The sequence below is a fragment of the Saccopteryx leptura genome, chromosome 3 (genome assembly GCF_036850995.1).
Source record: "Saccopteryx leptura isolate mSacLep1 chromosome 3, mSacLep1_pri_phased_curated, whole genome shotgun sequence".
Lineage (NCBI taxonomy): Eukaryota > Metazoa > Chordata > Mammalia > Chiroptera > Emballonuridae > Saccopteryx > Saccopteryx leptura.
The window spans coordinates 60189285-60257262 of NC_089505.1; the positions used below are offsets into that span (position 1 = coordinate 60189285).

Here is a 67978-nt window from a genome sequence, read left to right on the forward strand (position 1 = left end):
TTCATACCCCCACTGAGCATTGTAAGCCCCTCACAGTTGTTGCCTACAGGGTAACAAGTGTTTCTGACACTGTAGGATGGTTTCATCTCTCCCAGACGTTGAGTTTAGTGCCCTCTTTGCTGATGTTTTTAGTTGTCTTATGGGTATTACTAACATCCCGGGGATGTTCTATTTTCAGGAAGGGTGTTGTATACAGTGTAATAAGTGGTGTCTTCCCAGAGAGTGTGCTATCATACTGAAGGCTATTACATACAGTCAATCGGGTTCTTTCTGCTCAGGTGTTTTTTCTCTTTTTGCATGTGTCCTTTTGCACATTTACTGGTCATCAAATACATTTAGTTGTTTCAGCTCTCTTGAAATGTGTCATATCCACCTGGAGGGTGTTTTCTTTCCTCTCAAAGGGCCTTGTTATGTGCAGGTGAGGAGTCATACTCCACAGAAGGTGTTCCAGAATCTCCTCCTTGGCATTCAGAGCCAAGCACTGCAAAGGTCCTGGAAGAATGTTCTCCACAGTCTGGTGGGTGTCACAGATACCCAAGGGGTATGGATGTCAGAGACTGTCCAGCTGGTGAGCTGTCTTCAAGGATGCTGTGTGCAGTTAGGGTTGCTGTAGATACCAGAGGATCATGGCTTCTCTGAGGGATCTCGGTACTATCTAATAAAGGGGAGGAGACACCCAGTGCAGGGATTTCTTGCTGGCTCCTTGAAAGAGTGTTGTTCCATGCAGAGACAGTGAGGAAATTCTTGTTTTCTAGCAGAATGTTAAGTATTTTTAAATATGATTAAGTTGAAGCAGTAACACTTAGAGCAAATGTGTACTTGTTGCTTGGAATGGTGCCAAATATGCTCCTCTGTCCAGCTGTTTAACCCTCCCAACAACTCTAGGAGGTAGTAATCATTATTGCTCCATTTTACAGATGAAGAAACTAAGGCTGGGTTGGGTGACTTGTTCAAGTGAGTGGTGAGCAGCGGTGGAGCTGAAGCCTGTCTGAAGTCCCCTTCATCCCCTCAGCGCCTGGCAGAGCTGTCCTGACCATGGCATGTCCACTTGCCCCAGATCCCTCCCTCTTCCTGAGACAGGGGAGTCTAGGAGCAGTCCCTGGGAATGTGGCTTTGGGATTTGGGGTTGGGAGAGCCTGGTTTTCGAATGGGAGAGTAAGGTGAGAAAGGGAAGTGATGGGGGAGAGGGAGAAAGGCTAAAGGGAAGGCACCAAGGAGGGGACAGGAGGGTGGATAATGAGCGTGGAGCTAGGGAGTCAGGACTGGAACCAAAGTCAGAGGCTAGGGGCTTCTGCTCTCAGGGCCTGAGGCCAGGGGATATTTACTTGCTGTTTCAATGGGAACAGATCTGCTGGGCTCTTCCCTGTCCCTGTAGGCAGGTGTGCACTGTGCTCTGAGTGGGCATTAGGAGGAGAGTGTCAGTGTGCCTGCCCTGAGTTCCAGGTGTGATTTTCTGTGTGTCTGTCTACATGCCCCAGGCTCACGTGTCAGTGTGGGCTTTGTGTGTCAGAGGGTGGTGTGTAGCTGCCTGTCACCATGAATCTTGTGTGTCCCTGTGTCCAGTTTGTGGGTCAGGGTAGGTCAGTGTGCACAGGCTGTGTGTCCATCTCTTTGTATATATGCTTCTCTGTGTGTTCCTAAGTAGGGTTGTGAGTCCATGTGCCCACTAGGCTGTCCTATGTGAGTGTGCTTGCACTATCTGTGTTACTGTATCTGTGTGTCCTTATGTTCATGTGTCTACTATCCAGGCTGTGTGTGTGTCATGTCCAATTACGCGTGTCCAGCAGGGGTATGGCCTCCACCTCTCGCCTGGTAGGTGTTTCCAAGGGCGTCCTCCTCAGGATGGTGAGGGGGCGAGGCAGAGAGGGGAGGGGGGCTTCTCCACCTCTCCACCCATCCCCGCCCCCACCCCTACTCTCTCAGTCCCGGGATCGAACCTTATTTAGAGTCGCGATTCGACATCTGTTTTCAAATTTGATCAGCTCTGAACTTTATTTTCCGAGTTTGAGGAAAATTATATTCCATCGATCGCGCTCCCGCCCCCTCCCCCGCGCCGCCGCCGCCGCCGCCTCCATATATCTGCGCGCCGAGCCGGGCCGGGCGGCCGCGAGGGCGGGAGGCACGCGGCGCGTGGAGCAGCCCCGGGAGGAGGAGGAAGACGAAGAGGAGGAGGAGGAGGAGCAGGGGGCCGACCCCCCGCGCCCTGGGTCCGGGCCCGCGCCCCGCTCGCCGCACCGCAGCGGGCGCAGAGCTCTGTCTCCAGCTTCCCGCCTCTCCGTGTCTCTCCGCGCGTCTCTGTTTCGTGTCTCTGCATCTCCCTGTCTCTGCTCGGCCGGGTCTCTTGCTGTCTCTCTGTGTTGGGTTTCCCTCTGCTCTGTCTGGGTCTCTCAGTGACTCTCGCGCCTTGCCCGCGCCCCCTGTTGCTGCGCCCCCACCCCTGGGGTTCCCCGCACCTCCCCTGCCTTGCCCTGTCCCCGCCCCGGCGCCCCCTCCCCTGTACGCCGCGGGGCCATGGCTGCGGGACCCGAACTTTAAACACTTCTCCCCGGACCGGTGCGGATGCGCAAACCCAGCAAGTGAGTGAGCGGCGGGCCGCGCAGGGGCGGGGATGGGGGGCGGGGATTCCTGCCCCGGGCGGGGGCCGGGGCACAGGAGTGCTCCCGGGAGACCTCTGGAGCCCGGCTGCGGGAGCCTGAGGCGGGGCGGCGGTGGGGTCGCTGCCCCGGCTGTGGGGGCGGTGGGACTCTGCGTCCATCCCTGGGGAGCTCGGAGAAGAGGAGAGGGCTGGAGGTGCGCCCTCCGGGCACGGGCCGGGATAGGAGTTGGGCTAGGGGCCTGGGAAATGTGTGTGAGTGCGGGAGAGGGGGGCCGGGAGAAACAGGGGTCTGAATATTTGTGAATGGGGCTGGCGGGCCGACCTGAGGGTGAGTCTGGACATGCGGCATCCTGGTGGGGTTTAGAGGATAGGCTGAGGGCTTGAAATTTGGGACCCGAGAGCACAGCGCTGGAGACTGGGTAGTTGGAATTGCGAGCTGTTTGGGGCTGGGGTCAGGACTGGGTGTGTGAATATTTGGGGCTGGGTTAGCATGGGGGAGTTGGATTTGGGGAACTGGGAGCTATATATTTGGAACTGGAGTTCGTTCAAGGCTAAGGATCTGGATATTTGGTGTGAGGCGTCAAAGGGGCTGTGGGAAAGATATTTGGGCCAATTTTGGGGTGTGTGCACAACTCGGGATTGAGAGCACAGTCTGGGCCCTGACTTTCAAGGGGCCATGCCCTTCTGGGGTCAGGCGGCTTACTGTGCCACACACCTTTCTGTCCCACTCATTCCACAGCCATCACAAGGCCATGCTGGGCCACCTCCGCCATCGCTCCCCTGGCTGCATCTCTCCTAGCTGTGTCTCTGCTCCTTCCAGCATCTATGCATCCACCTCCGACTCTCCCAGAATCTGTCTCTGACTCTTTATCTCTGTCTCTTGCAGCATCTCTATCTCTTTGGGTCCAACTCTTAGACTGTCTCTCAGAATCTCCTTGCCCATCTCTCTCTTTCTCAACATTTCTCTGTCTCTGACTCTGTCTCTGACTCTCTCTCTGTCTCTGTCTCTCCCAGCATCTCTGTCTCTGTCTCCCCCTCGTTGGTTTCCGCTCAGATTAAGCCGGGGACCTAATTCCAGGCCCAGGATCGAATTTTCTGGCAACAAAGGGAAATAGCGAATCGATCGGTCGCTCCGGAGATTAAGAGACAAGCGGCGCGCGGATCTATCACGGCTAAACGGCCCCCCCTCCCCGCCCGCCCCCCCCCCTGCCCTGCCGGCCGCCGCGGAGGCCCAGACGCGCTCCGCATCGCCAAGCAGCCTGAGGAGCACCCGCTGCCCGGCAGGCCGAGCCTTACTGAGCCCAGAACTAACTGTGTGCTCTGCTGAGGACCAGAGCCGTGGGAGGGACGGGGGAACCAGAATGGACACCCTAGGGTGGGTGGGAGAGGGGTGGGAGTGAAATCCAGGCATCAAACCACTAGGAAGAGTCATGCTGCACACACCTGTGGCCTCAGGTAACACCTTGTGTCCCCACCTGTCTATCAACACACCTGTCACATCAGTGTTCCTCCTTCAGTTCCTCACATCTAGATCTTCAGGTAACATTTGTCTTCTTATACCTGTTCCTCGCAGGTAACACATATCCTCTGTACCTGTTTCCTTCATCTGTCTCAGCAGGTATCACCTATTTACTCTTACCTGCCCCTCTAAGTAACACTTTTCACCTTGAAACCTGCCCTAAAGATACCCATGATCTATCTGTCATACCTGAGCGGCTCTTTCTACCTGCCTCTCTAGGCAAGCCTTGTTCCTCAAAACCTGCTCTTTCCACCTGAATCCTGGCATCTGTCTCATTTCACATCTCTTTGCCCCTTCCTCCTTGCACCCACACCATCCCATCTGTCCCCTGAAACGGCAAAAACACTTGTTTCTTACACATTTATATTTCTTCACATACGCGTCCTTTCAAGCAGTAGATTCACAAACATACACGTACACACACACCTTCCTTTGCACATAGCACTCACATGTGCATCCTCCTGGTCTGTCCTCAGGTAACACCTGTCCTCTCCCACCCTCCTGGCTCTTATTCATACTTCTCCCTCAAAACACTAATCTTGTCCACCCTCTCACCTGTTTTGTCTTCCAGAAGCATGAACACACCTGCTTCACACCCCTCTCTCTGCCTGGACCTAGCTCACTCAGACTCCATCTCCCATCGTTTCCCATAAATACACCTACTTTCAACTGATTCCCTCACATCTGTCTTTCACACTTGTCATTTCAGGTGAGTCATCCCAGACAATATGTGCACCAATCCCACCTGTCTGCTAACGCAACACCAGCTGATTGCTCACACACACCTTAGTCCTTGGGTTTCATTTTCCTTGTGTCTTTCTCCTGCCATGATGTCTCTTACAAGCCCTTGTCCTCTGCAAGTCCTACCTGTTTGACTTGCACACTTGCTGTTTGCCTTGGGTGTGACTCCTCACTGTCTCTCTGTCTCTCTCTGTCTTACTGTCTTTCATAACACACAACACCACTTCACACGTACACACATTTTGGCAGGGAATCTGTCCTTGGCCATAGGTATGCTTTACCTGTATACCTATTTCCTCATACCTACCCCTTAGGTACTAAGGTACTATCTATCATCTATCTATCTATCTATCTATCTATCTATCTTCTTTTCCCACATACCTAATATCCCATTTTTCTCACTTTCTCTCTTGCTGGACAAGGTCACACCAGTATCTACACACCTGCCAATTCCTCACCTGTCTGCCTCAGGCACCATTACCTGCCCTGGTACAACGTTCACTTGTTTCTTCAACAAATAGGTACTGAGAACTCCACACCCTCCTTAATCTCTCTCTGGTTTACATGTCTTCAACTGGGTCTTTCCATAGCCCTTGTCTCCCGATCCTGTCGCCAAAGTGGGCCACACTTCTGCCCCACAGATGTGCACCTAACTCCCAACACTGGGTCCACCTCTACCCTCTCTTCCCCATCAAAATCCATGTAACCCCAATCCCTTCATAGCTTTTTCAAACACTGTACCCACAACCACCTTGTCTCAGCTCTATTTACTTCACTACGTGCTTGTGCAATGTGTCACCCCCACACCTTGGGAGATAAACATTCAGACCCCTCACATCTGTTTCCAGCCTGCTACCCTCGGAAATACCTGTGCCTTTTCACGGAACATGTCCCCAGCCACCTATCTCCTCAAGGAATACCTTTATGGTGAGCATTAGTAACACCTGTAGCGTTTGTTACACACGTCACATCTGTTCCCAGCCGTCCACACAACTTGCCCACTGTATTGTACAGAATCCTTTAGGTCTGAGGCTCTCAGATTTCAGCATGTCTCAGAAACACTTCGGGGGCATGTTGGAACACAGAGGTCTGGGCCTCACCCCAGAGGATCTAGTGCAGCGTGTCTGGGGTAGAGCCTGAGACTCTGCATTTTCAACACGCTTCAGGTGCTGCTGCCGCTGCTGGGTGCCAGAGCACTCTTTCAGTAGCACCTAATCAGCATGTTCCCAGCTACCGCTTATTACACCGGCCCCTGTGACAGGCACTGTTCTCAGTTCTTCATATCCATGGTTTCATTTCATCCACCCAAGAGCCTTAGGAGGCAGGTGTTCCTCTTATCCCCATTTTACAGAGAAGAAAACTGAATCCAGAGAAATAGAGTTATTTCTTTGAGGTCTCAGAAACTGGTAGATATTGGAGGTTTAAGTCAAATTGTGGCCATGTGACTTCAGTCATTCAGATGTTCTTGCCTCCCACACCTGCCTAGCAGGTGGCCTCTTTCCTCCAAAGACTCTCTATCCAGCTAGTCACTGGGGCCAGGCTTGCTTCTCCAGCACCCGACCTTACGTTCTCCCTCCCCTCCTGCCTTCAGGCAGGGCACCTCCCTGCTCTCATAGCGGCCACTTTGACACTGACTCCCTGCCAAGCTTGTCATCCAAATTTCACTCCCACCTGCTCCTGTTCAGCCTCATGGAGTTAGCACAGCTACCTATTACCACACACCTGTTTCTTCAGACACACCTTGGTCTCTGGAACTACGCATCTCTACAGGCACTTCTTTATGCGCTTATGTTTCTTACGTGCCCGTCCTACCTTTATTCACTTCTGCTGTCTTCATTGCCATTTCCTCCTGTGCCTGTCTATCTCTGAATCTGACTCTTTTTCTGTGTCTCTGTCTCTCTTTGTCTCTTTTCCTCCCTCTTGGTTTCTCTCTTTTTTGTCTGTGTTTCCACATTCCTGTCTCTTTTTCAGTGTCTCTGTATCTCTTCACATCTCTTTATACCTCTCTGACTCTGTCTCTGTGTCCTGCACTCTATCTCACTCTCTCTCTGTTTGTCTCATGCTTCCTCTTTTCTGTCTCACGCTTTCTCCTCTGATGGTGCAAATGTTGAAGGGCTTGAAGTTATACTGACCCCCATTTAAGTCCAGGCATCAACCTTAATCCCTTTGAAGCTTTAACCAAAGTTACTTTCCCTGCCTGAGCCTCAGTTTCCACATCTGTGAAATGGGTATTATGACAGTTGCTACCTCCCAGGTCATGGGGTCATGCTTAGGATGGGGTGAGTGGCTTAGGGCCGTGAGAGGACCCAGGACAGATTGGGGCTGATCTTCTGTCCATAGGTCCTTTTCTGTTCCTGTCTCTTCCCAAGGGCTGCAACCCTGCCTGACTGTCCATGGGAGCATGTGTGGTGGGGAAATGGAGAGAGACATGGAGAGAGGCGTCCCGGCTGAGGCCTGGGCACGGGACCAGTGTGGGGCTGGGGACAGGGATCGATCCATTCGGCAACAGTGCACGGACCAGGATTGCATCTTGTCACAATAATTTATTGCTCTCATCCCGTCTGATCGATGGCGCTGAATTAGCACCGTGAGATGCCCCTGGAGCCCCGAGCCTCCCCAAGCCTGCTGGACCCTGGCCCTTATCTGGCCCTGTGGGATCCCCCACAGCCCAGGCACCCAGTTCCAGCCAGCCCAGGCCCCACACCTGGCCCCAGGCAGGTGCTCAGGCCCTGTTCTCTGTTTACTGTTTTGCTGTCCCCTCTGTCTCTTTCCCCTGTCACTGTCCCACTTTGCCCCTTGTGTTTGCCTTCCTGGGCCTTTGACCCCATGTATCTGTCATTGTACTTCTCCCCCAGTTTTGAGCCTATTTCCTTATCCATTTATCTTCTTGTTCTTCTCTGTTTCTGTGTCTCAGAGCCCCACCTACCTGTCCCTCTGCTTCTCTGCTCCATTCCTGTCTCTCAATCCCTGGGCACAGGTGACTAAGTCCTGCCTGCTTGCCCCTTTGCCTCAGGTCTTGTGGCCTCACCTCCATTTCTGTCCCTTGTTCTCTGACTTTCTGTCCTTTTGACTCACCATTCCTCTGTCTCTGTTACCCTGCTTCACTCCATTTCATCTGAGTTCCATTTAAACAATTTTTTTCCTGAGCACATCCTTGGCACCAAGCCCCTTGAACAGGACGCACAGCGGCCCTGCCCCTTAGGCACTCCAGCCAGTGCCCGTCTGTCACGGTCTCTCTGGCGGAAGGCTTGAGCGCCCGAAGGCCCAGTCAGGGCAGCCTGGGGGCCTGGGGTTTGGAGCTGAGGAGGCAGGGAGAGAGCTGGAATCAAGGAGTACCTTGCACCAGGAAGAATTTGGGGTTCAGGATGAGGCAGGTTGGGGTGTGGAGAATGGCGCCAGGTAGAGGTGAGGAGGATGAGGATGGGGAAGGGAGGGGTTTGGATTTGGGGAGGTAGCCCTGAGCCGACACGCCCAGACTGCTTAAGGGCTGAGGTGGGCTCTCAGTGGTCCTGAGCCCACACTGAGGCCAGCCTGGCCTACCAGCCTCTCAGGCCTTTCCCATCCCTCCCACCTCTGCCCTGCAGCTGCTGCTCTCCCTCGTCTACTCCTTCCCCTCTGCCCTAATCCCTCAATTTTCCGCCTCTCTGCCCCCTCCTCTCCTTCCTCCCTGGCCAGGGTCTCTCCTCCACAGCTCTGTCCCCTTAACCTCTAGCTCTTTAATTCACCTTGTCAAGCCTCTCTGACTCACTCACCTTTTCCCAGTTTCTCTGACTTGGATCTCTCCCCACTTCGTCTCTGTCTCTGCTCCTCTCTCTGTCCCTCTCTGTGTCTCTGCCCCTCTCTGGGTGTCTCTCCTTCTCTCTGTCTCTCCCAGCACTTCCCCATCTCTCTGGGCCTCAGAAGGGCGGGGCAGGGCCCCTCCTGCAGGGGTGGGGGAGCAGCCCGAGCTCTGGGTCTGTGTAGCAGAGCGATTTGCCTCTGCCTCCCTCCCCCCTCTCCCTGTGCTGTTTGGTAGGCGGGGTGCGTGGCACTGCGGCTCCCACCACCCTAGGGACACTCGCTCACTACTCCCCCCACTGACACCGTTCTGCGTGCTGGCCGCAGCCCCAGGGACAGTCGTGCAGAGACTGGGACTCAGGGAGAATGACAGACCCAGAGAGACCCACGGCCCCAGACAGAGATGCCAGCTGAAGAGAGAGATGAGGAGAGAATGGGTGTGAGGTCTCTGTCTCTGCCCTGGCTTGGTGCCTTCCAACCACCCTAAACCAGTGTCACAGACACCTTCTCTGGGCTGGGAGCCTGTGTCCTGTTGTCTGTCTGCAATCTGTCCCTCAGCCAGTTTTGTATAATGCAGAGGTTCCCGTGTGTGTGTGTGTGTGTGTGTGTGTGTGTGTGTGTGTGTGTGTGTATTTCTGTGTAAGCTATAGTGACTGTGTGTGTGATGTGTGACACTACATATGAGTGTGGGAGAGTCTTGGCTGTCTTTTCATGTGACTGTGTGACTTGTGTGAATGTTAGATGTGTGCATGTGTGGAGATGTGTGCATTCCTGGGCACAGGTGACTAAGTCTGGGTGCCCTAGTAAAACCATGCATGTCTTGTTTGTGAGCATGTCTGTGACTTGTGAGCAGAACCCAGTGTGAACATCTGGTGTGACTGTCCAAAACCTCTGGAGTTGTGGCATGTCTAGAATTCTTTTTTTTTTTAATTTTTATTTATTTATTTATTCATTTTAGAGAGGGGGGAGAGAGAGAGAGAAAGAGAGAGAGAGAGAGAGAGAGAGAAGGGGGAGGAGCAGGAAGCATCAACTCCCATATGTGCCTTGACCAGGCAAGCCCAGGGTTTTGAACCAGCAACCTCAGTGTTTCCAGGTTGACGCTTTATCCACTGCGCCTCCACAGGTCAGGCATGTCTAGAATTCTTAAGTCGGGTGGCCATGTGGCATGCCTGAATGACCAGGACAGGATAGCCCACATCTCGGGGAGAAGTGACTTTGTCCACAGGACACAGGGTGGAAGGACTGAGTGAGGCCGCCCCAGCAGGACTCCAGGAGCCCAGCCGGTGAGGGTGGGCGTGAGGAGCTCAGCAAAGAGCTGCTGTGGGAGGTCACAGAAACCCCCCCAAGTTGGTGCATCAGAGACAGGCTGTTTGAACGTGTATGGCAGTGTGTTTGTCTGAGGAGTTGCTGTTGTGTCTCAGAGCCTGTGGGCATGTGTCTGAATTCGAGATCAGATGTGAACAATGTTTTTGTGTGTGTCTGTGCGTGTGTGTGATCACTCTGCGGAGCAGAATGTCACAGGCTGGGTGGGTAAGGAGTGTCAGACCCTAAGAACTGAGTGCGTAATACTGTGTGACCAGCCCTACAGGCTGTTAGAGACGGTGTGAGTGGGTGTGTACTGTGTGTGACTGTTGGGTGCTGCGTGTGTGCACTCCTTGTGTGAGCTGATGCCCTATGATGCTGTGTGAAAGCAGGCTTATGTTTGGTGCTTCTGTGTGTGTTCTGTGTGCCTGTGTGTTTCCATTCCTGTGTTTTGTGTGCCTGGGTGGGGACAAGCCAGCTCTCAAAGGAGCCAGCCTGTGTGGGGATGACAGTGTGTAGCCTCGAGAGAAGCAGTGGTGTGTGAGATGCCCTCACCCAGGCTCAGGCCAGAGCCTTTGGTTGATGTGGGCAGGGGCAGGAGTGGGGGTGACCTTGGGGGTGGAGGGCAAGTCCTGGTAGGAAAGTCCTTGTCACCTTCCTGACCCTGTCTTCCTCGGGGCCTCCTGAGTACCTGGGATGGGGCAGTCCTTGAGCCTGGGTTTGTGTACCCATGGCTGTGGCCGTAGTCTATGTGGACAGGTGTGCGAGTGAACATGCACACGTGTAGTGTGTGACAGCAGGCAGGCAGGCTGTGTGTGGTGTGGGAAGTGTGCCCACTGGTGGGTGTCTGGAGAGGGTGTGTGCAGGGGGACCCACTGTGTGTCTCTGCCCTGTGTATGGATATGTCCTGTATGAGTGTGTGTTGTAGGGAGAAGTGTGTCCCCTGGGTGGGTGCAGGTGGCATGTCAGGTGTGTGTGTGTGTGTGTGTGTCCAGGCGTTCAGTGTGTGGCTGTTGGTGGGGGGGCGGCAGAGGGAGAAGGGTCTTGGTCCGCATCTCTCTCCTCTTTAGACAGAGCCCCGGAGAAGATATGAAATTTAAAAAAAAAATCAATTTTCATTCCACTTGTGCAGATTGTGTTAAGGGGAGGTGGGGGGCTGGGTGAGGGATGAAGGGGCTGGGTGGAGGGTGCAAGGCCCGAGGCGGCTCCCGAGGCGGCCGGAGCAGCTTAGAGAAATCAAAACAACTGGTTAAACCCCAGCCCAGGGGACCCCAGTGATGGGAGGCGAAGAGAGATGCAGAGAGACAGAGAGAGACAGAAACACCCAGAAACAGAGACACTCACAAACAGAGACATTTGGAGATAGAGGAAGACATAGAGATGGAACCACAAGACTCTCAGTGAGAGCGAGAGAGAGGGAGAGAGAGAGAGAGAGACTGACAGCCAGTGGGGTCTGAGAGAGGCCAGGAGACCTGTCTCTAGAGAGGCAGCACCAGAAGCAGGCTCGAGACAGTGCACACCTTGCACGCATGTGTGCACATGCAGAGACATGCTCGAGAAGGGTGGGTGGGTGGATGGACAGGCAGACAGCTGGGCAGATGGCAGCAGGAGCAGTGGGGTTCTGGGTGGGGTTCCCTCTGAGTGCCCACCCCTGTCCCTACCCAGCGCCTCACCCAGAATGACAAAGGGTCTGAGTGCGCCCCTGTTCAGACTGGTCCATGTGTATGTGTGTGTATGTGTGTGCATCTTTGTCTCCATGCATGACACAGCACATGTGCATGCAGAGTCTCTAGTGCTTGTCTGTGTGACTGTGTTTTTATGTCACTTGTGTGTGACTGGCTTTGCTGTGTTGGTACGTATGGCTGAGTGCCTGGGTGTGTCTCTCTTTCTGTGTGGCATTGTGTCAGTGTAGGTCTATATATCTGCATTGATTGTGAACTTTGGTGTGTGAGTGTGTTAGTGTGCGCCTGTCTATGATTTGTGATTGTGGGTCTTTGTTTATGTATGGGGCCGAACTGACTTGTGTCTTGTGTGTGTGTCTGTGTATAACTGTGCATTTTTGTTTCTATGTGAATGTCTGTGTCATGATGTATGTGTGACAGTCGTGGTGTGTGTGGTGTGTGTATGATTATTTTGACAGACATGTCTGGGTTGTGTGACACATTGGTATGTATGCTTGAGTTGCTGTTCGGGTCTATGTAATGTGTGTTGGTTATGATAATGTTTGTGCATATGATTTTGTTGATGTGTGCATCACACATCTGTGTGGTATGTTGTGTGTGACATTGTGGTTTGTGTTTTGTTGGCATGTATCTATGTGTTGTGTTGTGTGTGACATGTATACTGCTTTGTTGACAGGTGTCTGTGTGATGTGTTGTGTGTGACACTGTGTGTGTATGCCTGGGTTGGTGTGTGGGTCTGTACATCTGCTTGGCAGCCGTGGCCTGCCCAGCCTCTCTCTACACTGCTGCGTGCACACGCACAGCGCACACACATTCAGTGCCATGGCTGCGGGCGGTGGAGATGGGGGGCAGGGGGGTGGAGGAAGCAAAATAAAATTAAAAATTAAAGCTTGCCCGGAGTCCCCATCCGCACAGCGCAGGCCAGTGGGGAGCCGCAGGGGGTGCAGCAGCTCCCCCTCCACAGCCACCCAGGCTGGGGCTGTCTGTCTGTCCTTCACTGCGGCTGTCCTACCGGACCCCTGCCCAGCTTCGCAGCCCAGCCCCGCAGGCCCGCTCCGTCTGTTGGTCGATTGGTGATCAATGGGACCAGGGGCGCGCCAGGGGCGGCATGAGATCAAAGGGGCCCCACGAGATGGACACGGGGACTGAATGAGAGACGTGGAGACAGACAGATAGAGATCTGGAAAAACAGAGACAGAGAGATAGGGAGATGGGATGTGAGGGAGAGAGACCTGGAGACCAGAGACGTAAAAGCGGAGTGATGTAGAGACACTGGGCGTGGAGGGGGGGGAGGCATGACCCAGAGATTGAGACATGGGACCTCAAAAACGCAGGGCTTAGAGCCAGGACAGCCAGAGGGAAATGCAGGTGAAGGGACAACACTGGAGGAGGATGCAGGGACCCCGTCCTGACTGGCCTGATGAGACAGAGAGGGGAGAAGTGGCGGGCAGAGACCGCGAGATGGCAGAGACGCGCGTGAGAGACGGCGGGGGAGCGTGGGAGCAGGGCCTGGAGCGCCGATCCCACGGCTCCTCGTTATAACGTGTCCGGAGGAGGCGGCGGGGAGTTGAAAGCGTTGGGAAGAGAAATCAAAACCAACACGGAAATGAGAGGGGCCAATGGGGGGGGGGGCGATGGAGCGGAGGAAGGAGGGGGGGACCCAGAGAGGCAGAGAGAGCTGGGGAAGTGGGAGAGGTGGACGGGGAGAGGTGGGAGTCGGGGTGATGGAGAGAGGTGGGGTGACAAATGGGAGGAAGATGAGGACAGGGACAGGGTGGGGGAGAGACACAGAGATGGGAGGGTTAGAAACTCAGTGAGAAGGAGGAAAAGAGATGGTGGAGAGAGGGAGCAAGAGAGACTGAGAGATGGAAGGACTGGCTAGAGAGACAGAAGGGGTGGGGGAGAGACGCAGAAAAGAGATGGGGATGGGCATGGAAGAGAGAGAAATAGGAAAAGAAACTGAGTGATGGAGGGTAAGAGACCGAGAGAGATGGAGAGAGACTGAGAGAGATGGAGAGAGACAGAGGCCGCAGTGACGGGGAGAGGCCGCTGAGGTTGAGGGGAGACAAGGAAAGAGAGAAGAGAGACAGAGAAATGGGAGAGATGGTGGGAGGAGAAAGAGAAGAAAAAGAGAGGCTGAATGAGGAGAGAGAGAGATAAAGAGGGAGAGAGATTGGGAGGGAGACAAACAGAAAGTTGGGCAGATGGGAAGTGGGACTAGAGGGCGACCCTGAGCGGGCAGAGGCGTGGGGGACTGGCCGCCAGAGGGGAGTGTGTGGGCGGGGCCTTAGTAGACGGGTTTAGGTGCTGGGGCACGGGTGTCTGTGGACAAGTCTGGGGGAAATGGGCCACGTGACAAGTCTTGTCTGGTGTCCGAAGGGTGATGTGGGTTTTAAGGGGGAGCAGAGTGTCTGGGCTGCTGAGGGGTGTGTGGGATCTTTGAGAACAGTGGGGAATCTAAGAGGAATGGTGTATTGGAGAGTATGCGGGAGCTGAAGTATCTAAGGAGAGGGGTGTCTGGGGTGGGGAGGGGGAGGGGCTGTCAGAGAGGGGAAAGATGCTGAGAGAGGGCCAAAGAAGGGGGTATCTGAGGGGGAACGAGGTGCCTGAAGAGAGAGGTGTCTAGGGAGTGGGGGCCTGAGGGGGAGGCATAGCTAACGGAAGCAGTGTCGGAGGGGCTGTCTGGCAGGAGGAGGCAGATCTACGGAGGAAGAGGTGTCTGGTGAAGCAGGTCCAAGTGGCTGGGGTCTGTGGGGTGACCTGAAGGAGGCTGGAGGAGGGGTGTATGTGGGGGTGCTCTGCCAGGGGGTGGGGGGCAGGGGCCCGGCCTGTCCCCTCCCTGCCCGTCGGGCAAGCACTGGTTCGGCCAGCTCTGGGAGGACAGGAGAACGCAGGGCTTTGCGGGGCTCGAAGAACCAGCCCGGGGGACCAGCCGGGGTGGGGCATGGGGGAGCAAGGCTCAGAGTGAGAAATCTCGGGCAGACACAGAAAGAGACAGGGGAGACCCAGAGACGCACAGAGCAGGACGGGGACGGAGAGATGGTGGCAGAGAAGGTGTGGGGCGGGCTGGGCGAGCCGGCGAGTGTGGGCGCGAGTGAGTGGCGGGGAGGGAGGCTGGGAGCACCCGCTTGTGGCAGAGGGGCAGAGTCGGGGGAGGCTGCCGAGCGGTTGGGAGGGAAGGGTCCAGGAGAGGGACCAGGACCAGCGGCCGAGGGGGCCAGGGCAGAATGTGGGGGGAAAGGTGGCGGGTGTGAGTACGCACAGGGTCTTGGCGCTGACCCCTATCTGTCTCTCCTGCCTACCCCGGCCTGTCCCCGCGTTTCTGTCCCGGCCTCTCTGCAGGGCCGGCGCCGCCATGGACTGTAGCTGCGTCTCCGACCTTCTCTTCGCCCCGCCTGCCCTGCCGGCTCTCTGGACCCCCGGTAACTGGCCCAAACTCCCCACCCCCCACCCCTTGGGCCTTCCCAGTGTCCCCTCCTTTCTGATCTCTTCTTCTCTTCTCTCTGTCAGACAGTCCTTTGAATCTAATCCCTTAATGAAAAACTTGGCTAAAAACTTCACAGCCAGATGTCCCCACCACCTACCTGCTAGGATGTGAGAGTCTTTGTGGGGTGGGTGAGGTATTGAGGTCTGAAAGGATCCAAGAAGGAGTCAGAGGCCTGAGATCTTGGGCTGTCTGTTGTGCATGTGTCAGTCTGCTGTCAGCTAGGACCTGTGGGCAGAGAAGCAGGCGGACTGGAGACCCACAGGCACCGCTGGAGCAGAGACGGGACCAGAGAGGGCACTAGGCCAGGTGCTAGTGGACAAATGGACAGACAGGACTGTCCAGGCAGTGGGAGGCAGCCAGGTCCCTGGGAGCGAGGACGACTTGCTCAGAGGAGGATGCTCAGAGCTGGGGTTGGAGACAGTCAGACTAGCTTGGATGTGCATGTGAGTCCAAGTCACATGCTCCTCAGATGGGCAGTGTGCATGTGCACTTGGGTGTGTTTGTGGAGACTGAGACTGTGCCTGGTTACTTGGGGCCTTGTAGTGTGACCCTGTGTCACTCTCGTGTGTTTCTGGAAGAAAGGGTCACACTAGGAGACTGTGTCTGTGCAGTGTCTTTGTGCAAGCTGGTGTGCGTACTTGTACGTGTACAACTGAGGCGACCTGAGTGTCTCTGAGCTGGGCGTGTCATGTCTCTTTGGGATGTCCAGTGTGTCTACATTTTAGGATTTAGGGGCTGTCAGCTCGCTGAGTGTGCACCTGCCTCAGTGGGGTGAAGACCCTTCGCCTGGTCTTTATAGGTCTGTCATATGATGTGTGGTATTCCTAATGGGTTGTGAGGGTGTGTGGCCCCTGGGCCTCTGTGTTGGGAGCTGTGTCTGTGTTGATGTGTGCCCAGCGTTTCTTGCATCTTTGTGTCGCTGAGTGTGACTGAGTATTGGAGCTGTCTGTGACAATGTGTGTCTTTGTACTGAGGTTGTGGGTCCTCTCTCTAGTTGTGTGTGTGTGTCTCAGCAGATACAACACACTTGAGGACAGGTGGTGTTCTGGGTGGGGTTGTGTTGTCTTCCTGTGTGTGGCCAGTTGCGCTGTCCTCTTTGGGGTTGTGTGGGTGTGTCTGTGAGAGCTGCTTCCCCACTGGGGCACATTCCGGGTGTGGAATAGGCCTGAGCTCATGTGTCGATTGAGCCCTGGGGTCTGAGATGAGAAAGACTCAACATGGAGGTGAGAGAAAAGTCCCTTCAGGGAGGAAACTGTTTATATACCACGCAGCCTGGGCCAGACCTTGCTCCTCTTTGCCTCCCTCCCCTGAAATCCTAAGAAGCCAGAGAGGGCGAGGAACCGGGGATCACACACAAGGAGGTCTCCCTGCTCGGCCTCCCCTCCCTCACGAACCTCCTTCCCTTTCCTGCACAGCTCACAGCTCTTCATAGGCCAGTTCTGCCTCTGCTCTAATGTCAGAGTCTGGGGGCTCTGAGGAAAGGGAAGGGGACAGATAATGTGGCCCAGGAGTGAGCACAGAGATGGGACTCAGGGTTGGGGGCCTTCTGGATAGTGAGATTTAGGGTGGCAAGCATATTCCATTTCCTCCCAACTTGCGGGCATGTTTGGAGAGCGGGGTGCAAGATGCCATCTGAGTGCGGAATGTGTACTGCTGAGCTGCTGAGTGAGCTGTGGGTGTTGAGAGTGTGGGTGCTTGTGGGGGGAGGCTGTTCAGTCATGGTGCCACCCTGTGTGTGCCCGACAGGTTGACATGTGGGTCTTGGTGCTGACTCACCATCTCCACCACATTCTGTCTTATTTGGGTCTTTGGGGTCCCGTGTGTGTCTTGTCATGGCTGTGTTGAGGTAGGTCGCAGTTCTAAGGGGACGTGTAGCTGTGTGTGTTGATGGGTGTACAATGTTGATGGTGTGTCTGCCTTGGTGGCACATCGTGTTGGTGTGCTGCGCCCCTGCAGAAGTGTGCCAGTCTGGTGCATCTGTGTCCCAGGGTGCAGCTGATGTCCCTCAAGGGCGACACCCTGCTCTCAGATTGACACAGCATGGATGCAGGGAGGGGACCCAAGGGCACGAAAGGCATAAATACATGAGATGTTGAGATGTGTGCACAGAGCTCAGCCTGGAGGTGCGGGGCGGGGCAGCCCCTGGAGAGAGCTCTGGGGAGATGGAGCAGGCAGCACGGGGAGGAAGGAGAGGCTGAAGCCCAGGCTGTTCAGAATGCAGCAGACTAAAGACCTCCCGGAGCCGGCTGGGCAGGAGGGTGGGGGCCAGGAGAGAGAGGCGGATGCTGGGAAGGGGTGCCTGTCCCTGCATGCTGGCCTTTCCTAGCCCCCCCCCCCCAGCCCAGGACGCAGCCACTGGCGCCTCCTGCCCTCCACTCTGGACACTGAACCTGGGAGGGCGGTGCCCCAAGAAGGGCCCAGTGCCGAGTTTCGTCTCACTATCGGGGCCGTGTGGGGGTTAGATAGCAGGTGGGGTGTGGAGAGTGGGAGTGGGGTCCCTAAAGACGCCTGAGGCCGGGCAGCTCCTCGTCAAGAGGCCAGGAGTCAGGGGAGGTTGGGTGACTTCTGCGTTCCAAGCACAGGCCACTCCCCTGCCTCCTGTTCCCAGGCTTTGCCTTCCCGGATTGGGCCTACAAGCCGGAGTCGTCCCCCGGCTCAAGGCAGATCCAGCTGTGGCACTTTATCCTGGAGCTGCTGCAGAAGGAGGAGTACCAGGGTGTCATCGCCTGGCAGGGGGACTACGGGGAATTTGTCATCAAGGACCCTGATGAGGTGGCTCGGCTCTGGGGCATCCGCAAGTGCAAACCCCACATGAACTACGACAAGCTGAGCCGGGCCCTGCGGTGAGGAGGGCTGGGCCCTGCCCCTGGGAGCTTTTCCTGGATTCCTGGGGCAGAATCCCATTAGATCCCACACAGGGCTCTCTGTGGGTGTAACTGCCCGCTGGAGGGGAAGGCGAGCAACAAGGAAGGACCCATGCTCTGGGCTTTGGAGCCACACAGGCCAGGAACCCGCCCCACCTCTTCCTTCCTGGGACCTTGGTCGGGGGGTGTCTGTGAGCCCGTTTCCCCAGCGGTGCTCTGTGGCTGGTACAGAGCACGGACCTTGGGCTCTCATTTCGACCCCGTCCTCCCTCCCCCCACAGCTACTATTACAACAAGCGGATTCTTCACAAGACCAAAGGGAAGAGGTTCACCTACAAGTTCAACTTCAGCAAAGTAGTGCTTGTCAATTACCCACTGCTGGATGTGGCAGCAGCCACCACGGGCTCCCCACTCTTGCTGAGCCCTGGTCCCTTTGGAGGGGCCTCTGGGCCAGATGCTCCCCCCCTCACCCCTGAGGTGAGTTAGGATGCTGAGGTCCCACAACTGGTGCCCCCCCATGGACCCCTGGGGAGCAGCCAGTCTGAACGCCATGCCTCCCTCACCTCCCTCTCCAGACCCTGCAGACCCTGTTCTCTGCCCCACGCCTGGGAGAGCTGGGGGCCCGAGCACCCCTGTTCACCCCCGAGACGGACAAACTGCGTCTGGACAGCCCTTTCCCATTCCTGGGCTCTGGTAAGGGGGTGGAGGGTGAGCTGCACTGCTTGAGGGGAGAGGATGGGAGGACAGGAGGCGGGTGCAGGAAGGAGGCAGCAAGGCTGGCATGCCTGCGTGTGCGCGCGTGCAAAAGCTAGAGAAGGATTCACCGGGAGCCAGTGAGGAGGGAAACTGGAAAGGGGGATGGGCTGGGAGAGGGCTTTCAGGGCACAAGGGGAATAGGGCAGGTGGGGAAGCCTTGTAAAGGGGGACACTGGGGAGACCGTGCAGACAGAACACAGGAGGTGGGGGGCACCCTTCGCTCAGGCCCAGGCAGACAGCCATGGCTGTGGAGCAGGGGCTCCACCTGATGCCCTGCTTGTGCCCCCAGGTGCCGCTGGCTATTCCAAGCCCCCTAGCCTGCTGGGTCCTTACAGCCGAGCCTTCCCAGAGTACCCCTGGAACTTTAACCCATACCTTGCTGGCCCCTTCCCCAAGCTGCCTCCCTCTCTCTACCCCCCACACTTCTACCCTAACCCTCTGGCCAGCTCCCTGGGCCACCTGCCTTCAGCAGGGGCTGGGGCAGGCCCCACAGCCACACCCCTACTGGCTGCCACAGGGGAGGGCTTGGGCGCTGAGCACCCCTCAGGCCTGGGAGCCCCCCGCCTGACACTGCCAGGGGCCGGGGGGCCAGAGGCCACACTGGGAGGGAAGGAGGACAGCGACTCTGAGCTGGAGATCACAGATGTCAGCGGCTGCAGCTCTGACAGCGAGGGCGACGAGGGCCTCCCCATGCCTCCCAAGGCCAAGGCTGGCAAAGGAGGGGTCGGCAGCTGAGCAGGCACAGGATGATGGATTCTGCCAGGGCAGCAACCAGGGCCACTGGCTGTGCAGCTTCTTCTGTCGTCTGGTCTGCCCTTGAGGTCCTGCGGGAGGCCAGGGACAAGCCCTTGGCCCCTTCCAGGGCTGGACACATGGCTGCCCTAATCTTCTTCCCCAACCCCAGATTGGGGGGGTCTCACCTGCCCCTTGTCCAGAGAGGGGAGGGAACATGATGGCCTCTAGCCTCCTCCCCAGGGTCCAGTTTGAGGGGGTCCCCACCTGGCCCCACTCCCAAAGTGCAATATGGTGCCCAGCTTCCCTGCCCGCACCCTGCCCCTGTGCTGTGACCTGTGTGTTTATGCGGCTGTGTGTCTTGTGTTGGCCCCAGTCCTGCTACCCTCTCTACACAGGCCCCCTGGGGACAGGGCGCTCAGAGCAATAACCCCGCCCCCAGCCCCGCCCAGGAGGTCTCCTCTTCCTACCAGCTCCCTGTGATGCCCGGTAGCCACCTCAGAGTTTACTACAAAAATAAAAGACCAGAAAGGAGTGTGGATGTGGGGCGCCCCGCACTGTGGGTGACCATGGAGGCTCGGGGTGGGAGCTGGGAGGGAGTATGTGGGGGTGCCTGGGCAGAACTGTGGAAACACGGAATGAACGACTGGAGAAAGGCAAGAGGCACAGGGGTGACGGGGCGGGACAGACTCGGGACGGGCACGCTGGGCGGAGGGTTCCAGACATCGCTCCAGGGCCCCGCCCTCACAACACAGAGCTCACCTTAGATAATATATATTAAAAAATAAACCTCCAATTCAGGGTATAAAAACAGCAAAGGCACTTAGGGTGGGAGATGGAGGGGTGGCCCCCCCCAGGCAATACTGAGACGGCCCAGGAAATGGGGATCACTGTGGTGTCCCCGGGAATGAAGCCCTGAGTTCCCCAAGCAGAAGGCCAAGGTGAACAGGAGGCTGGGGGAGGCAGCGACCCCAGCTGGCTGCCCCCAGATGTGGCCGAAAGCCCATGCCCTCTCCGTGGACCCTTGGGGTTGCAGATACTGCGGCAGCTGTGCAGTGGCAGGTGGGTGGTCCTCAAGTCCTCTCCATCTTGTAGAGGCCTGGGGGGGGCGGATGCAGGAGAAGAAGGGAGACAGGGAGAGAGATGAAAGGGGGGGGGGAGAAATGGAGAGAGAGAAACAGGGAAAACAAGGAAAGGGAGGGTTGAGTGAAAGCAAACACTGGCCAGAGAAACAGAAACCCACAGAGATGGAGAGATGGGAGGTGGACTGAGGAGAGTCAGAAGGACGCCCAGAGAGAAGCGGATGGGCCTGTGGAGAGGGGAGCCCCTGAGGTGCTGACTCTGGTCTCCCCAGCTTCCCATTCACCTGGGGCAGGGAGCCTCAGGTACAGCCAGGCTGGGGGACAGTGTTCTCCCCTAGTTGAGACAGGATGAGTCGCAGGCGGCAAAACTCCTCCTCCACCTCCTGCTTGGGGGGATCATCCATGAGAGGGGGCCGCTACTGCGTCAGCCCCTTCCTCCCCTCCCCCTGCCACCCCCTACCCCCAACCCCACACCCCGGCTACCACCTCCAGCTGTTTAATGGTCTCCTCCAGGCTGAGTAGCTCCTCTTGGATTTCCTGGGCCTGTTTGGGGTTCAGGGGGCCACAGCCTGGAACTCCATCCCCTTCAGGGGGTGGCCCGGTCCCGCTCTCTTCCTCCGAGGGGAACAGAAGCTGCTTCAGGGACAGCACTGGCACAGGGCAAGAGGACAGAGTCAGACAGGGCTAGGTGGGAGCTGGGGGCGCCCCAGGAGCCTAAGGGTGGGAGTGAGGGTGGGTGAGCTGGGCCTGCAGATGGGACTGGGGATGTGAGAGGGAGTGCAGAGGTGAGGCTGGGGCAGGATGGGGGCACCAAGGATGGAGATGGATCTAGGGAGACTGAACTGAAGGTCAAGGAAGGGATGGAGGCTGCAGAAGAGGGGCTTGGCGCCAAGCCTGTGGTTGGCTGGCACACTATCTGCGGTGGCTGGGCAGGAGGCAAGTTGGAAGTTACCAGTCTGGGCTGGTGGCAGCCACACAGGGGATGGGGCAGCTACCTTTCTGGAGGGCTTTGGCAGCAAGCTGGCCCTCAGGGCCAGACCTGCAGAAGGGCAGGAGGGCGCTGAGGGTTCTCTCGATCCGGCCTGGGCGGGAAGCAGGACGGGTATTCAGATTCTGCCTGACTTCCTGTGGATACCCCAGCCCCAACATGAGGCCCCTCCAGGCTTACCGTCAACTGGGGGCATCTCTCGGCTGCCACCGTTGCCATTTTCAGAGCTGCTAAGCAGGGGTTCTCGAGTGCTGTGGGGAGGAAGTGCTGGGTGACCCCCACACCCCTGGCCCCAGGGATAGCAGGGGCAGAGAGACAGAGAGCTGGAGGTGGGGAGGTTCAGAGACAGAGACAGAGACAGAGGTCAAGAGAGAACGGGAGACAGAAGCCTGGCAGTGGAAGACAGAGAGGAGAGGCCTGGGTAAGAGACATGGGCCATGGTGGGGCAGCACACACATGCACACACTCACAGCACACAGGGAGCGGGGCCCAGCCCCCCAGTCCCCTCCCTGGCTCCCCTCACCTGCTTGGGCTGGGCCGGGGTTTGGGGCGGGAAGCAGGGGCGGGGACCTTCAGGGATCCCGCTGTCTCAGTGATAAGGTTACACCAGCTGGGGAGACAGGCCAGCCCCTGGGCAGTTAGAGCCCCCAAACTTGTGCCAGGGCCACCCACCCTCACCTTGTCCCCAGGGACTCAGGGACCTAGCCCTCTTTGTGGAACCCAGACTCCCTTACTTCTTTCGCTCTGACACGGTCTGTGCCACCAGCTCGTATATCTGGGCCTCCTGGTCCCAGGTAAAAATGACATAGAAGGCTTTGTGATCTGCAAGGGGAGGGGGCGGTTAGGTTCAGAGCCAGGGTGGCTCCCAGGATGCTGGGGCCCTTAGGGCTCCCTGGACTCAGTTCCCTCTCCTGTGTCCCTAACACCCGCCCCCACGTACCCTCCTCCCAGCCTCCCTCTCATGCCCCCACATCTGCCGCCACCATGGTCTTGGGACAGCTTCTTGGCAACATGTTTGCAAATCCCTTGTTACTGGGCTCCTGGTTCCCATCCCTAAGTCCCTACAATCTCCAGGCGGCAGCCAGGGGTCTTCAAAATCGCAGGCAGAGCTGGCTACTCTTTTGTGCAAACAGCAAACACCTGGAGCAGCTTCCCACAAAATCTATCACCAGGCCCGGGCACCGGCCCTGCCAGGCTCTGGGACTCCCTCCCACAGCCCGGCCACAGGCCCGCCAAGCGGCCTACTTCTCAACCCACGCTGTGGCCTGCCCTTTGCCAGAATGAGAGCCCCTGGCTCTCGGGGAGCCAGCCGTCCTTGAGCCACGGGGCAGGCCTCACCGGTGGCCACCTCCCGGGTCATGGCGGAGGTAAGCCGCAGCACCGGCCGCAACATCATCTTGCCATCGGGCGTGGGCGTTAGCGTCCGGCTGTGCGACTTGAGCAGCAGCCGCTCATCCTGGCGCTGAAGCAGCAGCAGCAGGTCATCCAGCAGCAGCACGTGGACCTCTGCCGGGGCAAGGCTGTGCTCGTCACCCTCCCTACCTGAGCACCTCCCCCCGGCCTCTGCTTGCTGCCCTGGGCTCACCCACAGCCTTGTCCTTTGTCACCCGCCACGTCAGCGGACCCTCGTGGACCAGCTTCTTCTTGGTGATGTCCAGGTTCTGGAGGCGGGAAGGAGTGATGGTCAGCGCAGGCCAGGGTGGGGCAGGGGAGGGTGGAGATGCCCATGGCCCTGGGTACTGCAGCCAGGGGTCAGGGCAGGTGCTGGCTGGCAATGGGAAGGGGTCAGAGCTGAGAGGAGGTGAGGGCAGGCGGGGTCACCTTGAACTCGCTCAGCATAGGGTCACTGCTCTGCCGCAGATGGGACAAGTCCAGGCGCCTCTGATAATCCTTAAGCCGCTGAAGCAGGGAACAGAGTGTCACAGGTAGGAGCCGATGGCTGGGGCCATCCCACAGTGACCTCCATGGGGACAAGCCCAGGGGGAGGCCTGACCTCCAGTGATTCTGAGAAGGAGGAGCTGACGGCCCAGGCAACTGCTGGCCAGGCAGTGACCCCTTGGGGTCAAGCTGAGGAACAGGCCTGACCTGCAGAGCAGAAACGACTTGAGATGGACAAAACCAGGCTCACCAGCAGGTCCTCCATGTCCCGCACGGCTTGGTTGACATGATGCAGAATTTCCCGACAGCACTCGGCCGCCAGCTCCACTTTCTCCCGTTCCGCAGGCTCTTCTGTGGGTGAGGGAGGGACCAGCCCCAGTGAGCCCCAAGCCTGGACCCTGCTCGTCCCTGGCCAGGGTGGGAGATGGGAGAGCTGAGGTCCAGCAAGGACGCCGGCCTACCTGTGTTCTGCCCAATGCTCTGCAGGAGCAGGGGGTACTTGGTCAGCCGCTGCATCTCTGTGGGGATCATATCCTTCAGCTGTAGGCGGCGGCACCGTGGGCGGCTCTCGGCCTCCTGAGGGGACATCAGTGCTCAGGTAGCCCACGACTGGGGCTGGCCTATGGAAAGGGACATCAGCCCCTCCTTCCTGGGACCCTGGTCAGACACCACCAGCCCTGCCCACCCACCTGCCCCGCCCACTTCACCTGCACGAAGGCGCAGAAACGAGGCTCCTTGCGCTGCTTGGCTTTGAGCTGCTCTAAGGCAAATGACTGGCGGCTGCAGAAGCGGGAGGAGATTTTCTGGAACCAGGAGCCCTCAGCACCATCAAACTACAGCGAGATTCAGGCCAGGGGTGTCTCAGGTGGGACATGGAAGCCCAGACAAAAAGGCAGGACTGGGGGCCCAGAACCCTGACTTCTGGGTCCTTGGCTGAGAGGAAGGGTTGGGGGCTGGGCTGGGCGCCCTCACCCGGGCCAGCAGCACATCTCCAATCTCCTCAATGAGGTAGCCGCTCTCCTGTCTCCGCTTCATTAGGCGATCGAGGAACAGGGCTGTGGGGGGCGGTGAAGGAAGGGGGTGCTGTCAGGACCTGAAAGATTGTGTAGAGCCCAGTGGGGAGCTGGCGGAGGTGGGGTTGCATGTATGCCTGATCCTAGGGAATGGTGGGCTGTCCATCCTGCAATTTGAGCTCTAGGACTCTGGGGCGGGGCTGTCCCCAGTGGTAGGACAGAGGCTGCTGGCGATGGGCACTCAAGGAGAATGTGCTAGACCCCAAGTCTAGTCTCTGAGGTCTCAAAGGAGGGAGCTGGCAATGGGGCGCACAGTCGGGCTGCGGCACTGCACTCACAATGCACCTCGATGAGCTCGTCCAGGCTGGGGAAGATATTCTGCAGTTCCTCCAGGGGGAAGAAGCCCCCATCGGCCATAGGCTGGTAGAAGAGGTCATGCAGCACCCGCAGCATACGCACATGGGCTGCCTCTGTCACCAGCAGCTCTGCGGGGCCACCAGGAAGGAAGCATGGTTGGGGAGGGTGTCAACTATGGAGGGCAGTCTCAGACGTAGGCTGGGGGGATGAGGAGAAAGGGACAGGATGGGGGTAACTAACTCTCTCTCTCTGGGTTGAAGTCATTTGCCCCTGAGAGAGAACCACTAAGGATTCGTTGGCACACTGCCTCTCCATTTTGGCAGTAACGGCCAGCCAGGGTGATCAACATGTTCCAGTCTGCCTGGCACCAATGGGCTTCTCGCTACACGGAGTTTTTAGTGCCAAAACGGGGAAAGGGAGAACAGGGGAAAGTCCTGGGCAAACCAGGATGACAAGGCCATAGCCAGCAAGCTTGTAGCTGTGTTTAGTGTCTAATCGTCCAGCAAGTGAATTAGCCTCAGATTCCGGAACAAGACCCCCTCTGTGCATAGGCTGACAGCCTCAGACCCAGGGGCCCACATGTACCGACACGCTTGAACTCCAAGGGCCCCAGCAGTCCCCAGAGACTAACTGCATGTTTGTGTGTGTTATGCGTATTTTTCTGGTGAGAGAACTTGCTATGCTATCTGATGTAGCTACCAGCCACATACTCTTCTTTAAAATATTAATTAAAATGAAACACAAAATTCAGTACTCGCCACAGTTCAGGTGCTCAACAGCCATTATGTGGCTGGTGGTTACTGCACTGGACAGTGCAAATATCACCATTTCCATCATTCCAGAAAGTTTGGGAGCACTGCTTATATTTTGATCATATTCTTAGAAATATCTGTGACCTAAAAACCATTTACATACTGCCCTAAAAATTCTGAATGAGTATCTTCTTTAAGAAAACTTCCAAACAAGCTTCCAAAAGCATCTATATACTTTTGCCAAATCCCCTTTATATCTTCACAATTCAAAATCACAGACAATAATCAAGATGAAAATGATATTCCCATCATCTCTCAGACCAGAAGCAAACACTAATATACTGATTATTTTCCCCAACTTTTTCCCATGGACTCCCTTGCACAAGCGGGCGAGATTGTGTAATAACAGCGGCTGTACTAGACTGCCCTGGCTCCCCGCCCAACGCCGTGCTGAACACTTCACACGAATCATCTCATCCTCATGGTAGCCTTTTGAGATAGGAACTGTTACTGCTCATGTTTCACAAATAGGGAAACAAAGGCTTATGCTAGAAATACAGTTTTATATGCCAGTTCCTGCTCTTAATATCACTGTCTTGCACTGTCAGAAATTCTTTGGAAATGTGACTTTGCAAGCAGCATTCCTGGTCCAGAGTGGCTGTTCTATCACGTAATGCAATAAATGGACCTCTGCCTTCCAGTTCTGCCTGTTGTGAATAACACTGAGATGGGCATACCCGTGTCCGTCCCTGTCTTTGCCAGTGCTGGGCTGTGTGCTTGATCACAGGGGGCCGGAGGGGGTGGCACTCACCGCTAATGACCTCCTGCCGCTTCACCTGGCTCTTGAGCAGGCTGTGCAGGGTGCTGGGGGGGACAAGCTCCCGCCACCCGGGGGGCTCTTCCGGCTCCAGCTCTAGTCCTGACCGTCCTGGGTCTCCGTCCTCTCCAGGCTCAGGGCTGTGGGACAGAGGCCTTGCCGGTTAAAACCCTGGCTTTAGGCATCCCAGAGAGGACACTTTGAGTCCTAGTGTTCGACCTCAGCATTTGATGCCCCTAGGGTGACCCATGCTGCAGACCAGCCTCCAGGTTTCTAGAAAGAGCGGTCCTACCCCTCTCCTGTGACCACTATATAGACCTTCAGTGATCTCAGTGTCCGATTCCCAGTTCTCTGCGACTCTGGCAACAACCCATTTCCCTACCCCCCAACTCTCCAGGCTGACTCAGTGGACTGGGGGGGAAGGGGAGTTGGAGTGACGTACGTGGCTCGTCGGGCAGGGCCAAGCACGGCCGTGGCGGAGCTGGGGTCCATGTCCACGTCGCTCCGGGAGCGGCCCCCACCCCGGCCCTTAGCCCCGAGGCTGCCCCGGGAAGGCCGGCGGCGGTCACTCACCCGCAGGCTCTCTGAGCGCCCCAGACGCCCCGACAGCCTGGACCCCAAGGCCAAGGACAGAGTCAGGCAGAGGCCAGGACAAGGACAGAGACGAGGACAGACCAGGACAGGGATAGATGGGGAGAGACCAGGACAGGGACAGGGACAGTGACAGACCGTGACAGGGACAGACGGGGAGAAAACAGGACACAGGGAGACAAGCAAAGACCAGGACAGGGAGAGATGGGGAGAGACCAGGACAGAGATCAAACATGCAACAGAAAAGAGGAGAGTCAGAAGGAGCAATGGGATCGGGGCGGGCTGGGGCAGTTGGGGCTGGTCAGGATGGATTTTGAAATTTGGTGGGGGAGGGGAAGGGAACCCCATGTGAAGCACAGGACTGACCCCTCCCTTCACTAAGGCAGGGGATGGGGGCAGAGCCAGGAGTTGGAAGTGGGAGAAGGGAAATTTTAATACTTAGCTCTTTGGCTGGGAGGGTGATGTCCCCATCCACCCCTCTCAGGGGTGAAGGGGAGTGGGTGGCCCATGGGGAGAGGGGAGGGGCTGGGAGAAGTGGGGGAGGGGCTAGCCCTCCCCCAACCCAGGGCCCAGGCACCCACCTCTTCCACCTTCTGGGGAAAGAGGGGCACAGGGTCAGAGGCAGACCCAGATGGAACCCAACTCACCTCCCCCACCCACCAAAGGGTCCCTAAAGCAGCAGCACAAGGACAGGCAGGGGGCAGAGCCTGCCCCCCAACTCTGAGGGGGACAGGGCCCCCAGGCATGGAGCACGGAGGACTGGGGGCTGAGGGAAGAAGCACTGGGAGGCAGGAGCAAGGCAGCTGGGCTGAGGCTTAAAAGGAGGGATGAAAAATGAAAGGGTGAAGGGGGAGGGGAAGGAGAAGAAGGGGAGGAGAAGAGGCAGTGATGAAAGAAGAGGAAGAGAAGGAAAAAGAGGAGAGAAGAAATAACTGAAAAGGAAGAAGAGGGAAAAAAGGGAAGAAAAAGGAATGAAAGAAATGACAGGAGAAAAAAAGGGGAAAAAGAAACAGAGGGAGGAGCAGAGCAGCATGGAGACGGCTTGGAGATAGCAGGTGGAAACGGCAGCAAGACCCCAACACGCACCCTCCCAGCCCCAGTTCCTGCGCTCAGCTTCCCAGACCCCCACCCCGGGCACCTCTCTGTATCCGGACCCTCCTCGGTGCTCTCCAGGGGTGCCGGGGACTCCAGGCTGGCTGGGCCCTGTGGGGCCGGGTCCCCCAGCTCCAGTGAGGCATCAACACCTATGGGAGCAGCAGGGAGAGCAGTGCGAACTGAGAGTCCCCCTTGGCATGGAGATGGGACTCAGAAGGTCTCAGTTTCCTCTGCCGTGGAATGAGGGGCGGGACACCAAGGGGCTGCTCTGTGTTTCCATGAGGATGGACAGATAGAAAGACTTCTGAGAACACAGCCTGGACAGGACTGGTGGGGAGAGTGGATGTTCTCTTCGATGTTTCCACATCCATCTGTTCTCTCAACCCTCAACAAGGACTTTCGGGAAGAAGATATACCCCATTTAGAGATGAGGAGACTGAGGTTCAAAGACATAATACAAGTAAGCTGCAGAGCTGGGATCTGAACCTGGGCCTGGTCAAGTAGCTGTCTACAGTCTCAGGGGCTGAAGGCCATACAAGGAATGTAAGAAATGAAGTTAATGGGACTGGTGGGCTCACCATCTTCGGCAGGGGTCAGGAAACTTTTTGGCTGAGAGAGCCATGAACGCCACATATTTTAAAATGTAATTCCGTGAGAGCCATACAATGACCCATGTACATTACACATTATCCAATAAAAATTTGGTGTTGTCCCAGAGGACAGCTGTGATTGGCTCCAGCCACCTGCAACCATGAACATGAGTGGTAGGAAATGAATGGATTGTAATACATGAGAATGTTTTATATTTTTAACATTATTAAAGATTTGTCTGTGAGCCAGATGAAGCCATGAAAAGAGCCACATCTGGCTCGCGAGCCATAGGTTCCTGACCCCTGCTCTACGGGGACTGATTGGCAATGTACTCAGAGAGGGTTCTGGGAAATGAAGCCATGGGGATGATGGGAAATGAAGTCCAAGGAGGTGGGAAACACATTACCAGGACAGAGGTCAGAGCCTGGGAGGAAAGCGCAGAATGGGTAAATTGAGAGAAGGGGTGGTTTTATTATTAACACTGGTGACCAAGAACAGGGATGGACATTCAGGGAGTACCAAAGGGTGGCTCACTATGGGGACCAGGAAACTCACCTGGTTCCCGGTCAGGGCTGTCCGTAGACAGAAACTGCAGTGAGGCTCCAGGGGTATCCTGCCCAGGAACCCCAACATTCCGGTCCTTGGAGGGCACACCCAAGCCTCCCTTCCGTTCTGTGAGGCCTGGCTTCTCAGCTGGGGAGACATTAAGGGAGAAAGGGGGAAATGAGTCCAGTAACTCATCCACAGTAGCCCAGGGATCTGGTATGCTGTGCTCTAGCCCCGTCCCTCTCCATCACCCAGGAGACCCCTCCTCCTCCCTCAGACCCGGGAGTCCTGGCCCCCAGCCCCTACCCCCTCAGACCCGGAAGATCCCTCCTTCCCCTCTTAGGTTCCCAAGATGGATGCTCTGGCTTCGGCATCATTACCATCAGCCTCCACTTTGAGGTGTCGATAATCTGGGCCTGAAACAAGAGATGGGACTAATGGGGCTGTGAGGTGGGGAGCATGGCATGGGGAAGTCAGGGCAGGCCAAGACCGGCACCTCACCCTGGGTCTCTCCGCGGTTCCAGCGGGCGGCATCCAGAAAGCTGCTCAGTCCTTTCTTGGTCTTGGTTGGCTCATCTGACCGCCGGTTCCCCATCACCTGTGAGAGAGAGGGGGAGGCCAGAGAGGGCCTTTCTGAGCCACCAACATAAAGGAATTGGGCCCAGAAGCACAGTCATGGGGCTTCCCATGGGGTCTCTGGGAGGAAAGGCCCAGGTCTGAACACTCAGGTAAACACCTTTTTCCGGAAGAAATTCCTCCCTGACTTCTTGTCTCCACTCTTGGTCCGCACCCCAAGGTGGCGCATGTATAAGCTGATGGCGTGGACCACAGCAGCACTGTAGGGAGGGGATGGTAAGGAACCCACAGGCGGACATGTGCACTGCTCCCCCACAGCCTTTCCCTCTGCGTTCGCTTCCCTCCCAGCACCACAACCCCTTCCTGCTACATGGGGAGAGGGTTCCAGGGGACAGGACCAGACACTGCTCTCCCCACAATCCCATGCCCCCAGTGCCTCCTCCCTGGAGCCCAGGAGACTACAACGCCTCGCCTGCTGTCTTCTCTGCTTCCGTTACCTCTTTTCTTCATCAGTAGAGATGGTATGTCTGTGAGGAGAGCAAAAACAAACTTGCTAAGCCTGTAGTCTCTGTCCACCCAGCACAAATGTCCAGGGTTTTGTCCCTTTGAAGCTAGGACAGGACAAAGGAGAAGCAGAGAGGGCACTGCCAAAACAATTGGAAAGAAGGCTCACAGGAGGGAGGAGATGATCTTGTCTGGGTACAGCAGACAGGAGTGAAAGGACCGAACCCAAGTGCCAGGCCTGAATACAGGCCAGGGACAGCCCTGGAAACGGGGAGAACCCAGAAGTGGGGAGGGAAGACGAATAACCAGATGGGCTGAAATGCTGGGGCCGTGGGATCCAGAAGTCCAGAGGAAAGGCTAAGGAACACGTCATGGAGCTGCAAAGGGAGCCCTGAAATGGATAGGGAGGCTGGGGCCGGGGTGGCCCTACTCACTGCATCTCCTCCAAGTGGGCCAGCAGCCGCTCAGCCACATGCCGCTCCCGGGCCTCGAAGCCCGCACGGTCCCGCACCACCCAGGCCTCCAGCTGGGCCAGCTCCTGCTCCCAGGGAGTCATGCCCATGAGCCGCTTAGAGCGGAAGTCCTCCAGCTGCCGGCTGACGGCTGCCTGCTGGCTCTGCACCACCTCCTGCACAGACTGCCGCTGGAGGTCCTCGGAGAGGAGGTCTGGCCGCGTGCGGTCTGCAGGAAGAGGGACGTAGGCTGGGGGCCACTTTCCTGGGCCCTGGCTCACCACCCACCCTTGGACTCCAACAGTCATGCTTGGTTGGGCTGCTGCTGTGGCCAGGAGGAAGTAAGGAATCCCTGCTAACCAGGGAGCATGGGCACCCGGCCTCCCTCCCTAGGCCTCCTGGGAGGACTGGCCCCTGCTAGAGACCCCTCCCTCATCTCAAAGTCCCCTCTCTTCACCTTACCAAGTTCAAAGGCGACTGTGGGAGGGACAGGCACCCGCAGAATCTGCTCGAGAGAGAATGGAGTGAAGGGGAGGACCTGGCAGTGACTGGCATGGCAGCCTGGGTGCTCCTGGGAATGGCGGTCTGAGAGCAGAGCTGTGGGAGGGCCAGGCCGGCACACGTGCTCCCCGGGTCAGGCCACCCTTTAGGCTGCCCTCAGCGGGGTGGGGGTTGAAAGACACAGGTGGCTCTCAGGGCCAAAGGCAGGGGGAACTGGGGCCCCTCGAAGGTGTCTCTCACCGCGGTCTTCTCCAGGAAGCTGTGGTAGAAGTCGAGGAAGGCCTTCTTGGCCTCCTTGGGGCCCAGGGAGCCCAGCATGTCCGCGTGCAGGCAGCAGAGCTGCGGAGACAGAGCTTGACCTGTCGTCCCTCTCGACCACCCAAACCATGCTTCCCCTTGGAAAGCGTCCGGGCTCAAATCCTCTAGGAAGTGTGCTCCCTGGTCTCTACGGTCCCCACACCCAGGACCTGCCTCTCGCAAGGCCTCCTGGGGGCCACCATGAGCATTTGGTGACTTTTATCCTGTGGAATGGTTTATTGGGGCTCTGTCTCCTCCCTGCTGCTACTACCACGAGCTACACAGGTATATACCGGACGCCTTCTAAACCCTCCACATACACAGACCTGTTAGCTCATAGGGACACCGTTATCCTATTTCACAGATGAGAACACTGAGCTCGAGTTTACTCAAGGTCACATAGTAAGTGACAGAGTGGGGCCTGGAGTCCAGGCAGCCTGCCTCCACTACACGCCCTCACCTAGAAAGAGCATGAACAACTTGAGGGTATCGTGAGGGTGGGGGTGTAGGTTCTGATTCACCTGTCTCAGCTAGGGCCCAGTACACGGAGTGGGCTGGGTAAATAAACAGGTGAACAAGTGGGGCTCATTTATACATTCATTGAGCACTTCCTGCGACTGCCTAAGGCCAGCCTTTTACTGGGTAATGCTGGAAATGCAGTGGGGACTCCAATCTGTCCTGACTCCTGGGGACTCTCATCAGGTAAGGGACATGCTCTTGGTCTCAGTATGCTAAAGACTCGGTCCAGTGGGGGTGGGACTCTTGTTTCTGCCCCTGTAAACACTTTCAACAAATCTAAGTCACCCCACCCTCCACTCTAAAGCAAAAAACCCATGAAAGGCCTGTCCAGGCGGTGGCGCAGTGGATAGAGTGTTGGACTGGGATGCAGAGGACCCAGGTCGCTGGCTTGAGCCCAAAGGTCCCTGGCTTGAGCAAGGGGTCGTTCCCTCAGCCGGAGCCCCCGTGGCCAAGGCACATATGAGAAAGCAATCACTGAACAACTAAGGTGTCGCAACTAAGAACTGATGCTTCGCATCTCTCTCCCTTCCTGTCTGTCCCTATCTGTCCCTCTCTCTGAGTCTCTCTCTCTCTGTCAAAAACAAAAACAAACAAACAAGAAAACCCCATGAAAGGCCACTGGGGAGCAGCCTAGGCCCCCAGCTATCCCTTCACTGCTCCCCCAGGCAGTGAGTGAGGGAGCAGCATTAGGACAAATCTCACAATGCCAGAGGCCACCTGGGTCACCTCAGCCAAGCCCTTGGCTCTCTCAGGCCTCAGGTTCCACATCCGTGAAGGACACTGTAGTCAGTACCATCCTGGGGTGAGTCCCTTGTCCAAAGGACCAGAGCCTCCCTGCACCCAGGGAGGAGCTGGTACTTTTCTGGGGAGAAGACAATTTCCTAATTTCCTTCCAGTTTCTGAAGCCTCAGTGTCCGTCTACGGGTCCTTTAGTCTGTGATGCACAGGCGTCCCTCCCTGGCACTCCCACCAGTCACCCTGTCTTCAGGAGGGATCTGCTGTGTGTTTCCAGGACAGCCCAGTGCCCTGGGTGAACCCTGCGCTTGGCCACCCTGGGGCTTCTTGGGATGGGCCCTTGTCCACAGAGCCTCTTCCTTCCTACGTCACTGCTGGGTTCCCTAGACCCTTGGGGGCTTCATACAGCATGGCTCTGCATCGGCAGCTCTTGGGTGCTGTTTGCCTGATACAGGAGGTTTCTGGATCATCAATTATATTTTCTCTGCCTTGTCGGCTGCTTGTGGTGGCTGCTTGTTCTTGAATCAGGACCTGCAGTTCCACCTAGATCTGAGGAGGCTCATGGCTTCTCCCAAGCACCAGCCCTTAATGACTGACTGGTGGCACTTGTCAAGGCCACGGGGAGAAGGATTAGATTTCCAGTCTGTGGGAAAGGGTGCTGTCACTGATGGGTGACACTGCCACAGGCACAGGAGGGGGTGGGGCGTGCCGTTTGCCAGGCTTCTGGATCCTATTGCTCTCTGCATGGCTCTGCTGTGTGTGCTCTCCCGGCCTGTACTCGCTGCTCGCTGGGATTGATACAAGGCACCTGCAATCTCACCTGGATCACACAGGGGCCCTCCGGCTGTCTAGGTCTAGCTCTGCCCTCCTGGACTCCTGGCTCATCTTCACCAGCAGCCTACTGAATGCACCGCCCACTCTGGCCTGGCCCAGCCCCGCCCTCACCAGGGGTCCTGGCTCGAACTGCAGGGCCACATGCTGCAGGAGGGCCATCAGGTGGGCCGGGCGCCGCTTCACCTGCTCCAGGCTCTGGAACTGGCTGTTCTGTTCCTCTGCATTCTGGGGGGGAGGGATGGGGGTGAGACTGTGGGGTGCAGAAGAGGGGCCTTGGGCTTGACCCTCCCCCTCCCCTGGCACTTCCCGATGGATCCCAGCTGGGGGAGCGGGTGATGACAGGCTGATGCTGTAATGGTGGCAGCAGTACAGAGGTTAGGGAGAATGGAGGTTTCATGTTATAATGAGAGGTGATGAGGACAAAACTTAGGAGAGATGAAAGGGGACTCTGTGCTGTCACTGGGAGGTGGCGACAATAATTGGGGTGAGAGTAAAAAGGGTGGGATGAAGAATGCGGTGGAGGAGTGAGGAAGGAGGAACTACAAGATGAGAAAGAGAGGGGCAGTGGGAGGATGCAGCAGGTCGCCTCTGAGGGGAGAGAACTGGACCTAAAGTGGGAGGGACACTGAGGATGGGCCTTGATGTGCTGGGGTCCCAGGGAGCTGGGGACTGAAGCTTTCCCACTCCATCTCCCCCTCACCGTCTCCAGTTCGTTCTCAAAATCTTCGTCCTCGGCCCCAATGATGCTGACGGGCACCAGGCCAGGCCTCGGTGGCCCCGGGGCCTGCGGAAAAGGAGGCTGGCTTCAGCCCACAGAGCTCCCACCTCACAGCCCCCCAGCGCCCTCACCCCTCTGCTCTCTCCACTCACCACCCCTCGGGCCACAACGTTGTCTGCCTCCATGGGCTCCGCAGGGCTGGGGGAAGAGGAGGGGCAGCGGTTAGGGGATGGGAGGAGGTGCACAGGGCGGTTACTCACAGATTCCTGGCCCAGGTGTGAAGGTGAGTAAACAGCCTTCCCCCATCTGGGCCTCTGGAGCTCAATGAGGCCTCTGTGTGGCGACAAAGAGCCCTTCAGAGGCCAGCCAGGGCAGGGAGCCCAAAGGACAGGGATCCATGTGGGGGGAGAAGCTGCAGTCCCAAGAGCCTGGGTGCATGAAGGAGCTGTGGCCATGACAGCCTGCAATGTTTGGGTCCCGAATGAGGAAGGGGGCTAGGATTCAGACTCTGAGATTCAAGGGAGGAGGGGCCAGGCCTGCAAAGTTGGGGAGCTTCAAGGGGAGGTAGGAATGCTATACTGGGGTGTGTGGGGGGGCTCTCCTCTGATCTGTGACAGGCTTGGGGCAGGATGTTGCCTCTGAACCCACCAGCCCCACTTCCTGTGACAGGAAATCACAATGGCAAATTCTCCAACCCCCAATCTCTCCACATAAGAAAACAAAGCTCTGAGTACTCCTCCCGCAGGGACCAAGAGCCTGGACCCTCATGTTCTTTCCCTCAGGGATCTGATATTTCTCTGGCTTCTAGTCCCAGAAAAACCAGGAATGATCCTACACAGCTCATCCACCCCCAAGGTGTGTCTGTCTCCCTCACCTACGTCCATCTGTCTTACCAGCTCTCTTTCTCCCAGCCAGCACTCCTTGGCTGTCTCTCCCTTGAATCTACCTCACTTTGCCTCTCTTCTCCATGTTTCCTCGTTTTCTCTCTCCCTTCAGAACTGTCTCATCTTCCCCACTGTCTCTGCTTCCCCTCCTCCTCCTCCTCCTCCTCCTCAGTCATCTCCACCCCATCCCTATTTCTGTTGCTCTCTGCCTTTCCCCTCTGTCTCTTCTTTCTGCCTGGCACTTACATGTGTAACTACCACATTGGTTTCTGGAGCCACTGTTCCTGCACCTCTCTGGGTCGTTCATAACTCTCTCTACCCCGTCATCTCCCTCAGAGTCTCCACTTCTCCCTGTGTCTTCCCACTGACATCTTCTGTGTCCTAAATTAGGCTAATGCCACGCGAACCCATGTCAGGCAAGAAGAACCGTGGAAACAGGGGTGGGGTGAACCAGTGAGGTGGGTGCTCTCCCCACAGTCCAGAGCTTTTTATTTATAACCCTAGTTGCCTGAGACCTGCCCTTCTCCCTCTTCCACGGGCCTCCTCCCTAGCACTCAATAAGTGGTAGCTATAATTTTGATTACGATCATTAAACAACGATGCTTTCTGGAGTGTCCAAATGCCGTACCATGGGTTCATTCGAGCAGGCATCATTTTTATTCTTTTCCATAAAGGGTAGCTCTCCAATATCCAAGCTTCGGTAATTCAAGATTTGAGCATTGTTAAATGTTCACATAAATAAAATTGCAAACCGAGGCAGAAAAATAATATTATTTATTATGAGATCTAAACTTAGAGGTGCCAGGCCTTGCTCTGAGTGCTTCACATGCAGTAACTCACTTAACCCTCACAACCACAAGCACCTCATGCTATTGTTATTCCCACCAGAGATGGAAAACTGTCACTGGACTATCAGCTGCCACTTCTGGACCGGAAAACACGACCATGAAGATGGAGAGTCCGTGCTCATGCCACTTAGGAATAAACAGGTTCAACAGAAGCAGGGAGATTCCAAAAGAGCACAGCAGAGGACACATGTTATCTGAGTAAATGCCAGGCAGGCCCCCAGATCATGCACTTGACACATACTATCTCCTTTACTCCTCCTCACAATGATATGAAATAATAACAATGTGTACTAAGTGCCATTAAGCATGTGCCAGGCACAGCATATTGCTAATAGGTATGAGCTAATTTAATCCTCTTAGTGACCCCATGAGGTCATTATTATTATTATCCCCATTTTACAGAGAAAGAAACTCAGACACATCTCATAAGGGACAGACCAGGATTCAGACCCAAGCAGCCTGGCTTCAGAGTTAGCGCATTTACACTTTACCTTAACCAAAAGGCCAAGAAGCGACAGTTTATACATTTAACTACCAGAAGGCGCTGCTTCAGAGCATGGGAAACACCAGCCTTAGGAAACTGAAATCTGAACCAAAGCTGAGACACATCAGGTCTTCTTATGGGGCCTGGAAAAGTGGGGGATATGCGGACACTGTGGCCTGGGCAGGAATACCAGGTTGGACTTTGCTCTTCACAGAGGGTTGGGGCTGAGGGTGGGGGAATTGGCTGCTTAGGAGATGGAGGGTGAGGGGCTGCCATTAGGTTGAAGCTGTGGGTGGATCTGCAGGCAACTGACAAGGCCCGCGGTCCAGCAAAAGGAGTGCTATGTGCATAGGGCTGTTGGACATCAGGACAGGTTTAGGGGTGGGGACCCTACAGCAAAGCAGGCAAGTGTGGAGAACATGGACACCTGGGTTCTATGCAGGTCTCAGGGTATCTTTAAGATACTGCATGGATGAGCATGGTCTCCAAGAACTTCTGGGAGCCTTAAAGAACCTGAAATACAGGGTAGTCCAGGTGAGTCCATAAGAGACCCAGATTCCATTTGACACATGGCAGGTCTACAGGGATCCCAGGGTCATACATGATCACGAAACTAAATAAAAGCCATTTACGAGAATCTCTGGAGTTTAAAAGGGGCCCAGAATTCTACAGGGTCCTGTGGTGGTTCCTATATTCAGGATCTACAGAGTCCCGGATTCTAGGGGATGCTACTGACTGATGGGGACCCCAGGTCTGTAAGGAGCCGGGTCTCCATAGCAGGCTAGCAGAAACCCGGGGAGTCTGTAGTACCTTGATAATCTACATGGAACCTGGTGGGTCTACGATCCGCCAAACCTACACGAGTCTACACGGGCCCCAAATCCTATAGGTAACGTGGTGGTGTGCAATGCCAGGGATGCTGGGGCCGACTTGCAGAGTCAGGGTCTGACGCCCGCCGGGGGCCGCGTCCCTCACCTGCTCCGGGTCGGAGAAGCCACCGCAGTTGCCTGAACCGAAGCCTCCGCGGGCCGGCTCCCAGCTCTCCCCACCCGCCTCCGAGGCGCTCTAGCCACCCCAGAGGCCACCTTTGATTCTAACTCCACTCCTCCCGCAAGCCGCTCTAGCCCGGCTACTGCCAGTCGACTCTATTCCTCCTGTCGGCCGCTCTAGCTCTCCACTGCGCCAAACTGGCCAGATGGGGCCGCTCTGGCCTGCCTTGGAGGACTGGCGTTTTTGTATTTCGACTGCTTCCGTCACTCCCCTGGGCCCCGCCCCACCTCCTGCTAGAGGTGCGGAAGGTGCGGGCCCTACCGCCAGTGTCTACCTGAGAATTCAGAGTCACCCCGGCCCCTTAGTTCCCGGACTGCGCTCCTCGCCCTGTCTTGCCTGCCTAACCCGGGGACCAGTTGAATACCCAACGCTTGTACATGAATTCTCCCCGCATCCCCGCTTCCCAACCTCCGCACACTTTCCTCTGGGCTGGAATGCAAAAGTCCTGGGTTAGAGCGTATCTTTCCCTCTGACATACATTATAACATGGAATAACCAATTATTTCTTTCCGAGCCTCAGTTTTCCTATCCATACAATGGGATAAGATCGCCAGCTCTGTCCCTTACAACTCAGCTCTCAGGATATATGGCAGATGCGCTTTGCAACTTTCAGCTTCACAGCGGCCCACGACGTTGTTAACTGTCGTTTTCTTTTTAGGGGCCCTAAAGCAAACGGGGTTGGAGGTCGGCGCTTAGCGGAAAGCACGTGCGGATCAAGTTCCAGCTCCACTCGGTCTCACGTGTGTGCCCCGGGAGTCGGCTCTGCCCCTGGCCTCAGTTTCCCGACCCGTCCAGTGGGAGTGACCATCCGTTCCCCGCGGGGCAGGTGGAGGCCTCGAGCCGGGCCTCGCAAGCCTCACCCTCACCTACTGGGCCTCGGCAAGTGTTCCTTATCCTCGCTTTGCCCCTTTGACAGGTGGGAAAACTGAGGCTCGGGAGGAGCGCCGCTGGCTCCCGGGGGCCCCGAGGAGGCCCCTGCACTGCCCGCAGCGCCCCAGCCCCTCCGTCCTCCTCCCACTTCCCCGAGCAGCGAGGGGAGGGGCCGGGCGGGGCCACGGACGGTGTACCTGGTGTCCGCGCGGGGAGGTGACCGGCGGGGCGCCCGAGGTCGCGCGCGGCGATCCCGGCCCTGCGTCCCGGCTCCCGCTTCCTGGCTCCGGCGGGGCAGGAAGTTGGGGCGTTTTTCCGGAGGCCCCCACCCGGCCGCCCCTCCCCGCTTCCTGCCCGCGCCCCGCGCCCGCCCGGCACCTCCGCTTCCTTCCCCTTCTCGCCGCCCGCCTGGCCCCCGCCTGGCCCCGCCCTGGCCGCGCCCGACCTCAGCCCGCGGAGTCCGGCCGTGGGTTTGTGGGGCGCGGGCTCCTCGCTGACCACAGCTGCCCGGCGCCCGCATCCCCTCGGGGCGGGGCTGGCAGCCTCCCCCTTTCCGTCTCTCTGTGTCGCCGGTTTTCCTCTCTTTCCCTGACTCTCCGTGTTTGTATCCCTCCCTCTCTCTGTCTCTCTCTCCGTTTCTCCACTGGGGTCTTCTCTTCCCACCTCTGGGTCTCTGCAGAGCCATCTGTCATTCCCCCGCGGTTGCTTTTCTCTAAGTCCGTTTTTCTATGGAAGCTTCCTTCCTTTCCATCTCCTTTTGCCCTGTCTCTGAGGGTCTCCCTCTCTGATTCCCTGCCCTTCATTGTCTGTCCCTGCCCTTGCTCTGTCTCTGTCACTATCTGTTTCTTAGTCTTTCTCCCCTATCTCGGAAACTCTGCATCTCTGTGCCTCTCTGTCACTGCCCCTCAGTCTCCCCACTTTCCCCAAGCTAGGGCCACAGACTCTCCAAACCCCCTCCCAGAGAACAAGTGTGGCCATAGAATAAGGTACCAGCCCCACCAGACAGTCCTCTGTGATTCTGGGACTTAAATACATACAAATAGATATGGTCACCTTGATTCCCTCCTGTGCCCCCCTTGCTCAGGGAAGATATGGCCTAGGGTGGAGCTGTCCCCAAGATACCTCCTGACTCTCCCCGGGGGGCAGCCAGGATTGGCTGCCTGGTCCCAGGTAGTGGGAATGGGCAGCAACGGGGGCTCAGCACCCTGGGTCTGAGGGAGAAAGGGACTAGAGGCCTGGACTCCTGGGTCCCAGGGGAGGAGGGTGGGCAGTCCCCATGATATCCACGACTCCTGCCAAGGTCTGCCATTGGGAAGCATTTATTATCACTAAGTGGCCATGACAGCAGGGGAGGGTGGAGGTGACACTGAGGCTGCTACAATCAGTCCCCTAGAAGCAGTAATGAAGGGCTCATTCCCCACTGCGTGGGTGATTGGTTGGGAGCCTGGGAAAGCTGGGGTGGGGGTGGGGGTGGGGGTGAAGGTGGGACCGAGTAGGGTGTGTGGAGGGGATGAGGCCAGTCTAGAGGGAGGGAGAGTGGACACTCCCAAGAGGGAAGTTGATGCAGGATCCTCCCAGGAATGATTGTGAAAGAGCTGGTTCCAGGGAGAGCTGGGAGACACGGGAGCTGGGAGCATAACAGGAAGGGGTGGCCTGGCTGGCTGGCCGCAGTCACGGCTTTTCTAGCTGGACATCTCCGATGTGGAGGCTGCCAACATCCTGGTACGTGCCCTGGAGGCCCCGGGAGATGTCCTCATACATGGAGCAGTCATCAAGGTTCAGGCCCTGGGGTGCAAACGAATTCAATGGTATGTCTGCATGGCCTGCTCACACTCTGTGGGCCTCAGTGTCCTGATGCCTGGGTCCCTGTCCCCAGCCTCTCCTATGAGAACCCCCATGAGACCCCCGACACACCTGTTCCTAACCTGTCCCCACCCTCCACTCACCTCATAAAGATTTTCATCTTCATAGTCATCCCGGGTGTCCACCCCAAACTTCACATTCTGCCATCGTTTCTGTGGGGAGTCGGGGGCCTCAGTGCGTGTGAGAGGGATATGTTTTCAGGACCTTCTAGATGCCAGGGTGCTTTACCAGAGCAACTAAGGGATGCTGCTCAATGTCCCATACTGGGTAAGTGGCAAGTCTCTCTGGGTCCAAGCCAGTGTCCTTTTGGCTTCTCCACTGCCCAGTTGTTCTCCACAAATAACAACATCAATAGTAAATGGCTCTAGTTGCCTGTGGCCTAAAGAGCCTGCAGGTCAGACTCGGAGGACCTCCAGTCCCCATCTTCCCTGGCCTTGGCTACACCTGGAGGGCCACAGCACTCCTGGGTCCAGGAGAGTAAAGCACCCTGGGGTAGGGGTAGGGTTAGGGTGAGAACATCCCTAGAGAAGGGCAATGAGGACAGCCTTGAGGGGAAACTGAGCAAGGACACCCCTCCCAGCACCATACAAAATTCTGTCATTGAATTCGTTTACCACATGGTTCCTGTGGGGTGGATGCTGTCATTCTCCCAAATTCTAGGTGGGGACCCTCAGACTCCAGGGCCTGGCCCCTGTGGCTCACCCTGAACAGCAGCAGTGTCCCAGGCACCACGGCGCAGAACAGCAGGATGATCCCTTCGGCTGTGATGATGTTGTTCTTAGTGCCCTCCCCCATGTCCAGGAAGGGTCTGGGGGTCGGCTCTGTGAGGAGGGGTGCTGCTCAGAGCCCGGGCACCCCGTCCCCGCCCCCCTCACCCCCCTCTGGCCCTCCCCCCAGCAAGGCTCTGCTGAAGCCCCCATTCTGGCAGATGAGAAATGGGTCAGAGTGTGAGCAGACCACGCAGACAGTGGCTGTATCCACGCTTCACAGGCAGGAGGCCCAGAGTCCCCAGCCACGGAGTGGGAGACCCTGCAGCCAGAACGAGTACTCACCTCGCACGCGGAGGTAGGTGCCGCAGGAGTACAAGGTATTGTTGTTGATTGTGATGTGGCACCTGTATAGTCCACTGTGGGTCTTGTTCACTGATGAGATGGTCATCTCGCCCTGTAGGCCCTGGCCACGGCCATGGGACTGATAGGACCACAGCCATGTGTCGTTGACTTGGAGGACCCGCCACCATGTGATGTTGAAGTGGTGGTGGTGGCCTGTATCGTTATTGTGCAGGCACAGGAGACGGGCCTTGTCCCCCACATTCACTGTCACCGATGGCGGGCCCCACTTTATCTCCTGGGTCCAGTGTCCTGGGTCTGCAGAAAGGGGACAGGTCAGGGACTGGATGGAGGACACGGGCTCCAGCCCTGGCCCCTGCCCACGCCTGGGTGTGTGCGTGGGGGCAGTATGAGGACAGTCGGGGGGAGGAGAGAGAGGGATGGGGACAGAACACGCAGTGTTAAGACTGCGAGTGAGGGGGTACCTAGGTGAGGAGAGAGAGATACCCCTGGGAAGAGGAAGAGGTACACCTTGGTGGGGGGTGGGCGGGGGGGCTGGGGGTGGTTTGAGGATGTCCTGGGGGAGGAGAGGAAGACATATCCCTGGGAGAATCTCCATTTTCCTCTCCAGTGCCACCTCTTGCTTTTGGATACTTGATTCCCTGATGCCAGGGTGCCCTGCGGAGGCAGCAACTCCAGAACCAGTTTGGGCATCACCTCTTCCTGGAGGCCTTCTTGGTCTACTGTCCCAGCTCAGCTGCTGTCCCAGGCCCAGCCTGGCACAGCCCTCCACCTAACACTTCTATGTAAGGGTCACAAAACCTTTAGAAGGTTCTCTTATTATGCCATTTTTCAGGTAGGACAGCAGAGGCCCAAAGCAGCAGGAGTGGCCGAGGTTTCAAACCCTGGGCCCTTCAGGCCTCCTATGCCGGTCTTCGGCCGGCTCTGGCTCTGAGCCTGCTCCTCATTCTCTGTGAGCTGCATGTGTCAACCTGGGGCCAGGGGGAAGTTTAGTTGTTGGGCTGGGGGTCAGGGGAGTGTCTCAGCAGGGAGGGTGGCTGATGGGGAGCCAGGTGGCCCAGCAAGCTGCTCTGGGAGGGCCTGGCCTTCAGTGCCCCAGTCCCGTCCACGTGGCTGCTTTGCTGCTTCTGGAGAGGGGAGGAGGTAGGCAAGGAAGAGACCTGCAGAAAGAAGAGGGGAAGGAGGCAGCAGCCTCCGGGTCACCGCCTCCAGTCCTGGCTGCCAGTATAAACGTGTGTGACCAGCTGCTTCTCTGAACTTCTCAGTCAAACAGCTGGTCGCAGCGCTGCAGCTGGCATTGCGGAAGAAGGGTGGGAGGGTGGGGTCATGTGGCACCCCTCCCCCCCAGCACTGAGAAGGGGCTCTGAGCAAGGCTGAGCCTGAGGTGCCAGGCCGAGAAAGGGAAGGCTTTTCCCTCCCTCTGACGACGCCCCAGCTCTGAAGGTCAGCCCAGGGCAGCTGTAGTTCCTCAGTTTGCCCTGCTGATGGGGTGGGGAAGGAGCTTCCACCCCCCTCCTGCCTCTGTGGGGCTGCGGATGCATCTTCAGTGTCCCTGAGCCCCTCTGGTCGCCCCTCGGCCTGCTTGGGACAGTCAAGCAGATGGGCGGGCGCAGTTTCTACAGAGGCCTTTCCCAGCTTCTCTCCTGCTGGCTCCTCTCTGCCCCTCCCTGCAGCCCCTTCCTCTGCCAATGTCCTCTCCCAGTCTCCCCAGCACCCCCCCCCCAGTACCTTCCTGTTAGCCACGTACCCAGGCCAGTACCCAGGCCAGCAGTGGAGACCAAGAGGAGGAAGATCATGCCAGGCTGGGTTTGCGGGGCTCCGGGACCACCAGGCATCTTCTCCCAGCGGGTTCCTCTGTCTGGGTGAGGGCAGTCCTGAGGTGCCCCATCCCACCTCGGTGGGCCCCAGACTCCACCCCACGTCCTGCCCAGCCCTGCCGGAGATAGGCTCCACTGGGCCCACTGCTGAGAGCTTCAGCCTTCAGCTGTCAGGCCAGGCGCTCCTGCCAGCGCTTCAGGATGTGAGTGCAGAGGAACTGCACCCTGCACCTGTGGGGCCACAATTCCCTTGAGGAGAGGTTGCTTGGGTGGGAGGAAGAGGCTAGTTCAAGGCCTCTGAGCTTTCTCAGTCATTGCCCCTACAGGCCTTGGGCAAAACCTGTCCCCTGTCTGAGCCCCTGTGTCCTCACTTCGTGGGATTGGAAATGAGGATTTAAAGGTGTAGTGTATACACAGTGCTGAACACAGCACCTGCCACATAGTAGGTGCTCAGTAAATGATGGTTGCTATTAATGCTCATGAGGAATAAATGAGGCAGGCTGACTGGCTCTGGCTCTGTGACTAAGTGGGGCCTTCCCTTTCTAAGCCTTGGCATTTTTAATCCAAGAGACAAGGGAAAGAATATTTCCCTGGTGTTGGACATGAGGTGATGTTCCTAGCACTCATGGAGTTAACAGCCATGATGGGCTCTTTCTTGGCATTCTTTTTTTTTTTTTTTGTATTTTTCCGAAGCCAGAAACAGGGAGGCAGTCAGACAGACTCCCGCATGCGCCCGACCGGGATCCACCCGGCACGCCCACCAGGGGGCGATGCTCTGCCCATCTGGGGCATCGCTCTGTTGCGACTAGAGCCACTCTAGCGCCTGAGGCAGAGGCCACAGAGCCATCCTCAGCGCCCGGGCAAACTTTGCTCCAATGGAGCCCTGGCTGCGGGAGAGGAAGAGAGAGACAGAGAGGAAGGAGAGGGGGAGGGGTGGAGAAGCAAATGGGCGCTTCTCCTGTGTGCCCTGGCCAGGAATCGAACCCAGGACTCCCGCACGCCAGGCTGACGCTCTATCACTGAGCCAACCGGCCAGGGCCTCTTGGCATTCTTTCACTTCAACCTCCCACAAGTGGGCAAGCTTCCCCCCCTCATTTTACAGAGGAGGAAACTGAGGCCCAGAGAGGGGATGCTGTCACTGTCACTTGCCCAGGTTCCTTTGAGCATCATTTTAGGGAACCATCACGCATGTGTGTGCCTGCACATGCGCGCGCGTGCGCGCGCGCGCACACACACACACACACACACACACACACACACTGAGAAGATACAGAAGCATGATACAGTTGATTTGTTTTCAAAAGGCAAAACAACAGTGTGTGCTGTTAAGGACATGTGCATCTGTAGTAAAGATGTAGACTTGTGCAGGGGAGTCACACCAGTTCTTGAGAGGGGTTGCCTCTGGGGAAAGCCAGGAGGTTGTGACTGGGAAGGGTACAGGGAGGTCTTTGTCTGTCTCTGTTCTATGCCTTGTTTTATTTTATTTCTTTTTTTTTTTTTGTATTTTTTCTGAAGCTGGAAACGGGGAGGCAGTCAGACAGACTCCCACATGCACCCATCCGGGATCCACCCGGCATGCCCACCAGGGGGCGGTGCTCTGCCCATCTGGGGCGTCGCTCTGTTGCAACAAGAGCCATTCTAGCGCCTGAGGCAGAGGCCACAGAGCCATCCTCAGCACCCGGGCAAACTTTGCTCCATTGGAGCCTTGGCTGTGGGAGGAGAAGAGAGAGACAGAGAGGAAGGAGAGGGGGAGGGGTGGAGAAGCAGATGGGCGCTTCTCCTGTGTGCCCTGACCGGGAATCGAACCTGGGACTCCTGCACGCCAGGCCGACGCTCTACCACTGAGGCAACCGGCCAGGGCCTATTTTATTTCTTAAGTTGGGTGGTGGGCTCAGGAGTCTTTGTTACACTATACAGTCCATGTACTGTATACTGTTTTGCTTGCTTGAACTATTTCTTAATTTTAAGAAAAGCAATTGTTGCCTGACCAGGCGGTGGCGCAGTGGATAGAGCGTCAGACTGTGATGCGGAAGACCCAGGTTCGAGACCCCAAGGTCGCCAGCTTGAGCGTGGGCTCATCTGGTTTGAGCAAAAATTCACCAGCTTGGACCCAAGGTCGCTGGCTCAAGCAAGGGGTTACTTGGTCTGCTGAAGGCCTATGGTCAAGGCACATATGAGAAAGCAATCAATGAACAACTAAGATGTTGCAATGCGCAACGGAAAGCTAATGATTGATGCTTCTCATCTCTCTCCGTTCCTGTCTGTCTGTCCCTGTCTATCCCTCACTCTGACTCTGTCTCTGTAAAAAAAATAAAAAATAAAAAAAGCAATTGTTGGCCCTGGCTGGTTGGCTCAGTGGTAGAGCGTCAACTCGGTGTGTGGAAGTCCAGGGTTCAATTCTTGGTCAGGGCACACAGGAGAAGTGACCATCTGCTTCTCTACCCCTCCCTCTCTCACTTCTCTTTCTCTTCTCCTGCAGCCATGGCTTGATTGGAGTGAATTGGCCTTGGGCGCTGAGGATGGCTCCATGGCCTCCACCTCAGGTACTAAGATGAACCCAGTTTCTGAGCAATGGAGAAAAGCCCCTGATGGGCAGAGCATCACCCCTTAGTGGGCTTGCTGGGTGGATTCAGGTTGGGGCGCATGCAGGATTCTCTCTGCCTCCCCTCCTTTCAATGAATAAAAAATAAATAAATAAAACTGTTATCTTCACGGAAGAGCATGACCTTGAGTCACCATTCCTGGGTCTGAATTTCAGCTCTGTCCAGTGGTTGGTCATCTGAGCCCGTTTCTTCTGTAATCTGGGCATACTCCCTGCCCCCACCTATTAGTGTGCTTAGCAGAGTTCCTAGGACAAGTCTCTCTCTGGCTCAGGGGCTCTCTCCCCTTTCCTCCAGAGACTCAGGTGTTCTGTTGGGACCCTTGATGTACAGAGCAGGTCATTAGCCCCTCTGTGCTTTAGTCCTCCTTCCTCATGATCCCCTCCTAAGGAAGAAGCCTGGAATCAGAGGCTGCAGCCCTAGAAATTCACCTTCGTCAACCGTCAGAGGCTGAGCCGGTTTCCAAGCCCTCGACTGCCCCCTAGCGGTGTAGAGGCGCGGCTGCGGGATTGCTGGTCCTCTCAGGCCCAGCTGGCCAGTCTGGGGCACCTCCACCTCCCTATCACCTAGCACCCCTGGTCTTGCGCTGTGCGTGGGAACCAGATGCTTGGCATTGAGCTCTCATGACAACTCTGGGAACTGTCTTCCGTTTGAGTCAGCAAAAGAGGTAACAGGACAGAACGAAGAGGCTTTGGCTTTATTTTTCTCATTCTCTCACTTCCAAGGGACAGTGCACAGTAGTGGATACGAGCCTGGGGCTGGAACCAGGTTGCCTGGGTTCAGATGCTGGCTTTGCCTCTCTCTAGCTATGTGACATTAGGCAAATTACCCACCTGTGATCGCTTCTCCAAACTGCAGGTGCTTTTTGGCACCTACTTCATGGGGTTGCAGAGTATGTTTATTCAGCACTGACAACTGAGCTGGGAGGGACGGCAATTTCTGGTTTGATATTCTACTTTGAACATCTTGGTCTTAAATTGGTAACGCCAACTGGCTGCCACGGGCGCTGCTGAGCCACAGCACCGTCTACAGCAGTGCTAGTCAACCTGGTCCCTACTGCCCACTAGTGGGCATTCCAGCTTTCATGGTGGGCGGTAGCAGAGCAACCAAAGTATAAATAAAGATACATTTAACTATAGTTAAGTTGTTTTTTAAGATTTATTCTACCAAACTTAGCAAAAATCCGACATAAAGTACTTGGTAAGTAATTATTATATGCTTTAACTTGCTGTAACTCTGCTTTACAAATTCTATAGTTACTTCCCTACTTTATAAATCACCATTACTGTGGAACCGGCGGGCAGTTAGAAAATTTTACTAACAGATACAAAAGTGGGCAGTAGGTATAAAAAGGTTGACTACTCCTGGTCTACAGGCACCATCTCCAGAATTCCTCAGGAGTAGCCAGTGCTGCAGACCAGGACTGGAAGGCTGAGGGGGTGGTTACCCAGGGTGGCATAGAACTGACAGGACTTGCAACTTGAACCCAAGTTGTTTGGAATTCAGGGCTCAGCCTTGGCACTGGAAGGAAATGGGTCCTATCTGAGGAGTTACTTGGTCTGGGGAAACCCCCAGGGGAGGGGGGGCTTGCCACCCACACAGATCCCTCCCTAGTGGCAACAAGATGTCCTGAAGACTGGAAGCTGCTCCTTGTGGGGACTGGGCACTCGGCACCCCTCAAACCGCTGGGTTGGCAGTCAGGCTCCGTGCTGTTTCTGCAACCTCACACATTCTGGGGAGGCACACCCAGCTGCATCTCACAGCAGCGCCCACAGTCAGATGATGTGCAAGCGAAGGCCAAGGACTGCCCTGCCCATGCAGGCCGGGGGAGGAGACGTCTATCAGGCACACTGCTCAGAGCTGCAGGTGCATGCGCATGGGACAGCAGTGTCAGGGCTGGCTGTTCCTGCCCACCTTTCCAAAGTACAAACCACAGGGCTCTCCTGCTTTTCCCCAGCAGGGGTCAAGTGTCTCTTCTTTCAGTTTCTCATTTTGAGAATCACCCCAGCAGGGTGTGAGGCAGGTGCAAGGGCTTCTGGGTTCGGGCTTACCCACCCACTGGCCCAGCTGGGACGTCATGCTCACTTGGGGCAGAACTGTTTGAACTGGGAAGGCCGGGCTTCAGGCTTCTGCAGCCACAGCCAACCAGGAACCCCTGGCACCTCCTTTCTCACGCCCCCACATGGAAGAGGAACAACCAATCAAGAGACCCAGACCAGGATTACAAATGAGGCAATTTATTAACCCAGCATCATTTGTTCTAATGTTTCTTGTTGGCAGCTGCCACCTGTGGGAAAAAATGGAAGAGTGTTAAGTTAATTAAGATCAGTCATGGGATCTGGGTTCCAGCATTTTGCAATAGTTACCCACTGCTCAGAGGACACTAGGCACCCAGATTTGTGGTCTCACATGGATCCATCTTCCCCAATCCCCACAAGCTCAGGTACTTCCCCATTTTACAGAAATGTCAACTGGGACTCCAGGAAGAGTGTGGGAGTGGGGTTCCAATCCCAGCAGAGGCCATCATTCACACTGATGGCTGAGCCAGGCCGCCTCTGAAGAGCACGCCCTTCTCCTTCCAACCCACCTGACTTTCAGGGGGCACAAGTCCACACCTTCACCTTCTATTCTTTTCCAGACACTTGACTAAGTGACTAAACACTCTAAGGCTCCTAGGAGGCCGGAGTCAAGAATACAGGAAAAAAACAACCCAAAAATGGGTTCCTGCCAGGCCCTGGGGGCTCCCGCTGCTTGCAGCTCACTGAATCCTAAACACACCCTGAGGCAGTCATCAGGGTGGAGACCTAGGTTCTCAGCCGGCCAGCCTCCCCATCTGATGCTCAGTAAGCACAAAGAGTAGGGAGGAAACACTAAAGCCAGACCGTGCAGGGTTAAGGCCCTGCATGAAAAGGAGCCCTGATGCTCTCTGGGCCGGGGTCCCTTCACCACAGCTCCGGGAAGAAGTCCCAGGGAAGCCCTCCTGACCCCCACCAGCCTGGGATGTGCCCTCCAGGGAAGGAAGTTCTGATTCCACAAAACCTGGGCTCAGGGAACACCCAGGCAGCTGTGAGACCCAGCCCAGCCTGTACCCGGGCCTCACCTGTCCAGCGATTCTGTCCAGATCTCTCTGTCCCTGAGGTGTCAGTTTGCGACCCCTGGGGGGGGGGGGGGGAGAAGGGTCATGCAGCTCCGTCAGTACAGGCTCTCCATGCTGCTAACAGGCCCCTCCTAGACGTGAGCTAGGTGTCCCCAAAAGGAATCTGGCTATGGAACCACATGCTGGGAGCCGAGATCTACTTAGGACCCCAGTGGGCTGCATTCTAACCAGCTTGGGGCAGGAGTGGGAGCCCCCCTGGGAGCTGACAGGGTGTCGTTTGTGCAAGCATTAGATCAAAAGCCCAGAAAAATCAATTGGGCAAAGTTAACGAGCAGGCTAATGAAAGTGGACAGTCTCTAAATTACCTTCCTGGAGCCCAGGGTAGTCAGCTAGAGGTCGGGGTGAGGCCCTCAGCTGTTCGCTTTTCTGCAGAATCTGCTGCCCACCGGACAGTCAGGTGCAGACTGCCCAGGGACAGACCTGACCCTCTGTGTGGGGGTAGTGGGATGGCCCTTGCTAACATCATTATAGGCAACTTGGCCCCAAGGCTCCTCCATCACCCCCTATTCCCTCCCATGCTTACCCATCTTGGTCCTTTTCCACCATTTTCAGCCCCTCCAGGGCTTGGAGGACCCGACGGGCCACGCTCTTGGAGCCTCTGCTAAAGTGGCTGGGCATGACACCATTTCTCTGCCGTCCTCCATAGATCTTGGTCATGGAGCCAACCCCAGCGCCACCCCGGAGATATAGGTGCCGTGCTGTGGAAGCTGGGGAGGGGGTGTGTGACGGAGACTTTAGGGCCGCTCTGAGGCAAGGGCCTGGCCACACACACAGTTCTGTGTGGCAGCCAATTCTCATCGTTTTATAGCCAGGGAGTCTGGGCACACACACCAAGGCCCGTGTCTGACCCCACTCCCACCACAGCCATATTGCTAAAGCTGGACCTGAGGGTCAGTGGGTAGAGCAGGGGTCCCCATACTACGGCCCGCGGGCCACATGCGGCCCCCTGAGGCCATTTATCCGGCCCCCACCGCACTTCCGAAAGGGGCACCTCTTTCATTGGTGGTCAGTGAGGAGCTCATTGACCATCTCATTAGCCAAAAGCAGGCCATAGTTCCCATTGAAATACTGGTCAGTTTGTTGATTTAAATTGTTCTTTATTTTACATATTGTATTTGTTCCCATTTTGGTTTTTTACTTTAAAATAAGATATATGCAGTGTGCATAGGGATTTGTTCATAGTTTTTTTTATAGTCCGGCCCTCCAACGGTCTAAGGGACAGTGAACTGGCCCCCTGTGTAAAAAGTTTGGGGACCCCTGGGGTAGAGCCTAGCAAATGTTTAAGCCTTAACTGTCCATCTCCACACGCAGGCGTGGAGAAGGGACTTACAGTAAGTGCAGCTCTGAGCCCTCGGCTCCAGAGCCTGGGGTGGGCAGATAGCGGGGCAGGGCTGAGACCCTATGCAGTGGACGTTCCCAACCTGCAATGTGATTTACTGTCCTCCGTGGACACAGGGTTATTGTCCCTAGACTGGCCTGGGGAAGTCCCTGGGTCACCCCAGGCAGCATTTCATTTCAAGCGGAGCACGCACACACCAGGCCCTGTGGACCTGCTTCGCATTTTCTATGAAATATGAAGACGGCCAAAGGAGTTGGCCGAATGGGGTCATCCTGGCAAGTCGCCTACCCTCACCCAAGAACCAAGAGTAACTGTTCCTCAGACGAGGGGATTCCAAGTGAGTGTGTCAAGTGCTGTTGTCCTTTACAGAAAAGGAAACAGGCTGCAGAGGGTAGGTACTCACTAACCTCATGTCACACAGCTCTGGATGGACAGCTCCCCCAGACTAGTCTACTTCCGGGGGCCAGTGAATGTCAAGAAATCGGGGCCCTGGTTGGATAGCTTGATTGGTTGGAGCACTGTCCCGAAGTGCAGAGGTTGCGGTTCAGTTCGAATCCCGGTCAGGGCGTAAACAGAAACAGATTGACGCTCTTGTCCTTCCCCCCCCCGCTAAAAATCAATAATAAATAAAACTGGGCCCAAGGTGCAAAAAGTGCCCAGTCATCACATGGTCCTGCCCCGCTGGGGGCCAAAGGGCAGGGACTCCAGGCCACTCCAGAGACTCTTACTGCTAAGCGCCAGGTGCTGGGACTAACTGGTGAGGTGGGTTCCACCTCCCCTCCAGCCGCTGTACCCAGAGCTCTTCTTCCACATTCTCTCCTGACCTCTGGTTGTCTTAATACAGAAGCCATGGGCTTCTGGGGGTCATCAGTGCAGCCTCTCTGTGGTCTCACTCCCTCTGCTCCCTTATAAACCACTCTCCTGGGTCCTTTCTTTATTACTATAATTTTTTAGAGGAAGGGAGGCAGATAGATAGATTCCCGCATGTGCCTTGACAGGGATCCACCCAGCAAGCCCACTAGGTGGGACGGGTCTCCATTAGGAGCTGTTGCTCTGTTGCTCAGCAACTGGAGCCATTTTTTTTTAGTGCCTGAAGTGGAGGGCATGGAGCCATCTCAGTGCCTGGGGCCCAGGGCCAACTCACTCCCCTCCTATTGAGCCATGGTTGCAGGAGGAGAGGGAAGGGGGGGGGGGAGGGAAGGAGAGGGAGAGGGAGAGGGAGAGGGAGAGAGAAAGGGAAGGGTAGGGGTGGAGAAGCAGATGGTCGCTTCTCCTGTGTGCCCTGACGGAACACTGAACCCAGGACATCAACATGCCAGGCCAACACTCTAGCACTGAGCCAACCAGCCAGGGCTTCCTGGGTCCTTTCTATCCCAAACCTCCCTTCATCTCACTAATGCCCATCCACTGCCAGGATGAAGAGAACTTGGTATAAGTTACAGCCCACAATCTTTCTACCAGGAGTGACAGCACTGGAAAACTCTACCCAGTGTAAATGCCCAACGCCTACTGCCGCCCCTGACCATGCCCTGCTCTGGGTGACCTGTCAACTCAGGCCAGCCTCAGGATGGGGGTAAGATGAACATCCCTAGGATGCCCAAAAGAGGCCACGCACCAAAAATGAGATGCCCAAACTCTGACTCACTGAGCCGGGACCAGCGCTCCCACCAGTTGAAGCCTGGGTTTGATATGGAAAGGGTGGCCCAGGCCCGAGTTCCTCATCAGCTGTGACAGTCTGCCCACCTTTCAGGTTTGTGAGGTGGTGCTAAAGGGGATAGCTTCCTTAAATCTTGAGTGACTGGCAGAGAATCTATTCCTGTGAGGTCTATCATTTTCCTCCAGGGGTTGGGTCAGGTTTGGTTTAAATCTTAACACCGTATAACATTATCTGGTGTGCTCTTAGATGTTACAGGGATCTCTCCTGTCACCCCAGTTTGTGACAATTATATTCCTGTCCGCTTAGGAGGAAGAGGAAGATTATTAACGTCACAAACTGGAAGCTTTAACAGTCGAATACTGAGTGCTACAAAAATACTGACTTCTTTTTCACTCTCTTCTCTTCAGCCCTTGAGACCAAGGCCCTAACGCCACCTTTTGAAGTGGAGCTGTAATCACACAAATCCAGGCCATCCAGATGCTCACACAAATGGCATCTCCTTCACCCCTCTGACAGCCTTCTGCCCCTTGGCATGGCAACCCACCCCTCTTGGCAACCTTTGTTAAGGAGTCACTCCCCAACACAAACTGTGAAAGGGACGGTGTAGGACCCCCACCCACTGTGAGTCCAGGCAGAGCAGCTGTGTCTGGCTGGCTAGGTCACTAGGTGGGATGAACTGCGCTGAGAGTCACTGCACCAAGTATGCTTTGCCACAAGTGCTGTCACAGCTTAGCACCCCAACTGCTGGTTTTAAGTTCAGATTCAGGCCCCATCCTGACCTGAGTCAAAGTGGGGGAAGGAAGCTTCCTAGAAGTCTTTTGCCATTGAACTCTCTCTGCTTAATTCTAAGGGGAAAAAATCATTTCCCTGACTTTGATTCACCCCTTGACTTGGTCCTGCAGTGTCTCCCAGGCCTTGTCCCTTTGATTATCAAAGCATGAACTGGGCACCCAGCCCTATGCAGGGAATAGGACAGCCCAGCCTCCATCTCTTTTTTTAATTTTTGTTTTGTTTTTGTTTTTTTTAATTTTCTGAAGCTGGAAACGGGGAGGCAGTCAGACAGACTCCCGCGTGCGCCCGACCGGGATCCACCCGGCATGCCCAACAGGGGGCGTCGCTCTGTCGCGACCAGAGCCACTCTAGCGCCTGGGGCAGAGGCCAAGGAGCCATGCCCAGCGCCCGGGCCATCTTTGCTCCAATGGAGCCTCAGCTGCGGGAGGGGGAGAGACAGAGAGGAAGGAGGGGGGAGTGGAGAAGCAGACAGGCGCTTCTCCTGTGTGCCCTGGCTGGGAATCGAACCCAGGACTTCCGCACGCCAGGCCGATGCTCTACCACTGAGCCAACCAGCCAGGGCCTCTTTTTAAAATTAATTAATTTATTTTTTTTGTATTTTTCTGAAGCTGGAAACGGGGAGAGACAGTCAGACAGACTCCCGCATGTGCCCGACCGGGATCCACCCGGCGCACCCACCAGGGGCGACGCTCTGCCCACCAGGCGGCGATACTCTGCCACGACCAGAGCCACTCTAGCGCCTGGGGCAGAGGCCAAGGAGCCATCCCCAGTGCCTGGGCCATCTTGGCTGCGGGAGGGGAAGAGAGAGACAGAGAGGAAGGAGGGGGGGGGGGTGGAGAAGCAAATGGGTGCTTCTCCTATGTGCCCTGGCCGGGAATCGAACCCGGGTCCCCCGCATGCCAGGCCGACACTCTACCGCTGAGCCAACCGGCCAGGGCCTCTTTTTTTAATTTTTAAATAAAATTTTTAGTGAGAGGAGGGGAGGCAGAGAGACAGACTCTCACACGTGCCTCAATGAGAATCCACCCAGCAGGCCCCCCTAGAGGCGATGCTCTGCCCATCTGGGGCCATTGCTCCATTGCTCAGCAACTGAGCCTTTTCAGTACCTGAGGCTGAAGCCAATCACTTAAACTGACTGAGCAATGGCTGCAGAAGAGAAAGTAAGAAAGGGGTGGGGTGGAGAAGCAGATGGTCGCTTCTCCTGAGTGCCCTGACTAGGAATTGAAGCCGGTAATCTATACACTAGGCAGATGCTCTACCACTGAGCCAACCGGCCAGAAAAGCCTCCATCCTTGTAATAAAACACACTCAGGTGTCCCAATTTAGCAGTTCCTCACAGCTAGCTGCCCCAAACGACAAACAGTGGATTCTCACCTTCTTCCCAAGTAGGCCATATTTGGCAACCTAAAGATCAAGAGGTGTGTGTAGAGGGCCACACCAAACCACCTTTCATGAGTGGCCTTCCCAACACTGTTCCTCCCCTTACAGCAGATCTCCACTACCCTAACACAGGTCCTTTCTAGCCCTACCTCACCTCTCCCCGGACCCCTTCTTCCACCCCCCGGGGGTCCCTTACTCCTACAGCTTTACCCTCTTCTAGACCACCCTGAGAAGGGCCCTGCCTGCTCCACACCGGATCCTACACTCCTCCAGAATTAATACACAATCACTGCCACAGCTCCAAAATTGAGGGGGCGAAACAGGCCAATCCCCCCACCCCCATGATCCAGACAAGGCAAAAAATAAATACAACACAACAGACTGTGCCGTGCCCCCCCAGGGTCACTTCACTGTCTGTACCTGTTTCCTCTTTGGGAAACAAGAATCTCCTGTGACTTCTTTCTGCTTGTCCAGAGTACAGGCCGACTACCAAACTCAGCAGAACACTCTGGACTCTAGAATAGAAATTAGCAAACTTTCCTTTAAAGGGCCAGACAGTAAATATCAGAGGCACTGTAGGCCATAGTCTGTCACAACTCAACTCTGCCTCTGCTGTGGATGTAAACAGATGAGTGTGGCTGTATCCCCAACAAAAATGTATACAACAGACCTTGGTCTAGAACTATTGCTCCATGCCAACAGGGCAGCTGAGAAAAGGTCAAAAAGGGAGCTTTGGAGCTCTGGCCAGATAGCTTGGTTGTTGGGCTTCGTCCTGAAGCACACAGGTCACCGGTTTGATTCCTGGTTAGGGCACATACAGGAACAGATCAATGTTCTTGTCTCTCTCCTCTCAAATCAATTATATAAAAAACAGGCCTTGGCTGGTTGGCTCAGTGGATAGAGTGTCAGCCCAGGGTATGGACATGCTGGGTTTGATCCTAGGTCAGGGCACGCATATGAGAAGCGACCACCTGCCTCTTTCCCTCCCCCCCCCACTCTTGCAGCCAGTGGGTTCGGCTGACTTGAGCATCAGCCCCAGACGGGTTTGCTGGGTAGATCTTGGTTGGGGTGGGAGTCTATCTCCCCTCATCTCACTTTAACTAACTAATGAACTAATTAAAGGGAGTTTCAGAAACTCCAAGAAAGGGAGACCGGAAGGGAAGGCAGAGGACACACCCCAGTGTGGCATGGCAGAGGTTGCCAGTTCAATCCTTGGTCAGTGTGTGTACAGGAACAGGTCTATGTTCCAAACCCCCTCCCCCACCCCAAGGCAAAAATATGTATTCCCTTGATCAAATGGGAAAAACTATAAGATTCTTTCTCCAAATCTTAGATCCAAAGCTACTCTGATCTACTGATTCTTGGGGCACTGCTAAAGAACATCCAGGACCATACAGTCTTGCTTCCCAAGATGGGTGATGGGATGATACTTTTGTCCAGATCCCATCACCGCTGTGTGCCCAGGGAAGTCAAGTCAGCTTCCCTTCATCAACTCCATTTTCTTTCTTTTTAAATTGAGAGCAGGGGAGGCAGAGAGACTCTCGCATGCAACCTGCCAGGGATCCATCCACCCAGCAAGCCCCCTATGGAGCATTGCTCCATTGTATGGCAACTGAGCCCTTTTTAGTGTCTGAGGCAAAGGCCACAGAGCCATCCTCAGCTCCTGGGGCCAACCTCACTCCAATCAATCGAGCCATGGCTGTTGGGGAGGGGTGGAGAAGCAGATGGGCACTTTTCTTGTGTGTCCTGACTGGAATCGAACCTGGAACTTCCACACGCCGGGCCAGTACTCTACCACTGAGTCAAATGGCCAGGGCCCCCATTTTCTTTCTAAAAGAATAGCAGTGGGTGGATAGATGTGACACCTACCCTTCACACCTCTCAAAGTTAACCTTTTAGTCCTTAGGAGTCAGAGGCTGTGGGTTGGGCCGTATTGGCACCTGTCTCGTCTATGGCCTAAAACAGAGCAGACCCCATGGACATCTGACGTATGAGTATACCACCAATCTACAAAACACATGTTCTGAAGTGCTGCCTAACACTTCCTGGCCAACTCTTCTCAAGATCATTGAGTTTATAAATTTCAAAACCTATGCTTTCCACCAAGTTCCCATCTGAAGACAAGCTTTGGCCAGGATGGAACACCCACTTCACAGAGGACAACTGGGGGTGAAAGTTTGGAGAAACAGGTGAGAACTAGCATTGTGAAGTGAGGGATTACACTAGCAATCTTTACAAATTGTTACTACTGGAAGATTAATAAGAGAAGGGGCTGGGAAACAGAGTGACCAAAAGGTTTTCTTCTGAGCATTTGGGACTTGTCAAGATTTAAATCAAGGAGTGAGCTGGCCAGGCAGAGACAGGGAGACAACTGGTTTGATGATCTGAGCAATAAAAATAAGATGGCCATTTTTCCTTCAATGACTACTCTCCAACAGGCAAGCAGATTTTAAAGCAGTTTGACTGTATCAAGCTTACTTGACCCAACAGTAATTCGCATTGACACATTTTTACAGATGGGGAAACGAGATACAGACAGATGGAAACCACAAGTTGAGTGTAGAGAAGGATTTGAACTCAGGGAGTTGGGACCCTACGTACATAAAAAGGACAACATCTGCCTCTAAAACAGACCACCTCTAAGCAGAATGTGAACACTCATGTGTCTCTGGAACTCCCTCCAGGATTAGAGGAAGCCACAGGTCCTCGTACAAACCTTACAAAAACGCCAGAGTATGAAGTTATTGAATGTCACACAAAACATGCAGTGACGGAACCAAAAGTTTCTGCTCTCTTGCAATCCTCGTTCACAGAATGGACGAGGTGACAGAAGCATGGTCTGTGCCAGGGGTCACCCAGCTCCCCACTACCCACCCAGAGGCCCCAGCTCCTCTCACCAGCTCGTGTGTAGAACCAGTTCTCATCGTAGGGAGCAAGCTCTTTATGCTTGGCCAGCTTGACAGTGTCTACCCATTCAGGGACTTTCAGCTTTCCGGACCTGAAACCAAGACGGTGAGAAAGGCACAATTCAGGTTCTCCACAAAACCTCACATACCTCCCCGCCCACAGCAGGATGATAGGTTAACAGGAGCCAGATGTGACCCAGACTATAAAGAGACTGAAACTCCAACACAACCCAGGCCTCACGTAGAAACGGTGGACTCCACACTGAGACCCCCGGTGCGTCCCCCTCACCAGAGGGCACCGCGACCAAGGGGTCCGGCAGACCCCTCAGCCACCATCCACTCCGAACCCGTTCCGCACTCACTTTTTGAGGAAGGCTGCCAGAGCTCGAACAAACTCCTGCTGGTTCACGTCTTTTACAGTAACGCCAGGCATCTGCGAGAACGAAGCACATGAGCACGGAACTGGTGGAGACGACCGGCAGGGGCCGGGGCCCAGCCCTAAAGCGACCTAACCCGCCGCCTCCCGACTTCGACCGCGGGCCCCCGCTACTCCGGTGCCCGTGCGTCGTCGAGTTTGCCGGCGCCCACGGCCTTTATGGACCGCACAAAAACAGCCCGCCCACGTTTGTGGAGACACTGTATGACCCCAGTTCCTGATTCTTGGGGTCCCTGCACTCCCGGATGACCAGCAGGCCCAGCGTCGCGTGCCGGACCGCTCGGAGCCGGCATGTCCGGGCCTACCGCTCGCACGTGGCTGCGACTTCAAGGGGCGGGGCGGCGGCGCGCGGACACCCCAGAGCTCGTAGGCAAGCACTTGGGCCTGGGAAGTCGGGTCTCGACACCCGACTTTCCAGTCCGACCCAGAGCTCCCACCTTACCGTGCGGCCTCCGCGCTGCCAGCCAGGGGAAAGGGAACAACGGGGTTTCCCGGGCGCACAAGTCGGGTGTCGGGTCTCGCGAGAGTTCTGAAGCTCGCGATAACTGAGTTAGACAAGGCGGCTCCGCCCATCTCAGGGCAAGTACGGCTTCGCTTTCGTCGATGTGTGGCGGGTGTGTTGTGAAGGAAAGCGAGGGCAAAGGAAAAAGCTAGAGGGAGGAGTGTGGAGGCCAGGTTTTTCTCCGGCTCTACTTCTGCCAGAGCAGACTAGAGAGAAGACAGCATTCCCTTCTTGACCTGGGGGTTATGTTGTTTCGTTTGCGTTGATGAAAACGGCAGCGGAGGACACTGTGATGGCGGAAGTTATGGAGAAGTTTGGTGGGAAGGGAAAAGAGCGACTTCCGGTATCCCCAGCGGGACGACCCTCCCTTTTGCGTGGAAGTGGGGGTAGTAAGGGCGGAACCGTGATGGGGAACCCAGAAGAAGTGCTAGGAAGAAACGTGTCCACCACCTTGACTCTTTCGACCGCTAGTACTGACGAGAGCAGGAGCCGTAAGCCCCATCCTTCTTAGGGCGGAAATTGCTTCACCACAACTCAGGCGAACGGAGTGGGAGTGAGGCACTGGAGTCAGGGAAGAGCTAAGGGCAGGGACAAAGAGCTGGAGGCGGAACTTTCGGAAAAATAGTTCAGCTCTGCCCTCTAGTGTCTGAATCTATTCACCGAGCCCTTAGCCTTACTTGACCATATCTACCTTAATGACTTGTGTGGCTTTAGGCTGTCTATTTGCCCTCTCAAGTCGTCAACCTCAAAAAAAAGGGAAACAGATTTAAATGTAAACACCGATATTCCAATTATTTGCCTCTTTTAAGTGATTGTTTCTGTACAAGGTACATCACATATGAATTCTATAAACAATTTTTTTTTTTTTGTATTTTTCTGAAGCTGGAAACGGGGAGAGACAGTCAGACTCCCGCATGCGCCCGACCGGGATCCGCCTGGCACGCCCACCAGGGGCGACGCTCTGCCCACCAGGGGGCGATGCTCTGCCCCTCCAGGGCGTCGCTCTGCGAGACCAGAGCCACTCTAGCGCCTGGGGCAGAGGCCAAGGAGCCATCCCCAGCGCCCGGGCCATCTTTGCTCCAATGGAGCCTTGGCTGCGGGAGGGGAAGAGAGAGACAGAGAGGAAGGAGGGGAGGTGGAGAAGCAAATGGGCGCTTCTCCTATGTGCCCTGGCCGGGAATCGAACCCCGGTCCCCCGCACGCCAGGCTGATGCTCTACCGCTGAGCCAACCGGCCAGGGCGTAAATTTTTTTTTTGTGTGTGTGTGTGCACCTACTCTGTGCCAGGCATAAACATTATGTAGTAGTATTGCATGCAAGTTCTAGTTTAATCCTTATAAGGTTCAAGAAAAGGAGGACACACCTATGGTCTGATGAAACTGTTACCTTGAAAAAATGGAAACATTTAAATATGTGTAGCTATTTCCTTATGTTTAAAAGATGGAGAGTTGAACACATCAGAGAGAACAATACAGTGTGTCCGTAAAGTCATGGTGCACTTTTGACTGTTCACAGGAAAGCAACAAAAGATGATAGAGGCCCTGGCCGGTTGGCTCAGCGGTAGAGCATCAGCCTGGCGTGTGGGGGACCTGGGTTCGATTCTCTGCCAGGGCACATAGGAGAAGCGCCCATTTACTTCTCCACCCCCCCTCCTTCCTCTCTGTCTCTCTCTTCCCCTCCAGCAGCCAAGGCTCCATTGGAGCAAAGATGGCCTGGGCGCTGGGGATGGCTCCTTGGCCTCTGCCCCAGGCGCTAGAGTGGCTCTGGTCGCGGCAGAGCGACACCCCGGAGGGGCAGAGCATCACCCTCTGGTGGGCGTGCCGGATGGATCCCGGTCGGCGCATGCGGGAGTCTGTCTGACTGTCTCTCCCCGTTTCCAGCTTCAGAAAAATCCAATAAAAAAAAAAAAAAAAAAAAAGATGATAGAAATGTGAAATCTGCACCAAATAAAAGGAAAACCCTCCCAGTTTCTGTAGGATGATGTGGCAGCATGTGTGCGCAGATGATGATGTAACACCGTGTGTACAACGGAGCAGCTCCTGGCCATGTCGGTCGAGATGTGGATGGTACAGAGGAAAGTTCAGTGTGTTCTGTGGCTCGCTAAATTCGAATCCATGATCCAAGTGCAATGTGAATATCAGCGCATTTATAACGAAGCGCCACCACATAGGAATAACAACATTATTCTGTGGGATAAGCAGTTGAAGGAAATGGCAGTTTGGTGGAGAAACCCTGTTCTGGTAGGCCATCAGTCAGTGACGAGTCTGTAGAGGCTATACGAGATAGCTACCTAAGGAGCCCTAAAAAATCTGTGTATGAGCCCAGATTGAACTGCACTGAATAGGTATGAAACTGGGAGAGTTTTCCTTTTATTTGGTGCAGATTTCACATTTCTATCTCTTTTGTTGCTTTCCTGTGACTGGTCAAAAGTGCACCATGACTTTATGGACACATTGTAGTTCTTTTTTCCACAGTGAGATACTGAGTATGCAAAATGCCATAAATATTAAGCCAATATGTTATAACAATATACAATATGTTATGGTTAAAACCAGTTGTTTTATGCAGTTTAGGCTGCTATAACACAGGATTGGGTGGCTTGTAAACAACAGAATATTTTCACAGTTTTGGAGGATCAGATGTTCAAAATCAAGGCCTCAGCAGATTCCATGTCTGGTGACGTCCCATTTCCTATTCATAGACAACTATCTATTTGTGTCCTCATGGCAAAAAGGGGGAAAGAAGCTCTCTGTGGCCACTACCTTTGTTTATGAAGATGCCACGTTTATGCCATAATCACCTCCCGAAGACACCACCTCCAAATACCATTACATTGGGGAATTAGGTTTCAACATATTTATTTGAGGGGGGACACAAACACTCAGTTTATAACACCAACGATGCTTCTAACATGATAATATTATTTAAACTAAGGGCTTCACATTCATGTAGAATATTGTTGAATCTTATTTTGCATTGTTTTTATTTTTATTATTTATTTATTTATTTAAAGTGAGAGTAGGGGAGCTAGAGAGACAAATTCCCACATGTGCCTTGACTGGGGTTGATGCTCAGATCAACCAAGCTATCCTCAGTGCCTGGGGCTGATGCTTGAACCAATTGAGCCACTGGCTACAAGACAGGAAGAGAGAGAGAGAAGGGGGAAGAGAAGCAGTTGGTCGTTTCTCATGTGTGCCCTGACCAGGGATCAAACCCAGGACACACGCTGGGCCGACACTCTATCCACTGAGCCAACTGGCCAGGGCTTATTTTGCATTGTTTTTAAGATTTGAGAATTATTTTAGTATCTCAGCTCCCCCCCTTGGATCAACACATGTGTGTTGAATTTGTGTTTGTATCCATGTGTAACTGTAAATGTCCATATACTTGGATATTTTATTTTATTTTATTATACTTGGGTATTTATGTTAGGTTAGGTAGCTATTTATTTATTAATTAAAAAAAGATTTTATTTATTCATTATAGAGAGGAGAGAGAGAGAGAGAGAGAGAGAGAGAGAGAGAGAGAAGGGGGGAGGAGCAAGAAGCATCAACTCCCATATGTGCCTTGACCAGGCAAGTCCAGGGTTTTGAACCGGCGACCTCAGCATTCCAGGATGACGCTTTATCCACTGCGCCACCACAGGTCAGGCTAGGTAGTTATTTAGACAGCTGTACAGTACAGACAAAGGGGGAAAGGGATAAATTGCCTGCATGTATTCCTTCCTGCATGTATGTGCATGTATGCAGGGTATTTATGACTCTTTTTTTTATTTGTTATTTTTATTTAAAAAAAATTTTTTTTTAAGATTTTTTTATTCATTTTGAAGAGAGGAGAGAAAGAGACAGAGAGAGAAGGGGGGAGGAGCATGAAGCATCAACTCCCATATGTGCCTTGACCAGGCAAGCCCAGGGTTTTGAACCGGCGACCTCAGCATTCCAGGTCGATGCTTTTATCCACTGTGCCACCACAGGCCAGGTGTACTTATGACTCTTTAGGCCAGAAGAGGCCTCATCACACACAGACTGGTGGTTGGGAGTTCCCCGATTTGGTATTAGCCACATAGCAGTACAATGAAGACAGATAAACAACAGGGAGAAATTGGGGAAAAAATGAGAATGGGAAAGTTTAGGAAGTAAAAGTCCATAAATACCTAGCTCTGTAACTGATGGAGGCACTCATTCTTGCAACTGAGTTGCCTGCTCAGTCCCTTCTGAGTGTCTTCCTGCATGGCCAGTGTTAAGCCTAATCCGGAGGGACTCGAAACATTGAAGACATGAACAAAATCTGTCGATTCCACACCAAAGCTTTATTGTCTAGCTTGGCCAAGCGGTGGCAACTCCGACAGAAATCTGAGGGAGAGCGCGCCGGCCCTTTGTTCTACTTCGTTTTTATAGTTTTGCAAGCGGGAAGTATAGAAGCAAAAATTGCAATTAGGTGCCCTTTACCACTATTGGTTAGAGTCATATGCCCTTTAACATGATAGGACCATGTTTAATTTGCAAGCCATACATCATTTTGGAGAAAACAAAATTTACAAGTCAACACAATGATAGAAAGATGTCTCTTTACATAATAAAAGACATTTCTATATTTTCTAATGTTTATCCACCATCTCTTTGTCCAGAGTCACACACATTAACTATATGCATTCATATGGGAGAGGTAGTTTCCGTGGGGACAAATGCCCGCAAATGGTTCATTACTATAAGAAAAGGTTTATTTTGGCTTTTCTCTTCCTGCACCTGGCTAGCCATTCACCCCTTTCCCCACAGGTGGGGTGGAATGTCAGGGAATCCATGTTTTCCTTCTCTTTGCATTTATAATACAATGCCAAGGGCCATCGTGGTTTTATGCCAATCACACAGTACAGAGATTATTCACAAAATTTCTCTGCACACCTTAACCCAAATTAATAAAATGTTCTTCTTTTTTTGCATTTTTCTGAAGCTGGAAACAGGGAGAGACAGTCAGACAGACTCCCGCATGCGTCCGACCGGGATCCACCCGGCACGCCCACCAGGGGCGACGCTCTGCCCACCAGCGGGCGATGCTCTGCCCATCCTGGGGGTCACCATGTTGCGACCAGAGCCCCTCTAGTGCCTGAGGCAGAGGCCACAGAGCCATCCCCAGCGCCCGGGCCATCTTTGCTCCAATGGAGCCTTGGCTGCGGGAGGGGAAGAGAGAGACAGAGAGGAAGGCACGGCGGAGGGGTGGAGAAGCAAATGGGCGCTTCTCCTGTGTGCCCTGGCCGGGAATCGAACCCGGGTCCTCTGCACGCTAGGCTGACGCTCTACCGCTGAGCCAACCGGCCAGGGCAAAATGTTCTTTAAGCCTCTTAAAATATTAATATAGATCCTGTAGCTTTTGGTACTTTACAACACCTGTGGGTGAGGTGGCGCAGTGGCTCCTCAGGGCTCCTCAGCCAGTAAACCCTTGCTTTGCTTGCTGCACTTTGTCTCTTGATTGAATTCTCTCCCTCAAGAAGACAAGAATCAACAAGTCTCATCATTTCACTGGTAACATCTTTTTGGTACCATGACTTGGATCTCCTCATTACTGGGGAGACTGGTCATCCTCACCACCTTGACTTGAAGGATTTGACTGTAAGGTATTTTACGCTGAGGAAAAAAGAAGGACATAGCCACCAAGTGTGGACAAGCAAAAGCTTTATTTAGAGTGCTCCTGGGCTAGGTTCACTGGTTTGCAAGACAGGGGCCAGGGAAGTCACCCAGCTTCTCCTGCCTGGGGGTTGGGGGTGTGGTGGGGTGGTGGTAATTTATAGCGTTGGTGGGGTGGTGGTGGGGTGATAGGTTGTGGCGAAGTTTCATTGGCTGACAGTTTCAAAATGCTTCTGGGCCGTTTCTTTTGGCGGTCATAGGATTGGGTGGTTTCGGCCAAAGTCCTCGGACCTGGTTCTCTATGTGACTTTCCCCATTGCCAACAGACCTCACATTGACTAACCACGTTTTCTTTCCTTCTTGCATCTTTTCGTTTGGCCATGAGGTTTTCTCTCTCTGAATTGCAGCACCACTGCGGGCACAAGTTGAGCACTTAAAATTTGGTAAGGTGCTCACCGCAAGAAGACTCCCATGACAGGATAAGCTGGTCATGGACTGGGGAAGGTTGCTCTAGGCACCCCACCAGCTGCAAGAAAACATTCCATGCAACAAGGCATACCATGTAACCAATCAAGTCCCACCCCATGACATTTTCCAAGTTAGGAAATAGAGTGACAGAAAATGACCTCTCAGAGATATAACCTACTTCCTTGCTGACTGCAGACTTGTTTGCACTCAGTATGCCACACACATTTTTAATGTTTGGTGTCATGTCCTTTCCACCCTGTCTCCCCAGTCGCCATGAATCTTTCTGTGTTTGTTCCTTTGCCCAACAGTGCTGTCCCAGGTATGCCTACCCTTCTTCCACTGTAAAAAGGGACACTGGCTGTTGGTCAAATAAGTTTGTAAATATGATATATATGTTTGATCACTTATAGTTTGTATTGGGTGTGGGGGACAGGCTGTAAGCAGGCCGGGTCATTATAGCCTAAGGCTTAGTTTTAAGACTAAGCTTTTCCCCATACCCTTGACTGATTGCATGATGTGGGGTGGCACACTCTCATGAGGAATCCTATTATGCCTCAGATAAGTGACTTTGTATCAGAGACTTCCTTGTTTATATATTGGATTAAAGGTTTTGATTTCTACACTATAAAACGGGGCAGACTGGGAGCTTGCTCTCTCTTGGTTCCTGAGATTAGCATTAGAGAGGAGAGCAGAGAAGGGAGAACAGAGAAAGGCCACGTGGAGGATAAGAGAAGCAGCCAAAATGGCAGAGTGCTGAAGGAGAAGCCAGTTTGTGCAGAGAGAAGAAGATGGGGAACAGAGGTGAATAAGGCTGGCGAGGTAGAAACCTTTGATTCTAAGAAACTCAGATAAGTCAGTGGCTTTGGGAGCCCTGAATGGAAAGGGAAGTGTTTTCCCACTGTGTGTATTTCTCACCCGCCAGGTGCAAACTAGGATTAAAGCTAATGGTCTGCCAATTCTTGGCTCTGTTGTTTCATTACTGTCTGTCTGAATCAAATGTGAACCTGCATGGGCCAGGTGGCTGTGATGGTGGCTGTGGCTACTGGCTATAATTGTCCCAACCTCATTAACAAGTGCTTATTTATGTCTTCCTATTCTCACATCCAGCCTGTTTCACTAAGAGTTCATGTTCTTAAATGGGAACTTAAACATTTTTGTTTGCCTAATTTGTGCATTCATTCAACCCCCTACTAGAACAACATGATGAGAAAAGTTTATATAAAACTTGCTTAGCCTGACCAGGCGGTGGTGCAATGGATAGAGTGTTGGACTGGGATGGGGAAGACCCAGGTTCGAGACCCCCGAGGTTGCCAGCTTGAGCATGAACTCATCTGGGTTGAGCAAAAAACGCTCATCAGTTCAGACCTAAGGCCCCTGAGCAAGGGGTCACTTGGTCTGCTGAAGGCCCACGGTCAAGGAACATATGAGAAAGCAATCAATGAACAACTAAGGTGTCGCAACGAGAAACTGATGATTGATGCTTCTCATCTCTCTCTGTTCCCGTCTGTCCCTATCTATCCCTCTCTCTGACTCTCTCTCTCTCCCTGTAAAAAAAACAAAAACAAAAAAACAAAACTTAAAAAAACAAAACAAACAAAAAAACTTGCTTAGCCCTGGCCAGTTGGCTCAGTGGTAGAGCGTTGGCCCGGTGTGTGGAAGTCCAGGGTTTGATTCCTGGACAGGGCACATAGGAGAAGCGTCCATCTGCTTCTCCACTCTTCCCCTTCTTCTTTCTCTCTGTCTCTGTCTTCCCCTTCTGCAGCCAAGGCTCCATTGGAGCAAAGTTGGCCCAGGTGCTGAGGATGGCTCTGTATCCTGTGCCTCAAGTGCTAGAATGGCTCGCATTGCAACAGAGCAACACCCCAGATAGTCAGAGCATCAACCCCTAGTGGGCTTGCTGGGTGGATCCTGGTTGGGCACATGTGGGAGTCTGTCTCTCTGCCTCCCTGCTTCTCACTTCAGAAACACACACGTGCGTGCGCGCACACACACACACACACACACACACACACACACACACACTTGCCTTAGCCTGCTGGCTCAGTGGTAGAACATGGGCCCAGCATGTGGAAGTCCCCGGTTCGATTTCTGGTCAGGGTACACAGGAGACGTGACCATCTATTTCTCCACCCTCCCTCTTCTCTCTCTTTTCTTCCTCTTCCATAGTCAGGTTCTCAAATAGTTTGAGTAAATTGGCCCCAGGTGCTGAGGATGACTCTATGACCTTGCCTCAGGCACTGAAATAGTTTGTCTGCTGAGCAACTGAGCAGTGGCCCTAGATGGGCAGAGCATTGCCTGGTAAGGGGGCTTACCAGGTGGATCCTGGTTCCGAAGCATGTGGGAGTCTGTATCTCTGCCTCCCTGCCTCTCACTAATAAAAAACAAAAACAAAACTTGTTTATGCTCCCTCTTAGCTCACAAAAAATGGGACGGAATCCCAGACCCATCAATGCCACCATGATTGTTGACCTTGCAGGACTCCTGTCGGTCTAATAAGTTTGCAAATATGATGTATATGTTTGCTTGCTTATAGTTTGCATTGGATGTGGGGGGACAGGCAGTAAGCAGGCAGGATCCTTATAGCCTACGGCTTAGTTTTGAGACTAAGCCTTTCCCACCCTTTTTTTTTTTTTTTTTTTTAAATTTTATTTACTCATTTTTAGAGAGGAGAGAGAGAGAGAGAAACAGAGAGAGAGAAGGGGGAGGAGCAGGAAGCATCAACTCCCATATATGCCTTGACCAGGCATGCCCAGGGTTTCGAACTGGCGACCTCAGCATTTCCAGGTCGACGCTTTATCCACTGCGCCACCACAGGTCAGGCCTTTCCCACCCTTTTTGATGTAGGATGGTGCACTCTCATGAGGAATCCCATTATGCCTCAGATAAGTGATTGTATCAGAGACTTCCTTGTTTGTATATTGGATTGAAGGTTTTGATTTCTATACTATAAAGTGGAGCAGACCGTGAGCTTGCTCTCTCAGTTCCCAAGATTAGCATTAGAGGAGAATGCAGAGAAAAGAGAGCAGATAAAGGCCACATGGAGGAGAGGAGAAGCAGCCAAGATGGCAGAATGGTGAAGGAGAAGCCAGTTTGTGCAGAGTTTGTGCAGAGGGAAGGAGATGGGGAACAGAGGTGAATAAGGCTAGTGAGCTAGAAACCTTTGATTCTAGGAAACTTGGATAAGTCAGTAGGTTTGTGAGCACTGAATGAGTGGGTTTTGGAGCCCAGTGTGTGATTTTACTTGCCCGCTGGGTGCAAGCTAGGATGAAAGGTAATGGCCCACCAGTTCTTGGCTCTGTTGTTTCATTACTGTCTGTCTGAATCTAATGTGAACCTGCATGGGCCAGGCGGCTGTGATGGTGGCTGTGGCTACTGACTTTACAGCTCCCTTCTTCAGTATGAGATCCAATAATCCAAGGGAATAGGATGTTTGAGAGATTTGGGGTGGGGTGAAGATGGCAAATCTTTCTGCACACTGGTAGTCATGTGTTGGTCAAATAAGTTTTTAAATATGATATATATGTTTGCTCACTTATAGTTTGTATTGGGTGTAGGGGACAGGCTGTAAGCAGGCCAGGTCGTTATAGCCTAAAGGCTGTTTTAAGACTAAGCTTTTCCCCACACCCTTGACTGATTGCATGATGTGGGTGGTGCACTCTCATGAGGAATCCCATTATGCCTCAGATAAGTGACTTTGTATCAGAGACTTCCTTATTCGTATATTAAATTAAAGGTTTTTGGTTTCTACACTATAAAGTGGGGCAGACGAGGAGCTTGCTCTCTCGGTTCCTGCTATCACCATTACAGGGGCCTCCTTGATCCCTTGCCCTTCATAGAAAAAACTGGTTTTCTGCGTTTCCCTTGTCTTCTCTTGTGGTTTGCCTGTCTTGGTGAGACACTAATAAACAGGATGGCCCACCATCCTCCGACTCT

The 67978-nt window shown here is 54.7% G+C and overlaps 4 protein-coding genes across 7 annotated transcripts; 1 reads left to right on the top strand and 3 right to left on the bottom strand.

Annotated features, from left to right (window-relative positions):
- The first annotated feature begins 14972 nt into the window (after window positions 1-14972).
- Window positions 14973-19874, top strand: ERFL (ETS repressor factor like). Its single transcript, XM_066371833.1, has 5 exons — window positions 14973-15039; window positions 17713-17947; window positions 18250-18445; window positions 18544-18661; window positions 19014-19874. The coding sequence occupies exons 1-5, from the start codon at window positions 14973-14975 to the stop codon at window positions 19457-19459; spliced, it is 1062 nt and encodes a 353-aa protein (XP_066227930.1). The 3' UTR covers window positions 19460-19874.
- A 340-nt stretch (window positions 19875-20214) lies between these two features.
- On the bottom strand, window positions 20215-38766 carry ARHGEF1 (Rho guanine nucleotide exchange factor 1). 4 transcript variants are annotated; one of them, XM_066373639.1, is made up of 31 exons: window positions 38636-38766; window positions 34455-34500; window positions 34285-34368; window positions 33696-33809; window positions 31440-31538; window positions 31161-31203; window positions 30681-30927; window positions 30240-30269; window positions 29903-30002; window positions 29668-29764; window positions 29547-29582; window positions 29176-29313; window positions 28073-28178; window positions 27516-27527; window positions 26786-26953; window positions 26338-26483; window positions 24756-24902; window positions 24377-24459; window positions 24112-24237; window positions 23866-23980; window positions 23655-23755; window positions 23348-23425; window positions 23112-23187; window positions 22865-23032; window positions 22261-22348; window positions 22050-22136; window positions 21707-21777; window positions 21534-21620; window positions 21025-21188; window positions 20823-20921; window positions 20215-20555 (listed from the first exon to the last, which is right to left on the bottom strand). In XM_066373639.1, exons 2-30 carry the CDS (start codon window positions 34485-34487, stop codon window positions 20838-20840), a joined length of 2928 nt encoding a protein of 975 aa, XP_066229736.1. In that variant the 5' UTR covers window positions 34488-34500; window positions 38636-38766; the 3' UTR covers window positions 20215-20555; window positions 20823-20837. The 4 variants fall into 4 exon arrangements, with proteins under 4 accessions (XP_066229736.1, XP_066229737.1, XP_066229738.1 ...); XM_066373640.1 differs by lacking the exon at window positions 38636-38766 and adding an exon at window positions 37494-37582; XM_066373641.1 differs by lacking the exon at window positions 27516-27527.
- A 975-nt stretch (window positions 38767-39741) lies between these two features.
- Window positions 39742-43291, bottom strand: CD79A (CD79a molecule). Its single transcript, XM_066373644.1, has 5 exons — window positions 43119-43291; window positions 41354-41668; window positions 41004-41122; window positions 40385-40453; window positions 39742-40223 (listed from the first exon to the last, which is right to left on the bottom strand). Exons 1-5 carry the CDS (start codon window positions 43204-43206, stop codon window positions 40110-40112), a joined length of 705 nt encoding a protein of 234 aa, XP_066229741.1. The 5' UTR covers window positions 43207-43291; the 3' UTR covers window positions 39742-40109.
- A 4718-nt stretch (window positions 43292-48009) lies between these two features.
- RPS19 (ribosomal protein S19) lies at window positions 48010-57977 on the bottom strand. The gene is made up of 6 exons (XM_066373643.1): window positions 57898-57977; window positions 57382-57452; window positions 57011-57111; window positions 49469-49652; window positions 48889-48943; window positions 48010-48075 (listed from the first exon to the last, which is right to left on the bottom strand). The coding sequence occupies exons 2-6, from the start codon at window positions 57450-57452 to the stop codon at window positions 48049-48051; spliced, it is 438 nt and encodes a 145-aa protein (XP_066229740.1). The 5' UTR covers window positions 57898-57977; the 3' UTR covers window positions 48010-48048.
- Between the last annotated feature and the right edge of the window lie 10001 nt (window positions 57978-67978).

Coding starts and splice junctions, on each gene's coding strand:
- ERFL (XM_066371833.1), top strand. CDS start 14,973: ATGGACTGTAGCTGCGTCTCCGACCTTCTCTTCGCCCCGCCTGCCCTG. Junction 17,948..18,249: donor AAGCTGAGCCGGGCCCTGCG/GTGAGGAGGGCT, acceptor CTCCCCCCACAG/CTACTATTACAACAAGCGGA. Junction 18,446..18,543: donor CTCCCCCCCTCACCCCTGAG/GTGAGTTAGGAT, acceptor CTCCCTCTCCAG/ACCCTGCAGACCCTGTTCTC.
- ARHGEF1 (XM_066373639.1), bottom strand. CDS start 34,487: ATGGAGGCAGACAACGTTGTGGCCCGAGGGGTG. Junction 30,270..30,680: donor GCCCACTTGGAGGAGATGCA/GTGAGTAGGGCC, acceptor CTCTCCTCACAG/ACATACCATCTCTACTGATG. Junction 22,137..22,260: donor ACCGTGTCAGAGCGAAAGAA/GTAAGGGAGTCT, acceptor CTGTCTCCCCAG/CTGGTGTAACCTTATCACTG.
- CD79A (XM_066373644.1), bottom strand. CDS start 43,206: ATGCCTGGTGGTCCCGGAGCCCCGCAAACCCAGCCTGGCATGATCTTC. Junction 40,454..41,003: donor GGACACTGCTGCTGTTCAGG/GTGAGCCACAGG, acceptor GACTCCCCACAG/AAACGATGGCAGAATGTGAA. Junction 40,224..40,384: donor AAGATGAAAATCTTTATGAG/GTGAGTGGAGGG, acceptor TTTGCACCCCAG/GGCCTGAACCTTGATGACTG.
- RPS19 (XM_066373643.1), bottom strand. CDS start 57,452: ATGCCTGGCGTTACTGTAAAAGACGTGAACCAGCAGGAGTTTGTTCGA. Junction 57,112..57,381: donor CTGGCAGCCTTCCTCAAAAA/GTGAGTGCGGAA, acceptor TCTTGGTTTCAG/GTCCGGAAAGCTGAAAGTCC. Junction 48,076..48,888: donor TGGACAGAATCGCTGGACAG/GTGAGGCCCGGG, acceptor TTTTTCCCACAG/GTGGCAGCTGCCAACAAGAA.